The 72,089-nt window shown below is 35.0% G+C and overlaps 1 long non-coding RNA gene across 1 annotated transcript; it reads left to right on the top strand.

Annotated features, from left to right (window-relative positions):
• The first annotated feature begins 27,181 nt into the window (after positions 1-27,181).
• LOC117976248 (uncharacterized) lies at positions 27,182-69,533 on the top strand. Its single transcript, XR_004666869.3, has 3 exons — positions 27,182-27,390; positions 56,753-56,912; positions 59,914-69,533. It is a non-coding gene; the product is annotated as an uncharacterized LOC117976248 (long non-coding RNA).
• The last annotated feature ends 2,556 nt before the right edge of the window (positions 69,534-72,089 follow it).

Genomic DNA, 72,089 nt, shown 5'->3' with positions numbered 1-72,089 from the left:
AAATACCAAGAACAATGAAAACAGGAAAGAATCATGTAAATGGCAAATAAGCATGGAACTGGTAGAAGTTAGGATGTGATAGAATAATTCTGAGAAGGCTTTGTAGGAAAAGACTTTCCATGTATTTTGTAGAAATCAGAAAACTAGTTGATGGTATTCACTCAGTGAGAGCTATACTAAAAATAAAGTTGAAGGATAAGGGGATTAGAAGTAGAAAAGTGTCATAGAAAGAACAGACCATTATTTTGATTTTCTTGGGCATAATCTGACTATCCATTTTTTTTCCTATATGGTGTATATTAAACTATAAAGGTCTTAAATATGACAGCTGGATCACTGTTTGCACATCCAGGATTAAAGAACCTGAAAAGCTGAAGGTGATCTATAAAGAGTTACTGACTAAATAAATATGAAAACATCATCATCATCATCATAAAACTGAAATAAACTAAGGAGCAACCTAATAAAAAAGTTTTGAGGATATTACTTTATCAAAAGCCATTTTTCAGTTTCTCCTATTCAATTCATACAACAGGGGACATAGCTGTATTGGAAAAAGGTTGGTTATTCCTTATTAGACAAGAACAATATTTCTCTTGGATGATATTTAAAATAATCATAGATTTAACAAGAAAAAAATGTAGACAGAGAAGAAAACACAGTTGAAAAGTTAGTAAAGAAACATGGAGAAAAAAAAAAAACCCACAAAGTATCAAAAACTAAGCTAAACACAACCTAAAAGAATATCAGTATGTCAATGTCCTCCTAAATTTGGCCTTGGTGCCCCATGTCTAAACAAGGTCAAAAAGAATTAGCAGGACAAACGATCAACCCATTTATAAAAGTTATAGCATTAATATAAAGTCAATTGATATACACAAAAAAATTGCCTCAGAAGAAAAAGCTACTGACAATTATTGTATTTTGACTGACACATTTTAAAAGCACAGAGAATATCTGTGACTTTCAGCAAAGAGAACCAGCATTTTTGATACACAATTGTCTCAGAAGAAAAAGCTACTGACAATTATTGTATTTTGACTGATACATTTTAAAAGCACAGAGAATATCTGTGACTTTCAGCAAAGAGAACTAGCATTTATGGATACGTGCTTATTACTATAACTGCAGAGATTATTTTGTATTACAAAAATGTTGGCCTCAAATAGCGGCCTTTACCTGTACTTCTCATTGCAATCCATTTTCTAGGTACTTGAAGTCCTTCATGATTTGATTACAAGACCTTTTGGCTTTATTTTATGTATGATTCTTACATGCACTTACTTGCTCAGAAACAACTGTCTTCCTCTCTGTTTACTCCACCTTCAACCTTGCTGTATAAATCAATGTTATTATCTTCAACTTCTTCTTCTCTCACTGGTAAAAAGCCTAGCTGCTCTTCACAGTCCTGCTCAGTTAGCTTCCCCATGGGACTTTTCCTTGAGCTCATTTTCACATGCTCATTGGTATCCAAATTAACTCCCGTTTTCCCTCTGCGCTTCTGTGACATTTAACATGCATCACTAATGTCAAATTGTTTACATTACTCTCATAACCAATAGATAAAAAATTTACTGACAATAGGGTAGCACAGAAGAATATAAACCTGAGCCACTATGCATTTTTAAAAAAGGTTTCATATTTTGAAAATTTTAAAGTTGCAAAAAGAGTAAGGAGAAATCCTATATACCCATCTCCTCGCTTTCTCTATTGTTAAAACTTTACATAACCACACAATAATTGTCAAAATTATAAAAGAAACCTTGGCACAACACTATTAACTGAAAAAAAAAGTATTTGGATTTCAATATTTTTAAAATTAATATTCTTTATTCTGTTCCAGTCTCTGATTTAGGACTCCAGACTGCATTGAAGAGCCATGTCTTTCTTCTTTTCTCCAATTTATGACATATCCTCTGTCTTTTTTTTTTTTTTTTTTTTTTTTACCTTACATGATCTTGACACTTCTGAAGAACACTCCTCAGTTATGGTATACATGTCACTCCAATCTTGTCTAATATTTTCTTTTTCTGCAATTTAGTGCATTTGTCACAAAAAACATGAAAGAGGCTATGATGTATCATCACATGGGAGTACTTAATATCAATGTGTTATTGATGATGTTAAACTTGATCAACTGATTACGGTGGTATCTGCCAGCACTCACCACTGTAAAATCACTGTTTTCCCTTTGTAATTACTAAATATTCCAGAGGAGAGATTTTGAGATTATGAAAATATACTGATTTTGCTTCTAATCCTTTGTACTAGTTTTATTATTGCCATGGGATCTTGCCTTTAGAATTTATTACTGTGATTTTATTAATTTTAATTTAATTAAAAAGTCAAAATTAAACTTTATTAAGCTATTGTGATTTTTTATTCTCATTTCTTAAATTTATCAATATGAAATTTTTAGTGAGAAGTTCTTTCTTCTCCATTTATTTAGGTATTTAGTTAATTAATCAGTATCAGTTTGTGAATATTTATTATTCCTTGGGTAATAATGCAAAACAGGAATTACATTTATCCTTGCTTATGTTTCCTGCCCCTCCCACCACAGTGTGGCCATTGGAAACTCTGACTGGCTTCTGTACTCTTTAGTCATACCACACCCATCCCATTAGTTTTTAGCACATTCTTGCACCACAAAATGTTCCAGCCAGCATAGTGTTTTGAACAATGGCAAAAAGACAATTTGGAAACAGGCACATTGAAGTTTAAATCTGGCTCCTAACTTGTTGTTTTTGCAAGTATTATCCTTTTCTCTGAGCGTCAATTTCCTTATTTGTAAAGTGGGCCTCATTGCATTGAGAAAGTGACAGTTGCCAAAAAATTGTCCTTGGTATGTTTGGATAATGCGCACACTGTCTACAGCCATCCTGTAGCAGGACAAGCCACAGACAAAACCCCTCATATACAGAGATAAAGAAGGAAGGGCTTTATTCGGCTGGGAGCTTTGGCAAGACTCACGTCTCCAACAACCGAGCTCCCCAAGTGAGCAATTCCTGTCCCTTTTAAGGGCTCACATCACTAAGGGGGTCCACGTGAGAGGGTCGTGATGGATTGAGAAGCAGTAGGTATGTGACTGGGGGCTGCATGCACCAGTAATTAGAACGGAAGGGAACAGAACAGGACAGGGATCTTCACAGTGCTTTTCCTACGCAAATAACCAATTAGGTCAGGGGTGGATCTTTAACTACCAGGCACAGGGTGTGGCGCCGGACTGTCTGCTTGTGGATTTCGTTTCTGCCTTTTAGTTTTTCCTTCTTTCTTTGGAGGCAGAAATTGGGCATAAGACAATATGAGGGGTGGTCTCCTCCCTTAATACCAGCTGCACTTTCTTATCTCCTCCACTTCTAAGTTGAAGAGGCTAAATTTTTGGTAAGTGAAGCAAAAGGGTCTGGAACTCCTTTCCTCCACTGGGTCCTTACCTATAAGTTCATTAGAGTAAGAATACTGGGGCCTCAATCATCATTGTCCCATCTTGTTCTTAAAACGAAGTTCGTGCACCGATAGAAACAAGCCAAAAACACCCAGAAGCTACCATCTCACTCAGAACCTAGAGTAATGGCTCAGAGAATTTGTCCAAGGGGAAATGTAGTCCATTAAAAAAAATGCTCTGGTCTCTCCTAAAGAGTACTGACTTTACTTGAAACAAATGGTAGGGAAAATTCAAGTGTAAGGGTGCTCTCAAAAATAAAAACATAGCTGGGCGCAATGGCTCACGCCTACAGTTCCAGAACTTTGGGAGGCTGAGGCAGGCAGATCACAAGGTCTAAGAGATCGAGACTATCCTGGCCAAGATGGTGAAACCCCATCTCTACTAAAAATACAAAAATTAGCTGGGCATGGTGGTGTGCACCTGTACTCCCAGCTACTCAGGAGGCTGAGGCAGGAGAATTGCTTGAACCTGGGAGATGGAGGTTGCAGTAAGCCAAGATCATGCCACTGTACTCCAGCCTGGCGACAAAGTGAGGCTCCATCTCAAAAAATAAATAAACACATAAATACATAAGTAAATAAATAAATAACACTTAAGACTAGCAAGTGAAGCCACAGACTAGCTAATTCATCAGAGAAAATTGGAAACAGAAAGCCAAGAAGAACATTATTGGCATTAGAACTAACCTCAAAGACTGCCATCAAAACCCATCTCTGCCTGAACTAAATTAGTTAAGACAGCTCAGCAATTTATGTCCCAGAGCATTGTCATAACAACAGAGCAATCAGCCCATAATTATTGGAGCCTGGAAGTCTGGACGTAATACCAAATGAAGTTGGCAGCTTAATAGAGAAATTAGGGAAAGGTATAGCAAAGGAAAGACTGTCACACAAGTATGACACACATACCTAAGATGGCACCCTGTAAAAAGTGACACCAAAAGCTTCAGAATACAGAAGAAAAAATCATCACTAAAATAGTTAACCAAATTTACAAACACACATACACACACATACACAAGTTAAGTGAACACAAACAACAAAACAAAACCTGGGGGTGTGGTAGGGGTCAGTATCCAAAGTCACTAAAATGTTACTCACAATGTCCACTTTCCACAACAACAAATGAGATATGCAAGAAACAGGAAGCTGTGACCAATACACAGGAATGAAAGTAGGAAACAGAAACTGCCAATGAGAGGGACAAGATTTCAGGTTTAACAAACAAAGACTTCAACTTAGCCATTATAAATATGTTCACAGAACTAAAGGAAATGAAGCTTAAAGATATAAAGGAAGTAAGAAGACAATGTCTCATTAAATAGAGAATATCAATGAAGATATAAAAATTATAGAATGAAACAAATGTTAATTCTGTAGATGAAATGAACAATAACCAAAATAAAGGGGTACTACAGAAAATCTGAACGGGCAAAAGAACGAATCAGTGAACTAAAAGACAGATTAACAGATATTATGCAATCTCAATAACAGAGATTTTAGCATAAAGAAAAATCATCAGTCTCAGAGGAATGTAGGGCACTTTAAGCACACCAATGTATGCATAATGGAAGCACCAGAAAAAGAAGAGAAGAAAAATAACAGAAAAAATAAATTGAAGAAATGACCAGTGAAGACTTCCCCAAATTGCTGAAAAATATAAATCTACACATTCAAGACACTCAACTAACTCTAAGTAGTATAAGTGCAAAGAGATCCTGAGTAAAAATGCTGAAATTTAAAGAAAAGGAGAAACTATTAAAAGCTGCAAAAACCAAACAACAACAAAACAAAAATACTGACTCATCATATATAAGGGACACTTTCAATAAGACTACTGCCTAGTTTTAACAATAGACTAGAAGAAGTTGAAATTCATAGTTGAAGACAAGGCTTTTGAATTAACTAAATCAGACAAAAATAAAGAAAAATGAATCAAAAGAAATAAAGTCTCCAAGAAATATGAGATTAAGTAAAATGGCCAAAACTAAGAATAATTGGTGTTCCTGAGGGCGAAGACAATGTGAGTCTGGAAAACTTATTTGAGGTACTAATCTCTAATTGGTTAGAGATGTAGATATCCAAATCCAAGAAGCTCAACCATTTCCTGGGAAATTCACTGCAAAAAGATCTTCACCCAAGGCATATAATTATCAGGCTATTTAAAGTCAATATGAAGAAAAAATTCTAAAAGCAGTAAGACAAAATCATCAGGTAACCTACAAAGGAAAGCCTATCAGATTAACAGCAGACTTCCCAGCAGACACCTTACAAGCTGAAAGGGATTGGAGTTTTATCTTCAAGCATCTTAAACAGAAAAACTATCAGCCAAGAATTTTACACCCAGCAAAACCAAGTTTTAAAAAGGAAGGAGAAATAAATTCATTTTCAGACAAACTAATGCTGAGAAAATTTGTCATTACCAAACCATCACTACAAGAAATACCAGAAGGAGTTCTAAACATTGAAAAAAAGGCTGATATGAACCAAAATAGAACCTCTTGAAAGCTCAAAACTTACAGGGCCTATAAAATAATAATGCAACAATAATAACAAAAAACTATCTAGGTAGCAATTAACATGATGAAGAGATCAGAACCTTACATCTCAATATTAACATTGAATGTAAATGGCCTAAATGCTACACTTAAAAGATACAGAATGGCAGAATGAATAAAAAGCTACAATCCAAATATCTGCTCTTTTCAGGAGACTCACCTAGCACAGAAGGATTCATATAAACTCAAGGTAAAAGGATTGAAAAGTTATTTCATATAAATGGAAACCAAAGGCAAGCCAGAGTAGCTATTCTTATATGAGACAAAATAGACTTCAAAGCAACAAAATTAAAAATGACAAAGATAGTCATTATGTAATGATAAAAGATTCAATTTAGCAAGAAGATATCACAATCCTAAATTTATATGCACCAAACACTGGAGCTCCTAGATTCATAAAACAGTTATTACTATACCTAAGAAGTGAGATAGACAGCAAAACAGTAATAGTGGGAGACTTCAATGTACTGCAGACAGTACTGCATAGGTAGTTCTTCAAGACAGGAAGTCAATAGGGAAACAATGGGGTTAAACAACATGCTAGAACAAATGGACCTAACAGATATTTACAGGACATTGTACCTAAGATCTTCAGAATATATATTCTTCTCATCAACACATGAAACATTCTCCAAGACAGACCAGCCCATATGATAGGCCACAAAACAAGTCTCAATAAATTTTTAAAAATCAAAATCATATCAAGTCTCTTCTCAGACTACAGCAGAATAAAACTAGAAATCAACTCCAAAAGGAGCCCTCAAAACTATACAAATACATGGAAATTAAATAATCTGCTAGTATGATATCTGGGTTAACAATGAAATGAAGACAGAAATTTAAAAGTTACTTGAATTGAATGATAATGACACAAGTTATCCAAACCTCCAGGTTTGGATAACAGCAAAAGCAGCACTAAGAAGAAAGTTTATAGTGTTAAATGCCTATATCAAAAGGTCTGAAAGAGCAAAAATTGACAACCTAATGCCACACCTCAAGAAATTGAAGAAATAAAAACAAACTAAACCTAAAACTAGAAGAAATAACGATCATCAGAATGTAACAAATTGAAATTCAAAAATACAAAAAATACAAAAGATCAATGAAACAAAAAGCTGGTTCTTTGAAAAAATAAACAAAATTGGTGCACCACTAGCTAGATTAGCTAAGAAAAAAAGAGAGAAGACTCAAATAAGCTCAATTGGAAATAAAACTGGAGACATTACAACCTACACTACAAATACAAAAGATCATTCAAGACCACTATGAATACCTTTATATGCATAAACTAGAAAACCTAGAGAAAATGAACAAATTCCTGGAAACATATAACCCTCCGAGATTAAAAAAGGAAGAACCAGAAACTTTGAACAGACCAATAACAAGAAGCAAGATTGAAATAGGAATTTAAAAATTGCCAACAAAAAAAAAAAGCCTAGGACCAGATGAATTCACTGCTGCATTCTACCAAACATTCAAAGAATTGGCACCAATACTACTGAAACTACTCCAAAAGATTGAGAAGAAAGAAATCCCCCTTGAATCATTCTATGAAGCTAGTATCACCCTGATACCAAAAGCAGAAAAAGACACAACAACCACAACAACAACAAAAAAACTACAGACCAATTTTTCTGATGAACATAGACACAAAAATCCTCAATAAAATACTAGCTAACTGAATCAAAAGTACATCAAAAAGATAATTCATCATGATGAAGTGAGTTTAATCCCAGAAATAGATATGAATTAACATACACAAGTCAATAAATGTGATACATTGCATAAACAGAATTAAACAAAAACCATAAGATTATCTCAATTGATGCAGAAAAAGCATTTGACAAAATCCAGCATCCCTTTACAATAAAAACTCTCACCAAACTAGGCATAGAAGGGACTTATTTTAAAATGATTAAAGCTCCATATGACAAACCCACAGCCGACATCATATTGAATACAGTAAAGTTGAAAACTTTCCCTCTGAGAATAGGAATAAGATAAGGATGCCCACTTTCACCATCCAATTCAACATAATTCTGGAAGTACTAGCCAGGGCAGTTAGGCAAAAGAAAGAAATAAGGGCATCTAAGTTGGAAAAAAGAAGTCAAATTGTCACTGCTTGCAGATTATATGATTCTATACCTAGAAAATCCTAGACTGCTTCAAAAGGTTCTTAGATTTGATAAACAAATTCAGTAAAGTCTCAGGTTACAAAATCAATGTACACAAATCTGTAGCACTGCTAAACACCAACAACGACCAAGCTAAGAATCAAATCAAGAACTCAATCACTTTTACAACAGCTTCAAAATAAGAATAAAACACAATATATAAGAAGATACGTAACCTTGGCCGGGCGCAGTGGCTCAGGCCTATAATCCCAACACTTTGGGAGGCCGAGACGGGCGGATCACAAGGTCAGCAGATCGAGACCATCCTGGCTAACATGGTGAAACCCCATCTCTACTAAAAATACAAAAAAATTAGCTGGGTGTGGTGGTAGGCGCCTGTAGTCCCAGCTACTCGGGAGGCTGAGGTGGGAGAATGGCGTGAACCTGGGAGGCGGAGCTTGCAGTGAGCGGATTTCATGCCACTGCATTCCAGCCTGGACGACTGAGCAAAACTCCGTCTCTAAATAAATAAATAAATAAATATAAAAGAATATACTTAACCAAGAAAGTGAAAGATCACTACAAGAACTACAAAACAATGCTGAAAGAAATCACAAATGACACAAACAAATGGAAATGTACCCCATGCTCATGGACGATAAGAAACGATATTGAGAAATGACCATATTGCCCAAAGCAATCTACGGATTCAGTGCAATTCCCATCAACATACCAACATTATTTTTCACAGAATTAGAAAAAAGAATCCTAAATTCATATGGAACCAAAAGAGAGCCAGGATAGCCAAAGCAATACTAAGCAAAAACAACAAATCTGGATGCATCACATTACTGGATTTCAAATTATACTGCAAGGTTATAGTTCCCAAAACAAAATAGACCAATAAAACAAAATAGAGAACTCAGAAATAAAGCTGAATACGTATAACCAACTGATATCCAACAAAGCATACAAAAACATAAATTAGGGAATAGATACCCTATTTAATATATGGTCCTGGGAAAACTAGCAGGCCACATATAGAAGAATGAAGCTGGATTCCCATCTCTCATCTTACATGAAAATCAACTCAAGATAAATCAAAGACTTAAATATAAGACCTGAAACTAGAAAAATTCTAGAAGACAACATCAGAACACTTCTACAGATATCAGCCTAAGCAAAGAATTAGTGACTAAGACCCCAAAAGCAAATTTAACAAAAACAAAAATAAATAAATGGGACCTAATTAAACTAAAACATGTCTGCAAAAGAAATAATCAACAGAGTAAACAAACCACAGAATGAGAGAAAATATTTGCAAACTATGTATCTGACAAAGAACTGGTACCCAGAATCTACAAGAAACTCCACAAATCATCAAGAAAAAAAAAACAACATCATTATAAAGAGGGCAAATGACATGAATAGACATTTCTCAAAAGATGACACACAAGTGGCCAAAAAATTATGAAAAAATGCTCAACATCACCAATCATCAGGGAAGTGCAAATTAAAACCACAACGAGATACTATCTTACTCCTGCAAGAATGGCCATTATTAAAAAGTCAAAAAACAATAGATTTTGGTGTGAATGTGGGGACAAGGGAACATTTATACACTGCTGGTGGAAATGTAAATTAGTACAACCTCTATGGAAAACAGTATGGAGATTCCTTAAAAAGCTAAAAGTAGATCTACCATTTGATCCAGCAATCCCACTGCTGAATACCTACCCAAAGCAAAATAAGTCATTATATGAAAAAGACACTTGCACATCTATGTTTATAGCAACAAAATTCACAATTACAAAGATGTGGAACCAACCTAAATTCCTATCAACTCATGAGTGGATACAGAAAATGTGGTATATACACACATGAAATGCTACTCAGCCATTGAAAGGAACAAAATAATGTCTTTTGCAGCAACTTGAATGAAGCTGGAGGCCATTATTCTAAGTGAGGTAACACAGGAATGGAAAACTAAAAACTGTATGTTATTACTCTATGTATGAGCTAATCTGTGAGTATGCAAAGGCACACAGAGTGACATAATAGACTTGAGAGACTCAGAAGGGGGAGGGTGGGAAGGTATCTCAGATTAAAAAAACTGCATATTAGGTACAAATGTACTCTAATGGGTGATGAATGCACTAAAATCTCAGAATTCACCACTACATAATTTATCCATGTAATAGAAAACCACTTGTACCAAAAAAGCTATTGAAATAAAAATAAAAATAAAAAAGAAATAAAAGACTATGTCTAGCTTTTCATTAGAAACAGTGGAATGCACAATATGCTGGTATGGGACAGTCAAAGAACTAGAGGAAAAAATGTAAACCAAAAATCCTATATCTAGCAAAGCAGTCTTTCAAAAATAAAAGTGAAATAAATACATTCCCAGATTAAAAAACAAAAAACAAAAAGAAAGCAAAACAAACAAGCTCAAAGGAATTCATTGCTAGCCAACCTGACTTACAAAATAAAAATACTAAAATAAGTATTTCATACTTAACACAAGTAAATACTGACAGAAATATAAATCTGCACCAAAAAAAATGAAAAGCAAGAATACAATTATATAATTATTAAAAAGTATGAATTTATATTTTATTACGTCTTAGCTTAACTGGTTTAAAAAGCAATTTTATAAGCAATATGTATAAAATCATATAGTTATTGTTGAGGCTATAACATATAGAAATATAATGCATTTGACAACAATAGCGCAAAGAATGTGAGAGGAAGCAGAGTTGTACTGGAGTAAGAAAATGACACAGAGGGCAACCTAAACTCAAAGGCACAAATGAATAGACTAAATAAATAGTAAATAAGAATACAAATAAAACAAACTTTGCACATACGTTCCTGCTCTCTTTTCTTATCTCAGCTTATGTAATAGATATAAAATGTATAAGCAATACTTATAACAATGCCATTGAGTTTGTAACATATGTACAGGTAATATATGTAATCATAATAACACAAAGCTGGAGGAAAAATAGATCTACACAGGAGCAATAATTCTATATCTCACTGGAATTAAGTTAGCATAAACTTGAAATGGATTCTGATAAGAGTGTGTGTGTGTGTGTGTGTATATATATATATATACACATACACACACACACACATATAAAATAAGCCCTAGGATAATTACTAAGAAAACAACAATAAAAAATAAATTTAAAACATTAAAAGAATATAAATGTTATACTAGAAAAATAATCACTTCAAAGTAAATAATTTTAAAAATTGAGAAACAAAAATAATATTAGCTACATAAAGATAAAAATTGCAAAAGTAAATTCAGACATATTGATACAGATTTTAAATGTGAATGGATTAAATACTCAAATTAAAGGCTGAGAGCCACAAACTGGATAAAAAATTAAGGACTAATTCTATACTGTTTACAGGAGACACTTTTTTTTGAGACACAGTCTTGCTCTGTCGCCCAGGCTGGAGTGTAGTGGCGCTATCTCAGCTCACTGCAACCTCCACCTCCTGGGTTCAAGCGATCTCGGGCCTCAGCCTCCAGAGTGGCTGTGATTACAGGTGCGTGCCACCACACATAGCTAATTTTTGTATTTTTAGTAGAGACAGAGTTTCGCCATGTTGGCCAGGCTGGTCTCAAACTCCTGGCCTCAAGTGATCCTCCCACCTCAGCCTCCCAAAGTGCTGGCATAACAGGCATTAGCCACTGTACCCGGCCCCTACAGGAGACATTTTCATTCAAATATATTAATAGGTTGAAGGGAAAATGGTGGAAAAATACATTATTGAAGAAAGCAACCATAAGAAAAATAGAGTGGCTATTCTAGTATCAAAAAATGACATTAAAAACTAAAAATCATGTCTTGCATATAGAGGGACATTTTATGATAATCAAAGGATCAAAATTATAGCAGTTTTTAATATATGCACTGACCAACAGAATCCCCAAATACCTGAAACAGAGGCTGAAATAAATGAAACCAGAAACAGACAATTTACCAATCATATTTGGGACACCAAATATTATTGGGATGCTCTCAGTAATTAATAGAACAAAAAATACCAAAGCTCAACAAGTAAATGAAGGACTTGAATACTATAAACACATTAGTGTTAACAGGCCTCTATAGAATACTGTATCTAACAACAGCAGATTTGCATTCTTCCCAAGTACATGTGGAATATATTTCAGAATAGACCATATGCTAATATATAAAACAAGATTTAGAATTTAAAACAATTCATATTATGCTAATTTGGTTAACTGGCCATAATAAAATTGAATTCAAAATTAAGAAAAGAATTTGAAAAATTCACAAATATATGGAAATTGATCAAAACATCTTTAAATAACTAATGACTCAAAAAATAGTTAAAAAGAAAAGCAGAAATACTTGCAAATAAATAACAATTCAGACACAATATCCCAAAACTTACGAGATGCAGCTAAAGCAGTGCTCAGAGGGAGTTTTACAGCTTTATTATAAAAGAAGAAATATTTCACATGAACAACTTAGCCTTCCACCTTAAGACACTAAGAAAAAAAGATCAAACTAAGTGTAGGGCAAGCAAAAATAAAGAAAACATAGGATTAAGAGAAAAACTAATGAAATCGAGAGTAGAAAAAATAAATAATAATAAAACCAAAAGCTAGTTCTCAGAAAAAACTGACAAAATGCACACAGTTTAGATAGATGATCTAACAAGAATAGAATGATTCTCAAATTATTAAAATCAGAAGTAAAAGGGAACATTACTACTGACCTTATAAGAATAAAAAGTATTATAAGGTGAAACTTTGAACAACTCTATGTCAACAAATTATATAACTTTGATAAAATGAACAAACTCCTAGAAAGACAAAAACTATGAAACTGACTTAAGAAAAAAGACAATCTGAAAAAATGTATCCCCTTCCACAAAGAAAACAAAAATTCCACAACCAGATGAATTTACTGGTTAATTTTACCAAATATATATACAGATACATTTATACGATTATTCAGAAACTCTTTTTAAAAATTGAAGATAAATAAACACTTCTCAGTTTATTCCATAAAGCCGGTATTACTCTGATACCAAAACCAAAGATAACACAAGGGAAAGAGGGAAAGAAATATTATAGTTCAATATATTTCTTGTAAATAAAGATGCAAAAAGTCCTCAGCATAATACTAACAAATTAATTCCAGCAACATATAAAGTACACTAATATTAACATATTTATATATACTAATATATATACACATAAACTGTGTAACCAGTTGGAACTTATCTCAGGAATATGATGTTGATTTAGCATACCAAAATCAATTAATATAACAGACAATATCAATAGAATGAGGAACAAAAATATATTATCTTCTCAATTTGGAAATAGCATGTGACAAAATTTAACACTTTTTCGTGATATAAACATACAACAAACTAGGAATAATAGGGAATTTCTTCACCCTAAAAAAGGTGAAGCTGATCTATCAAAGCTAATATCAGACTAAATGATGGAAGTATAAACTCTTCCCTGCTAAGATCAAGAAGACAAGGATTTTCACTCTCCTTCCATTCAACACTATACTGGAGAGCTTAACCAGAGCAATTAGATAAGAAGGAAATAAAAGGCTTCCAGATGGGAAAGGAGAATTAAAATTTTCCCTACTTATATACTGCATGATAGAAAATTCTTTTAAAATAAAAGGAAAAATATTCAAGCTAATAAATGAGTCTAGCACAATTACAGGATACAGATCAATATACAAAATTCAATTGCATTTCTATTGAATTTCTAGCAATAAGCAAACTAAAAATAAAATTAAGAAAACAATTTAATTTACAATATTTTTAAAACCCTAAGAATTATCAAAAATTTATCAAACTTATAATCTGAAAATGTAAAAATTGTAGAAATAAATAAAAGTAAACCTATAAATGAAGTAATACACTATGCTATGGATCAGGATGCTAGTATAGTTAAGATGACAATACACTCCAAACTGATCGACAGATTCAACACAGTTTCTATCAAAAGCCCATATCATTTGAAGAAATTGACAAGATCAACTTAAAATTTCTATGAAAATTAAAAAAGCCCAAATCCACAAACCAAACTTGAAATAAAGGAGAAAAAATTTTTAAATCCATACTTCCCATTTTTAAAACTTTAAAGAAAGCTACAGTAATCAAGAGAGTGTGGTACTGGCCCAAGGGTATATATATAAATCAATGAAATAAAGTTGAGAGTCCAGAAATAAATCCTTACATTTACAGTAAATTGACATTTGCGACGGCTGCCTAACAATTCAATGAGAAGAAAATCATCTTTCCAATAAGTATTTCTGGGAGAACTTGATATCTACATGCAAAAAATAAAGTTGGACATTTTCTTTAAACCATATATAAAAATTAATGCAAAATAGATCAAATACCTAAATGTAAGAGCTAAAGCTATCGTAGATTATAAATTGTCATATAAGACACTAAAAGCATGAAAGGCAAAAGAAAATAACATCATCAAAATTAGTATCTTTGTACATCAAAAGATATTAAGAAGTAAAAATATAACTTATGAATGGAAAAACAATTGTATCTCCTTAACTCATAAGGGGCTGGTATCTAGAATATATAAATAACTATTACAACTAAATAATAAAAGGACAGAATTTAACGCAGTTTTTTCAGTGAGCAAAATACCTGAGTAAACATCTCTCCAAAGAAGATATATGAGTGGCCAATAAGCACTTATTAAACGATATTCCATATCATTAGTCACGAGATAAATGCAAGTTAAAACCACAAACATCTACCACATTCACCCATGAGGAAGGCTAGAGTTTAAAAAGACAGATAGAAACAAGTGCTGACAAAAATGCGAACAAATTGGGACCTTCATACACTAATGATGTAAAATGATGCAGTTGCTTTGGAAAACTATTTGGCCATTCCTTAAACAGTTAAACAGAAATACCATATGATCCAGTAATGCCACTCTTAGAAATACAGCTAAGAAAAAAACACACATCCATGCAAAAATTTGTTTTTGATGTTAAGAGCAAAAATACTCTTAGTAATCAGAAATGAAAACAAAAAATATCTACCAACCAATGAAAGGACAGAAAAAAATTGGTATGTCCATATAATGTAGTATTATTCTGCAATAAAAACAAAATACTGATACATGCTATAGCATGGATAAATCCTTAAAACATGCTGTGTGGCAGACGTCAATAACAAAGAACCCCATATTGTATGATTCCATTACATGACATTTTAAGAGTAAGCAAATCTACAGAGACAGAAAGTGGATTAATGGTTGCCTTGGACTGAGGGGAAGGGAGCTTGGGTAATGATTACTAAAGAGTGCAAGGTTTTCTACTGGAGTAATTAAAATTTTCTATAATTGATTTTGGTGATAGATACAAACTTTGAATAACACTTGAAGAAATTGACAAGATCAACTTAAAATTTATATGAAAATTAAAAATGATGTACATGTTTAATGGATAAATTGCATGGTAGATGAGTTTTAACTCAATAAAATTTTAAAAATTAAATTTAATCTAAATATGTACATATAATTTTAAAAATATTAAAGGACTATAATCTACAAGAATAATTTGTTCTGACATCTACACAGTGTCCAAATAAAGACTCTTGAATACAAGACACCAAAAGACTCAAATAATAAACTATTAATAAGACTATCTGAAGAAAGGCCTGGCTGCTGAGATAACAAATGCTAATTCCCTGATAAAAGTAAATAAATAAATAAATAGCTACATACCACTGGGAAAGAATTTCAAGGAAAAAAAATGGATTCAGTGTTTTATTAAAGGGATTTGAAAGCTCCAGGGAAATTTAAAGTGTCCTTTTGTTCCCTTGTAAAATCATTTAATTATTTAAGTGATATTCTTAAGAAAAAGTAATGTTTATGCCATTTCTATAAAAGGTACTGTGCAAACTGAAGGAAAAAATATATTCTTTTAACACTAACATATATTGAAAGAAGAATGATGCCATATGGCATAGAAACTAGGCAGAACAGAACTTAACACTGATGTTTTGCAGTGGGTCCCTGAACAAACTCTATAAAATTAAAAAAGCCTTTCTATAACCTTGATATTTATAAAATGCTTTAGGAACAAAATGTAGAAAGAAAAGTCTGAGTTGATGCAACTTAAAACACATCTAAAAGTAATTACCAAAGTTTCTGAAAAGTTATATAAATGATTCAAATGTTGAGATGTATGATAGAGGATAAGAGCATGGTTTCTAGAATCATACTACTAAGACTGGAACCTTGACTCTATACCTCATGAAGGGCAATCTCCTTTCCTGGATAGTAGGAAAAATAATGACGAAATAACTTATCACACTGGGATATTATGAGGTTAAATTTGGTGATACATATGAGGCATTTAATACTGTTAAATAGTAACTACCATTATCCTTATAATAGATATTACTTGAAGTGTGAACTAATTTTATAGACTCTTTAAAGTGTTTTGATCCAATTCATTCATGAGGAACATCTTGATTAGTCTTGTTGATTCCTTAAAACATGCCTATTGTCTAAGTGAAATAACCTTTAAAAATGTGTGCATGTGTTTGCATTTGTAAGTAAACATCTAGCTAATTATCACAAAGTCTGTGACTTTGTGAAGTCACAGACCTCTCAAAATTATGGCACTGGTGTTGTCATGGTGCTGCTTTTCTCTCAGTCCTGAATTCTGAATCATATTGATCTTTCAGGGAGAGCAAGAATAATAATTTTTCAATGTTGGAAAGAATAACTACAGAAAACTGGCTAGCTCTTATGAAGAAGACATTCATATTCATTTAAAACCTGGGTGCTTGAACTCTTGTGCTACATTGTGAGCTGAATCACATAAGAAAAAAATCACTTAGTTCATCCGCACTAAATTTCCTCATATTTGATTTTATAATGATAATTTATGAAATGGTTCATTATAAGAACTCAATGAGACAATATTATAAAAGTATAGTGTTTTACTTGGTATCTAGTATAAATAATATTAAACAAAGGTCACATGTCTCATTCCCCATCCTTTCTTTTTTATTTTATTTTTTTAGAGGATCTTGCTCTGCCTCCCAGGCTGGAGTGTGTGTGATCGTAGCTCACTGCAGCCTTGAACGCCTGGGCACTAATGGTCCTACTGCCTCAGCCTCCCAATTATCTGAGCCTATAGGTGCATGCCATCATGCCTAGCTAATCATTTTATTTTTTATAGAGACAGGGTTTTGTTTTGTTGCCCAGGCTGGTTTTAAACTCCTAGTCTCAAGTTATCCTCCCCCCTCAGCCTCCCAAAGTGCTAGGATTACCGGCATAAGCCACCACCCCTGGCCCACTATTTTTCAATAACAAAAAGTTGCTTCACAAAGGAAGTAACGTTAGTCTTCCATAACTTATACTTGGTTCAGCTAATGTTGTTTCTAGGAACAAGGGATTTCTTTTCTAAGTAACTGTAATATTACCCTATAAATAACCAATGCTCAAATCTTCCCTGGATGATATGTAAATCTTAAAATGCACCCTTTTCCCTGTTCAAAAGACCTAACAATGTACCTCAGTGATTCCCCAAAGATGGTTAATAGGTGAGAAATTTAACTTACAAAGAATGACATCAACAAAATTGCACAATAGGAGTTTTCTACCATCATCTTCGCACAGTGCAACAATTTTGCCAACCACCCACAGATAAGAGTACCTTTGAAGGAGTACAGAGGTCCAACAGAGAACTTCCAGCACACCATGAAGCAAAAAATCTGAGAACAGAGTCATTGAAAAGAGTAAGAAAATCAATTTTGCCTTATCCACATCACCCCTTCCCAAAGTGTCACAGCTCAGTCCCAAAAAAGCCAATTTTGGGTCCACAATTCCTCCCACAAGAGAAAGTGAAAATGTCCGGAATGAGTGTCTGACTTCTCTAGCTATACAGGATGCTACACAAGAGACCCACCTCTTTCCAACCCCACATAGATAACTGAGGGAATCAGCGTGGCTACGTGGCTGTGAGAGTTTGAGAACAGGGAAGAAAGATGGCGACTTACAGGGCTGAGAAGGACAGTCAACAAAGGACTGCATATCTTATGGAACACTTTATGCTCTCCACCAGGACACCTGTTTTTCAAGCCACTTGGGACACCTCACTTGTAGAAAGCCCCAACTGGCCAAAGGAGGCTTCCATAGCTCTGTACCCTTCCCCATCCATGGCCAGCTCTACCTAGGTACCATCTAAGTGACAAATGTGAGCCTTTGCAGATGGCTTACAAGCACATGCAGTTAGCCAGCTCAACTCTATGGGACTAGCAGAAGGCACACAAACTATAGAATTTCAGGTCACTGTCTTAAAGAAAACAAATGAAAGGCTGTCAGCACCCAGTCTGGTTTTATCGGATTAACAAAATATATACATATTCTTAAGACTTCTCCCACCTCAGGAGGGAACAAAAGCAGTTCTGGAAGAGCCATAACCACCAAACAGGTCTGGGAGAGCCTCAGAATCTCAAGCTGGGCTGACTGATGAAGGCATTTCTCTCACAAATCAAGTTAGTAAAGACTGGAGGATTTTAATGCTTCTTAAGATGTAAAAATAGCAACAAAAAACTTTAAGGAACATGGAAAAATAATAAAATATGATGTAACCAAAAGAACACAATAATTTTTTGGTAGTCAATTCCAAACAAATGGAGATATATTAATTAGCTGAAAAATAATGCAAAATAATTGCTTTAAGGAAACTCAACAAGCTGAACAATATGATGAATAAAATGAAGAATGCAGTGAGTTTCAACAGCAACCTTGATCCAGCAGAAGCAAGAACCTGTGAACTCAAAGTTGAGTCATTTTAAATTATTCAGTCAGAGGAGGAAACAAAAGAATTAAAAGGGTTAAAGAATGCTTACATAATTTATGGGACTATATCAAGATAATTAATGTATGAATTATGAGAATCTTAGATGGAAAAGACAGAGAAAAGAGAAGAAAGCTTATAAAATATAAATAATGGCTGAAAACTTTCAAATCTTGGCGAGATATGGATATCCAAATGCATAAGGCTAAACGATCCTCATACAAGTTCAACCCAAAGAAGACTTCAGCAAGACACACTCTAATCAAACTGACAAAATAAAAAACAAAGACATATTTTTAAAGCAAAGAAGAGGTGTCTCAAGTACAATAACATTTGTATTAGACCATCAGCAGACTTCTTAACAGAAACCTTATGTATCAGGGGATGGTGGAATGATATATTCAAAGTGCTGAAAAAAAACACGAGATGTTCGTCAGAAATGAAGGACAGATAAAGACTTTTCCAGATTAAAAAAAGTTAATGAAATTTATCACCAATATATCTGCCTTATAGGAAATTCTAAAGATAATTTTCTAGATGAAACAAAAGAGCATTAATTACTAATATAAAAACATATAACAGTATATGTTACTAACTAAAGTTAAGTATATACTCAAATTTAGAATACTATAATGATGATGTACAAATCACATTTAACTCTAGGATATAGGTTAAAAGGCAAAAGTATTAAGTAAATACAGCTACATATATCTGTTAATGGATACACAATATAAAAATAAGTAGATGGTGATATCAAAATAAAAATGTGCAAGGAGGGAAGTAAAAGTTTATTTTTGTATACAGTTGAAGTTACATTGTTGTAAGAACAGGACCTGAGGGGGCCCCAGGGGGTGGGGCAAGTGCCACAGCACGGGCTTCACAGCCTCCTGGAGAGGAAGCCAATGGTCAGAGGACAGGTCCAGGGCCACAGCCCTCCTCCCTACAGCCACTGCCCTACCCGCCAGTGGGGCAGGCCATGGGTCCTGGGAGAGAGGGACAGGCAGAAGCACTTAGCACTTCTGATATGATCCACAGTCCCAGGACACACTCAGCACAAAGAAGGGGAATCCAGGACAGCAATTCTCTGCAGTACACAGGGACAGGATTTCCAGGGAAACGTGTAGTTTAGGGAAAAAAATCATTTGAGTTTTTTATATGAGTTTCATGGTAACCACAAAGGAAAAAACTATAGTAAATATACAAAAGAAAAAGAGAAAAAGTTTATTAAAGTGTACACCTTCAAAAAGTCATCAAATCACAAAAGAAGAAAACAAAGAAAAACTATAAAACAGTCAGAAAACAATTAATAAAATGATAATAAAAAGTCCTTACCTATCAATAACTACCATAAATGTAAATGGACTAAATTCTCCAGTCAAAAGATATAGAATGAGTTAATAGTTAAAAAATAAAATCCAACAATAGGTTGCCTTACAGGATTCTCAATTTAGCTTTAAAGACACACACAGACTGAAAGCAACAGGGTGAAAAAAAATATCCCACGTAAATGGAAATCAAAAGAGAGCAAGAGTAGCTATTTCTATATCAGAAAAAAAATTTATAATAAAAACAAGAGGCAAAGAAGATCATTATAAAGTGATAAATGAGCCCATTCATTAAGAGGATATATCAGTTGTAAATATATGCACTCAACATCAAAGAACTTAACTATATATATATAATTAATATATAGTTATATAAATATAAAATAAAGGAAGAAACAGAAAGCAATACAATAACAGTGAGATATTTCAATACACCATGCTCAGCAATGAATAGATCAACTAGGAAGAAAATCAATTAAGTAACCATAGATTTGAATTACACTTTAGACCAAGTAGAACTCACAGCCATATTCAGAACATTCCATCTAAAAGCAGCAGAATACACATTCTTTGCAACTGCCTACAGAAAATCCTCCAGAATAGATCATATGTCAGGCCACAAAACAAGACTTAATAAATTTAAGAAGATTGAAATTATATCAAGTTCCCTTTCAACCACAATGGCATGAAACTAGAAATCAATAACAGGAAGAAAATTGGAAAATGTACAACTATAAGAACAATAAACAACACACATGACAATAGAGTCAAGAAGGTAACAGAAATAAATATCTTCAGACAAATGAAAATAAAAACACAATATACCAAAAGGTATAAATGTACCAAAAGCATTTCTAAGAGGAAAGTTTATAGTGATAAATGCCAATACTGATTTTATATAGACAACATAACTTTAAACTTAAAAGAACCAGAAAAAAAGAACAAAATCCAAAGCTTTGAAAACCGTAAAAGGAAATAAAGATCAGAGCAGTAACAAATGAAATAGAAATTAGAAAAAAAATAGAAAAGATAAATAAAACTGAGTTTGTTTTTTGAAAATAAATATAATTGATAAACTTTTAACTAGTCTAAATAAGCAGAAAGGTAAAAGACTCAAATAAATGAAAAATGAAATACAATTCATACTACAAAAACATAAAACTCCCTAAGAGACTACTATAAAAATATATGCCAAGAAATTAAGCAATTAGAAAAAATATGATAAAGTTTTAGAAATATGCAAACATCCATGACTGAATCATGAAAAAATAGACTATACAAATAGCAAGTCAGAAGATTAAATTAGTAAACAAATATCCTCCTTCACTTATAAATTCTACCAAAAAATTAAAGAAGAATTAATAGCAATCCTTCTAAAACTCTCCCAAAAAAATGAAGAGATGGAAAACTTCTAAATACACTTCATGAGGCCAGCATTACCCTACTACCAAAGTCAGGCAAGAATACTCGAAAAAAAGAAAATTGCAGGCCAATAATCTTGATGAACTTGAATGTAAAAATCCTCAACAAAATACTAGCAAACCAAATTCAACAATACATGAAAAGGATTAACACCATGTTTAAGTGGGATTTATCTTTGGAATGCAAGGATGTTTCAAAATATGCAAATCAATAAATGTGATATATCACATTAGCAGAATAAAGGAAAAAATGTATACAATCATCTCAATAGATGCAGTAAAACATCTGACAAAATCCAACACACTTTCAAAACAAAAACTCTCAACAAATTAGTTATAGAAATAATGTGACTCGATTAAGACTACGCATACAGCCCACAGCTAGCATACCAATTGTGAAAAGCTGAAAGCATTCCTCTAAGATCACATGCAAGACAAGGATGCCCACTCTTTTTTTCAATTAATATATGAGATATTCATACTTTTAGTATACATGTGATAATTTGATACCAGGATAATTGGAATATCCATAAACTTAGTATTTGTTTAATCTTTATGCTAGAAACATGCAAATTATTCTTTTTCAGCTATTTGAAGTGTACAACAGGTGATTGTAAGCTATAGTCACCCTACTAATCATAAGCTATAATCACCCTACTAATCTATCAATCACTAGGTTTTATCTCTTCTAACTGTATTTTTGCACCCATTAATCAGCCTCTCTTTATCCTTCCCTCTCTCCTACACTTCCCTGCCTCTAGTAACCACCAATCTACAGTCTATCTTCATGAAATCCACTTTTTGGGCCCCCACGTCACATAAAAGTAAGAATACACAATTTTTTCTTTCTGTGCTTGGCTTATTTTGCTTAACATAATGACCTCCAATTAACAATGTTGCTGTAAATGCTTCACAAACATGGGAGAGAAGATATATTTATATATTTATCTGTACAACGTTTGTCAAAATATAGTGGCTGTAAATGCATAGATTTATGTCTTAGTTCTTTATTCTATTCCATTGGGCTATGTGTCTGTTTCATGCCAGTAGCATGCTGATTTGGTTATTATAGCTTTGAAGCATATTCTGAAGTCAGGTAGTGTAATGTTTCCAGTTTTTTAGTTTGTTTGTTTATTTGTTGTTTGTCATCAGGATTACTTTGACTATTTGGGATCTCTTGTGGTTTTATATGAATTTTAGAACGTTTTTTATTTCTGTGAGGAAATATTTTCATCGGTATTTTGATAATTTGATATATTCATATCTTTGATATGTTTATTTTCTTTCTATTGGATATGTACCCAGTGGTGGAATTGCTGGATTATATAGTATTAATAGCTCAATTTTAAAGTTTTTAAGGAGGAAACTCCATGCTGTTTTCCATAGTGGCTGCACTAATTTGTTCCCACCAACAGTGTATGAGGGCTGCCCTTCCCCACATCCTCACCAGCATCCATTATTCTCTGACTTTTGATTTTTTGAAAAAGCCATTTAAACTAAAGTGAGATAATATCTCATTGTGGTTTTGATTTTCATTTTGCTATTGTTTGAGCTCCTTAAGCTATAAGTTTTATAAGTTTATAGCTTAAGGTCTTATATTTAAGTCTTTAATCCAATTTGCTTTGATTTTTGAATATGGTGAGAGAGAGAGGTCTACTTTCAGTCCTCTGCATATGGATATCCAGTTTTCCTAGCACCATTTATTGAAAAAACTGTCCTTTCCGCGTTGTATGTTCTTGGCACCTTTGTCAAAAATGTGGCATCTGTAAATGCATAGATTTCTATTTGGGCTTTTCATTGTGTTCCATTGGGCTATGAGTTTGTTTTATGCCAGCAGCATGCTGATTTGGTTATTACAGCTTTATAGCATATTAGTCAGGTAGTATGATGTCTCCAGTTTTTTCTTTTTTCCTCAGGATTGCTTTGGCTATCTGGAATCTCTTGTGGTTCCATATAAATTTTAGAACTTTTTTATTTTTGTGAAGAAATATTTTCATTCGTATTTTGATAAAAAACATATTGAACCTGTACATTACTTGGGGTGGTATTGTCATGGTAACAATATTAATTCTTCCAATCCACAAACATGGAATATCTTTTCATTTTTTTGTATGTTCTCTTCAATTTCTTTCATCAGTGTTTTACAGTTTTCCTTATACAGCTCTTTTACTTGTTTAAACTGATTTATTGGTTTCTTTTTCAGATTATTTACTGTTGGTGTATATTAATGACATTGATTTTTGTATGTTGATTTTGTGTCCAGAAACTTTACTGAATTTATTTATCAGTATTTTGGTAGAGTCTTTAGGTTTTTCTAAGATTATGTTGTTTGTGAACAAGCCTACTTTGACTTTTTCCTTTCCATTTGAATGCCCTTTATTTCTCTCTTGCCTAATTGCCGTGGCCAGGATTTGCAGCATTATGTTGAATTATAGTGCCCTCATAGTTTTAGTCAATATAGTACTGGAAGTCCTGGGCAAAGCAACTAGACAAGAAAAATAAGTTAAAATGTCTAAATTGAAAAAACAAACAAACAAAAACATAAATTGCCAAGGCGGGTGGATCACCTGAAATAAGGAGTTTAAGACCAGCCCGGCCAACATGGTGAAACCCTGTCTCTACTCAAAATACAAAAATTAGCTTGGCGTGATGGCGGGTGCCTGTAATCCCAGCTACTCAGGAGGCTGAGGCAGGAGAATTGCTTGAACCTGGGAGGCGGAGGTGGCAGTGACCTGGGATTGCACCATTGCACTCCAGCCTGGGTGAACTCAAAAAAAAAAAAAAAAAAAAAATTAAAAAAAGAAAAAGAAAACCCTAAGAAGTCCACCAAAAATTGTTAGAACAAATTCAATAAAATTGCAAGATAAAAATCAACATACAAAACCGGTTGAATTTTTATGCACTAACAACAAACTCTCTGAAAAAGAAATTAACAATGCCATTTACAATAGCATCAAAAATAGTAAAATAATTAGAATAAATTGAACCAAGGGTGTTGAAGATCTGTACACTAAAATCCATTAAACTCTATGAAAAAAGCTGAAAAAGAAACATGTAAATAGGAAGATATGCAATATTTCTAGATTGGAAGAATATTTTTAAAATATTCATACTATTCAAAACTATCTACAGATCCAATGCAATTTCTATCAAAATCCAAATTATATTTTTCACAAAAATTGAAAAAAAAATCTAAAATTCATATGGAACCATAAAACGCTCCAAATACCCAGAGTAATTTTCAGCAAAAAGAACAAAGTTGGAGGCATCACACTTCCTTATTTCAAATTATATTACGACTTACAGTAACTAAAACAGTATGGTACTGGCACAAATACGTAGACCGAGGGAACACAATAGAGAAACCAGAAACAAACTTAAACATGTATGGTCAATGAATATTCAATAAAGTCACTGAAAATACAAAATGGGGAAAGAATAACCTCTTCAATACATAGTGTTTGGAAACTTTGATATCCTTATGCAGAAGAATGCAATTGGACACAGATTATACCACATATTTTTAAAAAACTCAAAATGGATTGAAGACAAAAATAAGACTTGAAACCATAAAACTGCTAGAAGAAAACATAGAGCAAAATTTCTTCACATTAGTCTTGGCAAATATATAGTTTTTTAATATGACACCAAAAGCACAAGCAACAAAAGCAAGCTAAGTAAGTAGGACTTCATCAAATTAAAAAGATTCTGCATGACAAAGGAATCAATCAACAAACTGAAAAGAAATATATGGAATAGGAGAAGATATTTGCATACCATATATCAGATAAGGGGTTAGTATCCAAAATATATATGGAATTCATATAAGTCAATAGTAAATGAATAAATAATATCAAACAAATAATATCAAAAAATAACAAATAGTAAATAACAAATAATAACAGTAAATAATAAAAAGCAAAGGACCTGAATAACATTTTTTCAAAGAAGACATAAAAGTGACCAACATCTGTGTAAAAAGGTAGCTCAATATCACTAATCATCAGGGAATTGCAAATGAAAACCACTATGAGATATGACTTAATACATATTAGGAAAGCTATTATAAAAATCTAAAGCTATCATGAGGATGTGGAGAAAAATAACCTTTGTACTGCTGACAGGAATGTAAATTGGTACAGTCCTCATAAAGTTTCTCAAAAATTTAAAAATAGACTACTCTATGTTCCAGCAATTCCACTTCTGGAAATATGTCCAAAGTAAATTATATTATTATTTTAAAGAGAGTTCTGCACTCCTGTATTCATTGAAGCATTATTCACCATAGGCAAGATATAGAAACAACCAAAATGTCTAATAATAGATGAATGAAAAAGAAATGTGATATATACGTATAATGGAATATTATTCACCTTTTAAATAGAAGGATATTCTGCCATTTATGAAAACATGGATGAACCTGGAAGACTGTGCTAAGTGAAATAAGCCAGACAAAGAAAGACAAATACCTCATGATATCTAAAAAGTCTGAACTCATAGAAACCAAGAGAGTTGAATGATGGTTACCAGAGGCTGAAGGGTAGGGAATAATGGGGGAAAGGTCAAAGTGTACAAACTTTCAGTACAATATGAACAAGTTCTGGAGATCTAATGTACAGCATGCTGAGGATAGTTAATAATACTCTATTGTATATTTGAAATTTGCTAAAAGAGTGGATCTCAGGAGTTCTTAATTGAGATCACAAAATAAAACAAAATCGAATTTTGTGGGCTTTTTACCTGTCTACAGTTCATTCTGAGAAATCATGCCAATTCTTTGCCTTTCTGGGAATATTTAGTGCAAGTGAAACGATAATCTGCAGAACCATGTGCCAAATAAATCTTTTCTTCATAAATTATCCAGCCTTAGGTATTTCTTTAGGGCAACACAAAACAGACCAAGATACCATGTCTCATCACTACAGCTGTGTGCTGCCCTCCACGGCTCAGCCTTTGTAGGCACTCCAGGAGGAGCTCATGTTCCCGGTGGCTGAGCACAATGAAAATAATAATAAAGAGATGGTAATGCTTACAAAATAAAGGTGAAATGACAAATACTAGTTTCAGATTACCTTTGTTTCTATAGCCATAGAAGAAATACTCATTTCTGTTCTACTTATTTGAGACTAATATGCAATACTATAGCTGAGTAAGATTCAATATGATTCATAAAACAGAGGTCCCTATTACATTAACATGTTTAATACTAAACCGGATGACATAGTCAGTAGAAAGTAATTCTCTGTGCACATGTGTGCTTTGTGCAAGAAAGGCACTACCCTTTCCCATGTATAATTATAGAGGACAAAATCACCCTAATAGAGTATATCATTTCTAAGCATGACTGGTGCTATGGTTTCATTGTGGCCCCCGTAAAATTCAGGTGTTGTCAATAAGAAAGTATTAAGACAAGGAGCCTTTAAGGGATGATTAAGCCATAAGGGCTGCCTCTTCATGAATGGATTTAAGGTCCTTTTAAAAGAGGCTTCATGTGATGTTCAGCTCACTTGCCCTTCTACCTTCTGCCATGTGAGGACACAGCGTTCCTCCCCTCCAGAAAATGCAACAAGGAACCAGTCCTGGAAGCAGTCAGCAGTCCTCACCAGACAGACAAACCTTCTGGTACCTTTTTCTTGGACTTCCCAGACTCCAGAAATGTGAGAAAATCAATTCTGTTTTTTGTCAATTACCTTGTTTGTGATATTTTGTTTTAGCGGCACAGACTAAAATAGCTAGTATTCAAAAAGGGCAAACAAAGCAGATGGTTTCTTTAAATACGTCTTTTGTGGGTTTCCAAAGAAAATGAACTAGAGTTTAGAAGCCATTTAGAGATATTTTAGAATGAAAACCTAGCTACTATTTGCATAATCCTTATATTTTAGGAACAGACAATAATGGTTCTAAGTTGTTGCTCTGTGTATGAGACGATACATGGTTATTCACTGCAATAGATGGGATTTCCAATGTTTATCTATAGAAACCTAATCCCCAGAGATGTACTAGGGGAATATATGAATAATTTTATTAACAAATATATCATAATCTATTGCCCAATAAAGAAAAAGATTTGGTAGCATCATACATGTTCTCAGAAGTCCTAAGATGAAGGTACCTCTCTTTTTTTATTCAAACCAGATTGTGTCTAACACACTAGTCCAGATTTTCAAAAAAAATAGACATTCAAAATAATGATTTGAAGATCTTATTTCTAGAAATTATTCATTTTACTTTTGTTATTAAATTCTACTGATCACTTTATACCACAATTTAGTTACTAAATGATTATGTTCTCATTTTATTCTTCTCATGAACTAAAATATGTTATAAAAGAACAGTAACTAAATTAGTAATGATGCAAGGATACACAAAGCAAGGATCATTATGGGAAGCCCTGGCAATTGATTTTTAAATACATTGATAATCTAGATTGGGCATGAAAAAGAAAACAAAACAGAGAAAGAACAGGAAAAATATCATCTATATCATAACAGGATAATTACTTACTTACTTATTAAAATAATTAGTTTTATGTTTATTTTACCAATATGCCAAATGCACAGTAAGGTAATTTAATAATTAAATTTGATTATAGAAAATAGGTATTTAATCATTTTTCTTTTGAGAGGAAAATTATTGGTGATTCTGAATTTGTTTATGTATATTTCTTATCACCTTTAGGAATTTTCTAGTAGCAGATTTATTAAATGTTGCAAATGTTTTCAAAGTTTCAAATATGTATTATTGTGTACATTAGAATGTTCCTTTTATTATGCACGTTGGTCAGAAGAAAATTTTATTTTTAAAGGCATTACCTCAGTAGTGCATTTAAATGCTTTTAAAGAGACAGGAATGAGTTCACAAACAGAAAATCAAGTGATGAATTTATTTAGAGATTACTTCTGTTTGTCACTAAGAAAATGCTCCAAATATTTGCTGTCTTATGAGTTCATCCATCATGCATTCATTCTTGCCTTCACTCACTCATGCATTTCTCCAATACCTGTTCTGACGCAGCTGCTTCATAGTATCTATGTGCACGGACTTTGGAAACAAATTGCATGGGCTCAAGTCCATTCTGCAACACACAAACTGTCTGTGCCTATGACTTATGTCTCTAGGCCTCACATAAAATGGGAGAAAGAAGGTAATGCCTGCATGGAATTGTGGAAGATAAAATTTGTTAATCCAGTAAAGGACAGAGAACAAAACCTACTACAGTGTAATAACTCAGTTAATTCTGTATTTAATAGTAATTATGCCCATTGATATGCATTGATTACTTGCTATATGTCAGACTCTATGCTAAGAATAAGTTGTGTATGTCTTAACTCATTTATATATATATACACACACACACATACACACACTTATACACACAGATATATATATACACTTAACTTTGTTTTATGAATTTTTCAATAATTTTACAGATTATATAATAGAATAGCAGAGAATTTAAGTAAATCATCTAAGACCATGTATTCAAAAGACAGTCTGACCAAAATTAAAACCAGGCAATCTAATTCTGAAACTTGCACTCCCTATGATTGCAGTCCACTTCCTGCTTTTTAATTTGCAAACATAACTCATCTAATTCAAAACATTTGCAGGTACAATATGTCACCTCCAATATACCTTGTGGAAAAATAAATTCTTTGGGATAGAGATATTTCTGTTCCTTTTACCTATTCTTTCCATAAACAGTTCAAAGCAAATTAAACATTGAAGTAAACTGCAAGCATTTAATCAATCCTAACACCCATTTATTGCTGCTTAAACTACAAAGCAATAGGATTATCTCTTTAATATTTAATGCATTCATAAATCTGCTCCAGAAAATCCGTCTCTTTCTGTGTCTATATTTCTTCCATGATGGTTTATTGCTTTTGAGAAGTTTGTAGTGTGAAAGTTCTACAATACTAAATCATTTTGAGCAAAAGAGAAAGAAACTATAATTGCAAATAAACCAGATAATAACATATTATTAACCTTCAGTAGTCCCCCTGAACCATCATTAACACATATCTATTATGCATTTATATTTCTGCGTTCATTGTGCTTGACACTGAAAAAGCTGAGGTGTCTCAAACAACCTTTATCTTTATTGAATACCCAAGTCATCGCAGAAGAAAACAAATGCTTTATTCTATGCAAAATCCGTATGATTACTAAATCAAATGAATAGTGCTCTAATAGAAGGGTGTATACTAGACTATAAACTCCATGAGGAGAAAATTTTTGTTATTGTTGTCTTCTGTAACGTATCTCAGAACTTAGAGTAGGTTGTTGGGCATATAAATGTTCAACAAATATTAAACTAGTGAATGCGTAAGTGAATGAATTAATCAACGTGGAGAATATGTAATACAATTTGCTGCACCGGCTTAAGATAATCTTCATAAAGATGGTTTGATATAGGTTTGGCTCTTCTGCATGGAAAAGGGAAAAAATGATGATATTGGTCGCTTTTTTTTTTTGGTGATTGTTATAACTTTTGGAATGGTTCATAAACTTTCCAAATTCTTTTACATTTGTAACACTGTTATCTTTTTTCTTTTCTTTTTTTTTTCCAATTGTGAGCCATTCCATATTGCATCTTTATTGCAAAAGTCAACGTGCTTCTTAGAAATTAAGATTGTGATTGATAAAACGAACATAATATATATGAATTTAAATGTATAAACACTTAGAAATTCAACAGTATCTCCTATTATATTATTACACAAGTTCACAATTTTGTAAAACCATAATACAGGCATACTATACATCAAGAGGAACCACTATTCCTTTTCATATTATTTTTTTCCTTTTTGAAATAATGATCCATCACTATGGACCCTTTTCACCTTAACATTTAATGTTAGTGGAAGCAATATCATTTTTTATTGAAATCACTCTGTCTTATCCCAAGTGTTTTCTAACATTTTGCAGGAAGAGACTTGGTGTGAGCATCATTACAAAACTTTAGCAGTTATGATTCTACTATGCCCCTTCCAAAGAGGTAGTAAGGTGAAACTCAAACACAGGCATCAATCAAAGATGGAACCTCAGACTTTTATTTGTTTTCTGGTTCTTTTAACCACATTTTTGTCTGGACTTTGCTTACTCGTCAAACTCAGATCAATTCTCTGCTGAAAGAAACAAGTAATGAGTGTGTGTGTGGTGTGTGTGTGTTTAATATTACAAAATGCACTCTGCCTTCTCCTCTGTCATCAAAAATCCTTTCAATATTTCTGTTTGCTTACAAAATGAAATTTAAAGGGATTATCTCATTTCCTTAGTTTACCTTTCCAGTCTCATCTTGGTCCATCTCTTCTCTCCACACATCAGCCACATTCATTCTCTTGGTTCTTGGAACACTCTGTCTTCAGCCGCTTTCCTGAAACAGAAGTTACAATGAGTTTTCATGATAAAGAAATGTGTTAGGGTGTGCTTACAGGGGAAAAGATATGACATACATGTTAAGGCGTGCTTAAAGGGGAAAGATATGAGAAAAGTAGATACATCAGATTGAAAGAATTAAGCAGTAATTTGGTCTCAGATGAAGACTACCTTCTTAATAATTCCACAAAAATTCTAGGCACAAATTACACCACAGAGTTATTTCTACCTTGAGATAATGGGGCCAGCCTCTTGAATTCAGTTAGTCATAGACTATGTCTTTGCTCTTAGGTGAGGGAAGACTGATACTTACCAGGTCAGGTTGATTCCATTTGTTGATTCCATTTTTTGTACTATTCCTTAAATAAACAGTTATGAGCTGCTAGCAGTCAATACTTACAGCATCTTTAGTGGGTGAGGCTGCACCAGTCAAGGAAAGGGGATTGGGGAAATATAAGCGTGCGTTCCACAGGAGAATTTTTGTACTGCTCGTATCCACTTGTTTTCATGTTAAGTTCATTCCCCACAATCACAGCTTCTCCAGCACTCTAGTCAGTCACAACCTGGGATAATTTACAAATTGCAATCCCATGCTGCAATTCTCCCACAGCCCTTACTGAAACCTATCATCTTCCTCTGCCACATGTTCTATACCTCAATCCTCCTAGGCTGGAACTTCTGCAGATCTAGACACTCATCCCTGAGGAGTCTGAGGTGCTGGTTACCATGTTCTGATCAGATATGCTTGCTGGACTTGTTCATGTACCAAGTGATGCTCCAATGGAGTCAGCTAAGTACTCATTTGGGTCTCCTCTTTGGCCAAGGACAATTATGCAGAGAAGGAAGCAACTGTGTATTGTCAGCAAATATCACAGGAGCTAGGAAATGAATGTTCCAGCATATGAAGGAGACCTGGGCAGGGCACTTGCAACATGCACTATGCAGGCTAAACTCTTTACTGCTTCAGGACCTGTGCACTTTCCATCTTTTTACTTAGAATGCTTGTCCTTCTGCTGTTTCAATGGCCAGCTCTTCCCCACAGTTCATTGAGAATCATACCTGCTTCCCTTTGAGAGACACCATTGCCAACCATCCCACCTAGATCTTATTGTCATCATTTACATCATTCCTGTGTTTTCCACTTTTTAATATTTAGCTAGATTTACAATAACATAGTTTGACACTTTATTTCAGTTTTTTCTCTTTTACTACTAAAAATGTATGCTTAGTGAGGATAAAAATAAATTTGATTTGTTCACTTCTGTATCACTAGCCTCTAGGATGGAGACAAAAATAGAGAAACAGAGAAGATGTATTGGGTGCATATTTGAATGCAGCAGTTGTGTATAAAGGTTGTAATGGTCTTGGGTACTCAACCTTTATACAGACATTGTGAATTTCCCCATCATATTAGGAGCCTAGGATAACTGTGTTTATTTACCTGCATCACTTTCCCAAAATACCATGTGTGCTCATTATAATGCCTCCAATCTCATCACCAGGAGCATCTCACGTCCTTAACTACTCAACCCTTTTTTGCCTGTCTCTTTAATTTGCGATCTCATAAGACACATTTGGTTGCAGTAAATCTATTTTTCCCTCCCTTTTTTCTTGAAAGAATCTACCAACTTCTTATCTTGATATCAGGACACAATGCATTAGGTTAACATAAAGCCAAAAGATGTGTCAACCATTCATTGTTAAACAGATACATTTGGTTCCTTTTTCCTCTCACTAATATTGTATTTGATTTAAGTAGCTTCAGTATGTCTATGCAGCTTTGGAAATACGTTCAAGATATTTTATTCTCTTTATGATTAATTCTTAACTATTAATTTCAGAATCCAAATTCAGGGTGATGTAAATTCCTTACTTTCAGAGTAGTGAAGTGTAAGAAAGGTTAGAAAAGTCCCAGAGATAGGACTCTAGTTCAGGTTATTAATTCTATGTAACAGGAAAATGATGTAGCTCATGAGGAGAAAAACTAAAGTTTATTTTTAAATACACACATTTGGATGCATTTTTGTGTAAATATATGCAAATATACACATTTGTATATGTATATATACACACATATATGTACAAGTATATGTGTGTGTATTTATATATAGAGAGAGAATGCTTATAAATAAGATGTAATCTTTTTTATCTAATATATTGAGACACTTGACTAAGAATGGTGGTATTGTTAATATCTAATATCCCATTCCCACCAGTGCTACCCTTTAATAAAGTTTTTGCCTCTCATCAAAACACAAAAGTCAGCTCAAACTGTTTATTTTCATATCCTTAGCATTATTGATTTTGAGCACTCCATATGTTGTTTTGTGTACTTTTGAAGATAAGATGTAATTATTGAAAGAAATGGATCAATGAAATAAGAGATTTAGCTGCTTGTTAGTTTATCTCACCCTGCCTCAAGCTCGATTTCTCAAAGAAAACAAGCCATCTGTATGTACGCTTTTTGGGAAAGAAAATTAACTAGAGTCGGTGTTCTGGGTAAACTTCTGATATTTACTTCAATTACTCTGTGAGGTATCCCTAACATGACTATGAACTCTGAGAGAACTTGTGAGAAGAGTTGCCATTCTATTACAGCTCAGACATCAGTGATTTTCAAGGATTCATCGTGGAATCTATTCTAGGCATACTACAAATAGGATATGTAACTGCACTTTGATATTGTCTAAACTGGATTGTGTTCATGCTTGTTCTTTAAGAATATAGTTAGGTTATGAAACAACCTAATTAGCTCTTTTAATGACCAAAACACTGTCCCTCTTGTTAGGCAATGTAGTCTCATCTTATCTGCTCAGCTCTTAAGGAAGTCACAAAAGCAATGCTTCCTCTCCAACCCAGGCTTAGAGGCTTAAGATGAATTTATTTCAAACATGCATATTCATGATTTTCCTTTATTTTACCTTATCTGCCCCTGCCTTTACTTTCTTAAATCTCATTTTAGCTTGCGTGTAATACTCCGATATTTTGAGTGTACCCTTGGAAAAGACTAATGCATAAATTAACATAAATAATCTCTTAAAAGTAGTTGTATCCTAAGCCATCTGTCTATCTGAAATCTAACGTCTTCTATTTGATTGGTTGGACAGATCTCATGATGTTGGATAACTCTAGAACTTACCCAAGTAGAAATAAATAATAACTTTTGAGGTAAAAAGAAAAGTAAAAATAAATTTCCTGGAATTTTCTCAATAACTTCTTATCACAGATTCATGGAACCTTGGGAATAGATAGAACAAAAGCTCACCTGAGGGTTTTATGAATATTGATATGGTTCTCATTTGTTCCTTCAACATTTTGCACCTTCCCTTATATTTTTATTGTATAGTCTCTTCTTCCCTTTCTCTGTCCTTCAATAATTTGCAACTCTGCAGAAGGGAAGTTAGATGGTTTACCTATCAGAAGCATTAATGGGACTGGGGATACTGATCTGGTCCCATCAAGCACCTGACGTTTGAATTCTCTTGTAAATATTTCCAAAAAATACTTAGCCTCTATTATTATTGTACCACTACTGAGAGCAAAAATAATTAGGAGTAAAAACAATAAAAGTGATTAAAAGCATATTGTTATTTATATTATATTTGAGTACTTTGATGCCTCAGGAACTTTTATATACATTACTTCTCATCCTTGTCTCATTTAGTAAAGTTACTCTTGCCATGTTTTGGAGAAAGTAACTGAGATGTCAAGAAGCAAAGTGACTTGCGCAAAACCATAAAGGTTGGCTGTCAGACTAGGAATGTTAGCACATTCACTAATGCACATTCTTGGAACAACTCTAGTGATGTAGAACTCAGTAAATATGGAAGCAGACATTGTTTTTCCACTCAGGGGAAAAAGGTTTTAATTAAAAACCTATATATGAAGGTGAATTCAAACTATATTCTGTTAGACAATTGATTACTCAGAGTAATTAGAATCTATTATAGTTATTCTCATATTTCAAGTGTTCACACTTATATATAGATTTATATATTACATATATAGCAGCGATTATTATTTATTAGCATAATGGTATTTCTGAAAATATTTCTTATACAGACCTAGAGTGATACAATCGAGTTTAGCTTTTACAAAATACATCACAATATATACCAATATTTCTCAGTTACTTCATTTGGTAAGAATTCAGATTCACATACAAATTAAGATTTGCTCCAACAGCACTTTTCGAACTTGAGTGTATAAAATGCAATTCAACTTACTCAGCAGAATGATGCACCCCCAAAACTAGAGTAGTTAGAGTTTGCTGTGAAGACATAAACTCTACATTTACTGCCAGGAAGTTTTTGGTAACATCTAAAGCAAAGGAAGGTAGTCATAGCATCTGAACCCATAAAAGCTGGTTATACAGAAATTACTACAGTATGGAAAATTAGAAGTCACATCCAAAATACATGGAATAAAAGAATACTTATTATTTTAATTTCTTTTAATGCATTTATTCAAGTACTTATTATTGACACCTGCTCTAAAACACATATAGTGCCAGAAGCTGGAGGTACATATAAAAATAATGTCTGGGTCAGGCACGGTGGCTCGTGCCTGTAATCCTAACACTTTAGGAGGCTGAGGCGGGCAGATCACTTGAGGCCAGGAGTTCGAGAACAGCTTGGCCATCATGGCAAAACTCTGTCTCTATTAAAAAGACAAAAATTAGCCAGGCATGGTGGTGCATGCCTGTAATCCCAGCTACTTGGGAGGCTGAGGCAGGAGAACTGTTTGATCCTGGGAAGCAGAGGTTGCAGTGAGCCAAGATTGCACCACTGCACTCCAGCCTGGGTAACAGAGTGAGACTGTCTCAAAGTAATAAATTAAATTAAATTAAAAATAATATCTGGGCCTTAGTCAAAAGGAGTGTATAGTCTCATATGAAGACAGATTTTATCATAATGTAGCCTATGTTACTGGTATGCAAAAAATAATGGAAGAATGGGGGTCTGGTTTTGGAGAGGAAATGACATTTGCACCATGTTTTGAAACGAGATTAGGATATTCTGGGAAAAGATGCAACAAGAGGCAGGCAAAGACAGCATTAGAAGTTCATTGTGTGCCTTGCAAATATGTAAACTTTGTTTTCTAAAGAAAATAAGGATTTATTTAAGAATTATAAGAAAAATGACATTAGCAATAATAATAATGACATTAGTAGGTTTTAATTATTCTGGAAAAAACATGGTGAATAGATGGGGACTGGGTAAGAGAAAAGACAGATTAAAACATTCTAGACAGGAATTGATGAAGTCTAGCTATAGAAGCAGTAAGAAGAGAGAGCGAGGACTCAATGACTATTCAAGGGTCAAGGTTAATATGTGTATTCTATACATAGAACATATAAACCAATTGATTTGGACCCTCCCTGTGTACCATTTCGAGCTTATTGTGGCCATGTTCTCTAACAGCATTGCACAGATGCAATCAGACAGTGGCTCATCTTGGCCTGTGCTGCATACCTCTCCCTTCCTAATCTGGGTCTTTTCTGATCCTATGGCAAGGATCCTGTGTACCATTTCAAGATTATTGTGGCCATGTTCTCTAACTGCATTGCACAGATGCAATCAGACCGTGGCTCATCGTGGCCTGTGCTGCATACCTCTCCCTTCCTAATCTGGGTCTTTTCTGATCCCATGGCAAGGGATGCCTGCAGAACCTGCTCTTTGCTCACACATATGTACTCCACAGTGTAGGAGGCTAATGCCCACAGGGCTATCCATGACCAAGTGGAGACAATGAATAAATCCACCCCTTTGTCTCTGGAGCATTTTATTCTAAGATATATTTCAAAAAGCAACTTAGAAGATGCCAGCTGATAGAGCCTTCAGTCACCCATAGCAATGACCAATACCTTAACACAAATGTATGTAGCTTTTCTCTCTTCTCTTGTGTTACTCCCCCTGTCCTTTAATCCCACTCCGTGTATGTCATGCCCCAAATAAAAAAGTGCATATTTAAGCCTGTATTTCAGGTTCTTTTAGGGGAAACTAAGTCAAAGTACTGGTTGGCAAGAAACAGCTTACCAGGTGTGTCTTGTTTATAGCTTTCTGTCCATAGTCCCTAAATCAGAGAAAACTCTATAAAGACCTTATAATGATATACCTACAATCTCAGCAGATGTATTATTTGATGTTTCAAAAGACAGGATCAGAAGAGCCATGAAATAAACTGAGCAACACCCCAGGAGGAGTTCTAGCATGACAGAATTAGCCAGGCCCATCTGATTCTCGGTGAGATCTTTCATGAGAAAAATGAGTTGGGAAAAGCAAGATCATTGGACACCTAAACAGAAATTAAGGCATGGGTACAGAAAAGGCATTAGGTGAAATTGTGGGAATATGAGTCTGTAAACTACACTCCCGAGGAAGCAGAAACCATTAAGTGAACAGACACGAAGTAGAAAAAGATACCCAAAATATAAAGGAAATGCCAGACCATGGTGAGAGAAGACAGCAGATGACAGAATCAGATGCCATAAGAGAGACAGAGAGAGACAAACAAAGGTGACTCAGTTTCTAGCTGATTTCCGTTTCCTGTCTTAGATTTTTAACCACAAGTATCTTACAATAAATTTCATTTTTTAAAAAGTTCTATGTCATCCTCTGATTCTTGTAAGTAGAAGAGCAACACTAAATTTTTTCTCATTCTGTTTCCTTTGGTAACATTTGGCAAAATCTTTCCACAGTCCAGATAAAAAGGAAGTTCCTCCCAGACCTCCCACATACTTCTTCCGAAATCTTCCCCTTTAACTGCAGTACATTTTCATTGATTTGGCTATCAGGAGCACAGCCAGACAAAATCATCTAAGACTCATGACATTATGCAATAACTTGAAAATACCAAGCACTTTAATGTAATTATCTTGTCTAAAACAGTTTAGCAAACAGAAAGTCAAGCTTCTGATGGTTTATGCTAATGTGCCTCAGAAGCAATCACACTGGTTATTTTATTATTTCTCTTTCCCATATGTCTGTAAGTACACCTCACTTGGAAAAGGATTAAGACAGACAAGACAGACAGCACTCTTCTTAAAAGTTGATGTTAAATCAATACTAGTGATTTGCTATATTATTTCAATAATACTATTGATACTATCGATGTTCAATACTATTATGTAAAAACACAGTTTCAGAAGTAATTTCATTTGTTATGCACTTGAAAAAAAGGAAGTGAATGTTATATTTTAACTGTAAAACAGAATTTAAAAAACACAAAAAAGTTCACAATATTATAAAACAAAATGAAACGAAAAGAGATGTTGAGCTTCCACCTTCCATCTATGGTAATATTGAAAGACTATGGAAAGGGTGTGATCTGAATTAGGGTTTGCCAAATTTTCCCTGTAAGTAACCCAATAGTAAGGATTTTTGGCTTAGTGAGCCACGAAACCTGTCATAACTAATGCAATCAGCAGAGTAGAAGCATTTACAAGAAGGGAAGATTCAGACATTCAAATTCAAAGTTGGTAGAGTTCAAAGACACTGAGTCTTAAAAATACGGCCTGTGTGGGCCAGGCGCAGTGGCTTACACCTGTAATCCCAGCACTTTTGGAGGCCAAGTGGGGGCAGATCATGAGGTCAAGAGATCGAGACCACCCTGGCCAACATGGTGAAACCCCATCTCTACTAAAAATACAAAAAAATTATCTGGGCTTGGTGGCATGCGCCTGTAGTTCCAGCTACTCTGGAGGCTGAGGCAAGAGAATCGCTTGAACTTGGGAGGTGGAGGTTGCAGTGAGCTGAGATGGCGCCACTGCACTCCAGCCTGGGTGACAGAGCGAGACTCTGTCTCAAAAAAAACAAAACAAAACAAAACAAAACATGGCCTCTGTGGAGGGATGAGGACGGGTAATTTTTCTGATGGAAAGGGAATGTCGTAGACTGAGTTCCCCAGGAACTGGAGGTTCATAAGAGAGTGCTCTTGGGGGTGACCATGTGTAGAAGAGAATAGAAGAAAGCAGAATTGGGCAGTGGAAGAAGTTATGCAATCTCAACAAAGGCCTCGGACAATCATATGAGGAGCTTTGAAGCTGAGATGACTCCCTCAGAATTGTCCCAAGTTGGCTCAAGAGGGCAAGTTATTAATGCTTTTACATTGATTAATCCTCAGGTAAGTAATGGTCAAATAGAAGTATATCCACGAGGGATGGGACTCTTTTCAATTGAGTTCTAGAAGCAGATGCCCCAGGATTCCTAGGAAAACCTATGAGGGAGGCTAGTAGAATGAACTCTAATCCCTCCTCAACAGCTGCTGTCAGAGTTGCAACTATTATTCTTTCACCTCTGATGCCATTCTACACTCCTTCCACACTCAGCTAGTTCCCCATCTGGCATAGCAGATTCCCCCAGTGACATAACCCAGATCCGTTTGCTTGACAGATTTAAGCTCATGTTTACCATATCCATTGTAAGCAGAAGTTATTGAACTTGTCCAATTACTATCAAAATCAGGCAAGGGAGTACAAAGAGGCACCCAAGTGAATCACTTGTGTGTGCCAAATTCATTCATTCTGCCCTCATTTTGACAATTCCACCACCAACAGCAGCCCTGACTTCTTTTTATTAATAGGACTAATTACCCCTGTAAAGACGGTAGTTCTGCTTCTTGAGTGCTAGTCTCTTTCATGAAATCTGAAGTACCAAAGCAGAAGCTGTAGTTTGTATTTCCATAGGACTCTGTGTTCCCAGTGGAAGCATTCCCACCTTAAAAACTAGGACCCTTAATTTTAGAGTCTCACATTTCAAGAATAAGAATAAGTCAGATATTGTATTTCTGATAAGTGGAAGTGATGGTTAGCCAAGCCATGCCTGGGTTCCTGAACCTACGCTCCAAGTGTACACCATATCCTGGAGGATGACTCTCCATATTCTCAAGATGTTATCCCCAAATTGGTGCCTCATTTGTGCATTAAACTGGCTATTCCATCATTCTATCAGTCTGGCAATTGGCAGCTTCTGAGCAGTGTGGAACATCATGTGACCTGTGGAACTCATACATGGTAAAGGCCTCATACCACTTTCTCTATCAAGTGGAGTCCTTGACTTGAAGTGATATTAGGGATTTTCCATGGGTGGATTAAACATTTTCTAAGACAGTGGTGATAGCAGAGGCCCTATTGTCAAGGTAAACTTGCACATAAAAGTATAGAAAGATTTCACCAAGTTGCTTTGTGATTTTTCTATAATAGATCATTTTGGTGGGTGCTAAACGTGATTTGAAGATCTTCACACTTTATGTCCACTCTCTTTCATTGGTCCACGTGATCCTATCCCAAGAGTTCTTGTCCTTGATTTTCTGAACATTATTCATATTCATGTACATTCTAACCTCATGCTATTATTGTTCCAAACAGCCTCTAATCACTGCTTAATCATTCTCCCAAAGTTTTTATTTCCAAAGCAATCAAGATTAGCAATCAAAATGAACAATTCTACTGTTTTTATAGTTACTAGTTTTCCCATAGTTCAAACCTCTGTAAACATTTCAAGAGCTAATACATTTGCTCAAACTAGTATAATATTCCAATTCAATGTGGGCGAAGTTTTGACAATTGCATTGATCCCTTCTACCAGAAACAATCTGCTCCTCCAACGGCCAGTGACAGGTCCCTTAATGCCAGCTGGCTGGCAAGTGACCCAGCTGGAAAGTTCCATGCTAGATCCTACTTCCTCCAAATTCCCTGGCAGCAACAAATGTAGTTTGAGTTCCCCGAAAGCAAACTCTAGTATGAAAATTACTTTCTCAGATACTTTTAGAAAACAATCTTGGAGTCACCTCCCTGTAAAATGGGGGAAAACAACACAGGATTGGCCAGAGAGCAGACAGACTAGGATTCAGGTATAACAGAAGTCACCGTCTCCAGGAGAAGGTCTGATGCCGGGATAACACTTCAGTGTTGCCCCAGAACTGACAAAAAAGGCCAGTTTCTTGTGGCCATATAGGCCAGTCAGTGTAGGAGGACTGACCTGGGAAGAACTGGAACCTTTGTAGAGATGAGGCTTACCTGAGGCAATCCTTAAAGATGGTGGAAAGCTGAAGGCTGTCTGTTGGCAGCAACACACACTTCAACTGGGTGAATAAATCCTTAATTTGTGAAGAAGTAGCTAGGCGGTATATCATGGTATCCACTGCAGTGGGGTAGAATAGGATCTATATTTCAACCAGATTGCAAGTACCTCATGCCTAAAGATCACGTTTCTGATGTTCACCCAGTTCAACAATACATTTAGTGACCACTTGTTGTATGAATATTAATGTAAAACTATTTAAAAGGATAACCAATATATCATTATGTAGTTTGTGATTTATTATTTTTAAACATAATCCTGTATCTCTGCAATACATGACGTTAAGTGTATTAAAAATCCATTTGCTTTATCACTTATTTAAGAAACATATATTTAACTGCTAGATACTGTGCCAGATACCATATTAGATGCTGGAGAAGTAATGCAGAGGATTTATGGGCACTACCCTCACTGAGTTGATTTAGAAAGATTAGACAATTAAACATGTAATAGTCTCACTTTTCTCCAAAATCTCCCTTAGGTCTCACTCAAAACACTCAATGCAGACATGATTTCTCTATGTTTTTAGTTCTTATTAGAGGTTGTGGTGGGAACATGGCAAACACAAATTAAAATTATACATAAAGGAATAATAAAAAAATTAAATGAGCTAACATTTTTAATTACAAAAATGTCCAGCACAAAGTAAAAGCTACAAATAAAACATGTAAGTTATGATAAATACTAAGGAATTAACCAGAAAAGTGATACTTAGAATTTTCTGAGTTGAAAGCAGCTTCTTTTCACTAGTACTTGGTTGAAGAAATGATTTAGGTAGAAATTGCTTAGCATGTTGGAGAAACAATGAGAAGGCTACTAATTTTACTGCATTTAAGAAGTGACCGAATCAGAAATCCATAATTTTCTCTTAAGCACGTTTTGTATATTTCTGGAGAATATTTGATGTATTTTCCCTGTTGCTGTTCTCTGAAATCAGGCCCACATACCACTCTTTACAGCCCCCTATGGTACTTTGCAGGGGGTTAGTCACATCATTGGAATTCAATAGGCCTTTTGATTAAATAACTATAAAAGTTATTAATTTCAAATACAAGAAAATGGTTCCTTTTTGGGACTTGGAGACTATTCTATAATCAAACTAGTAATATTCTCTGATTTAAATTTAAAATAAAGCAGAATGGGTACTTTTTATGTTGTTGTTTTTAAACAGCATGAATCCTGGCCAAAAGCACTCCAAGGAACTAATCTGAGTGAATCACTGCATTTCCTAGTGAAACTGTAAATTTCAGCATGGATTAAAAAAACATAAAACCTCTACACTTCAAGATATTAATTAACCTACTTATAGATATATGTAGATAAATGGCAGAACTTGGAACCCCCTTAGATTTTCTGACTTTCCCTACTTAGTTGTAAAACATCAAAGAGAGAGTAATAATAATTTTCTGGGTCTTTTTTTGTATCTTGAATATTATATTATTGTTAGTAGATGTTAAACTTTTATTGATAAAAATGAGATCATTCAGGGAAACCATCGGCTTTTTTAAGTTTCTTTTTAAAACTTTTTTATTTGTGGTCTCTTTTTAAAAGAGTTTACTATCACCTTTATTAGAACAGACTGTCAATAAATTCTGAATTCTCCAGGTAATCTCTTAACTCATTAGATCATTATTTTTGTGAGGGATAAAAATGAAGCTTACAAGTAGACTTTTTTTGTTATTTACCGTAAGTTATTTTTACCCAGAGCTATAAGGTAGAAACAAATCAGAGTCCAAAATATGAAGTTTTAAGTTTGATTCTTCTAGTAGTACTTAATTTTTTCCCCATCAGGAAACTGGATTTCCCAACCTTAGGAGAAGTAAATATATAATCTATGGGTCCTTTCCTTGTCTTTCTGTATGTAACATAAATCAGTTACATCTTTTTCAGTCTCCTATCTCTCTCAAGCTATTGTTTAAAGTCAAATAGGCCATACAATATTAGTTGAAGACAAAGGTGGCCAAGCTTTTTGAGGATTATTAAAGCACTCAAACAACTCTGTCAGAAAATATTCCCAACATCAGATGCTGAGTACTGAATACTACTCTTTAGTGAGTACAGAATAGTGCTGGAGGAATTGTAGATGACAGAAATAACAATTTCATACTCATTTTGTTATTTTCTTTGAACAGAAGATGACAGTGTGTAACAATGAGTATGTGAGAATGTGAATTTATGAATGAGCCAGTCAGGCATGTTTGAACCAGAGCATCAGTAAGTCCCCTGCCATTATGGTGAACAAGGAGTCAGACAAAAACATTAGCCTTTGTTTTCTTTCTTCATGGGTTCTTACATTAGGATTTCGACAAAAAGGGCTAATATCCAGAATCTACAAATAACTTAAACAAAACTTACAAGAAAAAATCAAACAACCCCATCAAAAAGTGGGCAAAGGATATGAACAGACACTTCTCAAGAGAATTATTTTTCTTAGTTCTCTCTGCAAACCAAAGTAGTTTCTGTGGAGAGAGAACAATGGCCCCCAAAGACATCCACATCCTAATTCCTGGAACCTGTGTATATGGTATCTTACATTCCAAAAGGGACTTTACAGATATGATTAAGTTAGAGATTTTGAGATAGGAAGACTATTTTAGATTATTCTTATGGGCCTAATGTGATCAAAGGAGTCTGGATTAGTCCGTGCTCACACTGATAAAGATACTACTGGAGACTGGGTAATTTATAAAGAAGAGGTTTAATTGACTCACAGTTCCACGTGGCTGGGGAAACCTCAGGAAACTTAGAATCATGGTGGAAGGGGAAGCAGGCAGCTTCCTCACAAAGCAGCAAAAAAAGAGAAGTGAGAGCACAGGGTAAAAAACTGCTGCTTTGAAAACCATCAGATCTCATGAGAATTCACTCACTTTCATGAGAACAGCGTGGGGATCCAATCACCTCCCTCCCTCTGCACATGGGGATTACAATTTGAGATGAGATTTGGGTGGGGACACAGAGCCAAACCATATCAAAGTCCTTATAAGCGGGAGGCTCAGAGTAGGAAATGTGACGATAGAAACAAGAGACCAGAGAGGTAGAAATTTTAATATGCTATTGGGCTGGCTTTGAAGATTTAGAAAGGGATGAAGGGCCAGGGAAAGCAGGTGGTCTCTAGAAGCTGAAAAAGTCAAGGAAAACAATTCCTCAGCAGAGCCTCTAGAAGGAAGGTAACCCTGTTGACCCTTTTTAGACTTCTGACCTTCTCAACAGCAAGATAATAAATTTTTGTTTTTCAAAGCCACTAAGTTTGTGGTAATTTGTTACAACAGCAATAGAAGACTGATCTAAGTCCCAATCTCCATCTCTAAATAAATATCTCTTCTTAAATTAGTCTTAGAGTGAATAAAAGACAAAGACTCAAGCTATCAACTCTCTGTGGGTTCTAAAGATTAAATGTATTTAAAATAATACATGGTGAGGCTATACAAAGGAAGATTTACATTTTGGTTGCTATGGTGATTATTAAATCTACATCTATGTAATGCATTATTTTGAGCAACACAAGCCATTTTGAACAAAACAAAGTAATGCAACATATTCCTATGGCTCATTACAAATATATAACCTTCTGAAATAAACATTTCAGGTTCAGCTTCAATAATTTTTTTTTAATATCTACTATGTCCTGGGTATCCCTATGAGTAAGTGTGTGTGACAGAGAGAAAGAGAATTTCCAGTACTTTATGTAAAACATTATCACCACGTCTTTCTTTTAGCAGTACACTCTAGTCATTAAATCATACAATTATTTTAAAATATTTACGGCATAATGGATTATTAGAAGATGTTTGGAAATATTACCCATCTTTAATTTGTGAGACATGTCATGGTTTTCACAAACTTTTTGAATCTTTATTTGCTCTACATCCTTATTTGGTAAGCTAAGACTTCAAATTCTTTCTCTCCCTCTTCCCTTCATATGAACTCTTCTTGCCTTAATGTTGAGACGCCAGGAATTCATGGGATTAAAATGGTAGCGCTTTCTCTAAGAAATTTGCATTATCAAAGGTTTCAGAGTATTACATTCTAAACATGAAGCCCTGTTGTTAGAAGTGTTATTTGTCTAATCTTTGGCATTTTAAACTCCCATTTATAATAAATTATACAGTTTACAAAGCACTTTTCTTTTGGAAGAACAAAAGGTTTAGAGTTATCATTTAGGGTTCTGACACAAACTCCGCCACTTCACAAGCTGAGTGAACACTGGTAACCTGCTTAGTATTTCTGAGCCTCAGTTTCTTATCTTAAAAAAAAAAATAAGTGGAAACGATAATACCTATTGTATATCTTTGTTTTGAAGATGTAGTAATATATTTTTAAAAGAATGTTAAACCATAAGAAACAATGTAAACAATGGTAATAATTTTTATTACTATCATTGTAATGGTTATCTATTAATATATAATAAATATCTTGGAACTTAGTGGCTTAACACAATGAACACATGATCTCGTAGCTTCTGTGGATTAGGAACCTGGGTGTGGTTTAGCTGAGTCCTCCAGTGGAGATGTGTTAGATGGGCTACAATTAAAATGTCTGGCTGGGCTACAGTTATCTCAGGGCTTTATTGGGGCACATACACTTCCAAGCTTGTGTATATTATTGTTGACAGTATTCAGTTCCTCAAGGGCAATTACAGTGAGGCCTCACTTCCTGGTTAGCTGTAAACTCCGGGGATACCATCAGCTCCTCATCAGGTGGAACTCTCCATATGGAAGCTTATGACATGGCAGCTGGCTTCCCTCAGAGCAAGCAAGCAAGAGTGGATGCTCAGGAAAAAAAGCCAGTCTCTTGGTAACTTAATTTCAGAAGTGATATTACATCATTTTTTTTTTGGTATTCTATTTATTAGAAGCAATTCATTAGGTCCAATCCATATTCAAGTGAACAGCGTGCACCAGATTCTGAATTCTGAGAACTGGAAGTCACTGGGGCCATATTAGAAGCTGCTTGCCATAATCATTGTTACCTAGTTCTTAAAATTGCCCCTCACCAAAATTCTAGCCACGGGGTCAAGGCATTTTGCTTTAAAAGGAATCTTGGATAGTTACCTGAAGGCAAAATAGACACTCAGGTCCAGTTTTAAGGGTCCATTTCCATGTGCATTTGAATTTATATTTCATGATTAAAGTACAAGGAACACATTATAAATTTTCTTACAGGAAACTCTTATCTAGGGGTCTGGGTAATGGAATATGCCAAGCTATGAAGTTTTGCAAAACACTTGGTTGCAGGGGAAAAACAGATTAGTGCTCTCTTAACTATGACTAAACCAGTGGGTACGGCATGCAATCACCATTTCCAAAACAATTATGTTGAATTTAATAGCTCTTCAACTCTTTCTGGTGCTGCAACAAGACTACTGATTTAATGGTGCACCAAGCTGCTACAAACCAGAGGTTAAAACCCGTGGTTAAATGACTCTGGTGAGTGGTATTGAAAGCTATCATCATGTGGACAGTTCTCAGACTCCAGGAAGGGGGAAAGAGGAGGGTGGCATGAGGAAGGGGGTAAAGAGGAAAACAGAACAAAACAGGAAAAGCCAACAGGCAGCTGAGGCTTTCAAAAGCACTCAGATACTGCCGATTTATTTTTCTTTTTTTTTATTTGTCATTCCAAATGTTAAATTGAGGTGATTATAAACCTCTTGTTTGTTTCGTTTTGCTTTCAGTTAAAAAGTGAAAATTAAAAGACAGTGGGGATAAACTGCAGAGAGAGCTTTTGACAGCTGAAGGATGGAAAGCCCATTACCCATAATCATAATACAAACCCTCTGGACAATGCTGGGGGAGGGAACCTCTCACAGGAGAGGCGCTGGAAATGACCCAGGCCTGGCAGGCCCTGAGGCCATCACAGGAATGAGATTGCAAACCCCAGGGAGAAGCATTGAAGGCTGCCAACATGGCGGGCTCTGAAAGCTGCACTCTGCCATGACAATGGAAAGCGGGAGAATTGACGGTGAACTGATTGGCAGTGGGTGGGAAAATGGAGAAATAGGCTGCCTGCCTGGAAGGCCAGAGACCTGGTAGGAGAGAGGTCTGAACAGCCGATAGACTTACAAAAACAAAACAAAAAAACCTGGATGCCAGAGGAAAAAATATATATAATCAGAAATCAGTTAAAAGAGTGAATTGTAACTTTAAATCCAGAGCATGAAATATAGAAATGGAAAATAGATTAACGAATACTTCTTCGTGTAGTACAAATAGAGCTAATGTTGTCCAAATAAGCATAGAGAATAAGCATAGCTGCATTGTGATGTTTTTGTTAGAAATTTTATTAACCACACAATCCATAGTTATTATTGTTGCTTTAAACAGTCACTTAGCTTTTAAATAAATTAAAGTGTGAAGACATTTAAAAAATACTTTCCCAAATTAAAAAAAAAAATGGTGCAGAAGTCATAATGTAATCACTTAATGAATTTTCAAAGGAAATGCACCTTTTAATCCGCACTCCAATTTAACTAAAAGACAACTACCTGCCTTCAGACGGTTCATGTCTCCTCCATTTATTATCCATTCCACTGTCGCCAATGATAATCACCGTACTGATTTCTACCGTCATAGATAAATGTGTGTGTTTGAACTTTACGTAAGTGAAACCTACGATATGCTCTTTGGTCTATTTTGCTCAACGTTGTTTCAAAATTTGTGCATATTGTGTGTCAGAGACTTTTGATTATCATTGCTGTATAGCAATTCAGTGTGTGAATGTGTCACAAACTAATGACACACTTCACTTCTGAAGGTATGTTATTAGTGTTTAGGTTAGGCCTGTTCTTTGTATTTCTGTTGTGAATGTTTTAGTACTTTGTTTTCTCTGCCATTTATTTTGGCTTTAACCTTATGGCTGCATTTAAAAGTTCTATAGGATGCAAATGTTCACCTTTGGTAGATATTGCCAAATGCCCTTCTAAAGTAGTTATACCAGTTATATATACAGCTACCCACTCCGCCTCCTGAAAGCAATGCATAAGAGTTTCTGTTGCTCCATATACTTTCCAGCATGTGGTATGTTTTGTCTTTAGCATGATAGCTATTATATTATAGTAGGTATGCAGGGATACTACTGTATTGACAGCTGTATGTTTTTTTTCTCCTACTTCTTGAACCCCCAGCCTCATACCTCTATTGAGCTATTAAGCCACCTCGTGATATCCTCATGACAATCTGGTAAGATAAGATGATGCAGGCGGGGTGAAACAGAGATGTTTACCTGTCCAAAGAAGGACCACATGGAACAAGCTGGAGCTCTTGAACTGATCTGGGACAATGCCAAGAATGCCCTGCTCCACTAAAATGTTGACACCAATGACAGCAACTCCTTAATTCCCCTCTAGATCCATGTAGATGTTGAGTTTTTACTTAAATATTAACTATTAACAAATACTAGTTCAATCATAGGATGGAGACAAATAAAAACCCCATAGACACATAGTAGAAAACAGAACTGAAACTCAGCTGTGGTTTAAAAGGCAGAGTAATATTTGGCAAATCACTGGACTTCCCTGAGCCCCGAATTTCTAAACTATGAAAGCAACAGATAGTTCTATATTATGTGCAGTATATTCTTCAGTACTGTAAATTCTTCCCTTTATGAAATATATCAAAGACTATTTACCATCTAGAGGACATAAATTCAGTTTATTTTTTATTCCCTAGGTTTTAACTTCAATTGACCATTGGAATTACAGTAACTATATTGTCAATAACATCACAATTCAGGAACACCTAGAATTTCAGATTTACATTTCTCAAATTAAAGGCAAATTTTTAAAAGTCTAAATATTTTGCATTACTACAAAGAAAATTTCAAGCCTTAATTCAAAATATAAAGGGAATGATTCTAAAGAGAAAAAAAATCCTGTAACACTTCTTGATTATTAATGTATCCTGCAAAATCTCCATATGACATAGCAATTGTGGTCAAATACTCGTCAAATATGTGTTCATTAATCCTCAGTAGAAACAGATTTTCTTTCAGCATTACCCTGTTTGCTTTCCAGATCCATTTCAGATACACATGTAGGTGTATTTGAAACTTGCTTATGTAGTGTGGATATTGTATATTCATATTTCCTCAATTGTGAAAAACAAATGAATAGATTTGTGCTGAAAAAAAAAAAACACACACAGTTTGGTTTGTAATCTGTGGGTCTTACTGGATGCATCAGGAAAAGCGGAGGTAACAAAGTAGAATCTCCAGGAGGAGGAAAAAGCATTATCCTTAAGCCAAAGTCAGAGAAGGGATGGATAAGGCAGAGATAGTAAGTGTTGCTAGCAAGAAAACAACTCTCCATAGATAGTTCATATATACGGCCTTTCATCTTCAATAAGTCAGAAAGCCCGGAGTTTTTTTATCTTTATAGCTTGAAAATGAACATTAATTTGAATGGGAATGTGATAAACATATAAATAAAAATCAAGATCTAGCATTAACAGAATTAATAATTGTTACAAGGTCCTGAATAACTCATAAATTAATTGAAGGAATGGGTGTGTTTCTTGAAAGAGTCAACATCAGAGAGACTCATGCCTCTCTGTCAAACACGTAAAGCAGGAATAAACACAAAGGGATAGAAGATGCTCATGGAGTGGTCCTCGCCAAGGTATATTATGAGTTCTTCTTTGATCTCTCTAGTCTGAAAATAAAATGGTAGAAAGCTGACAACGATTTTTGTTTTCAACATAGCGCTCCACATTGTTTCCTGTCAAAATTGCTATATTTATTTCTGTTATCTGTTAAAAATTAAACATCTATTATAGAAGAATATATAATGATCAGAAAGATGTCCATAATATATTGATAAGTTTGTGTGTGTATGTGTTTGTGTGTGTGTATGTTTACAGTTGACTCCTGGGCAACACAGGTTTCAACTGTGTGGGTCCACTTACATGCGGACTTTCTTCTCCCTCTGCCACCCCTAAGACAGCAAAAAACAAACAAACAAACAAACCCTGCCTCTTCTTCCTCCTCCTTGGCCTACTCAATAGGAAGACAATGAAGATAAAGACTTATGATTATGGATTTCCACTAAAGGAATAGTAAATATATTTTCTTTTACTTTTGATTTCCTTAATAACATTTTATATTCTCCAGCTTATTTTATTATAAAACTACAGTATATAATACATATAACATACAAAATATTTGTTAATTGACTGTTATTGGTAAGGGTTCTGGTCAATGGTAGGCTATTAGTAGTTAAGTTTCGGGGGAGTCAAAAATTATACATAGATTTTCAACTGCATGGGAGATTGGTGCCCCTAACTTCTGTGTTGTTCAAGAGTGAAATGTATAATGATGGGGAAGATGTCCATAATATATTGTTAAGCTTAAGAGTGTGTGAGTGTGAGAGTGTGTGTGTGTGTGTGTGTGTGTGTGTGTGTGTGTATGTATGTGTGTGTGGGGAGAGAGAGAGAATAGGATCTATCCCAACCCAAACTGGTAAAATATGGAATAGGTTTTATCCACCTTTTCTGAAGTGCTAACTGGACTTGTACACCTTTTTTAATAAGAAAAAAAACACTTAGAGAATTGCCCAAGTTACATAATGTTAATATTTAATTTCATTTTAAAATTATTAACTTACTCTTCTGAATTAGCCAATGGCCACTCAACAAAATAGTCCACTGGTTTATGCTTTGGGTACCCCCAAATCACTCATCCATCATTAGTGGGGAACTTGGGAATCTGTGACAAAGCTTAGAATTCACAGGTGTATTAATATTAATGCAATAGTAACAAGGAGTATATATCAACAACAACAACATACATTGGGAGTTGACTGCATCTAAAACATTATATCACATGGTTTACAAATGATGATACCTTTTACTGTCACAGCAGCCCTATTAGGTTTGCACAATTATTTCCTCCTATTTTTGAGAGGAGGAAACTAAGACCAAAGGGCTTACGAATCTTGCACAAGGACTTACAATAAATAGTGGAACCCCAAACAGTCTGATACAAATATGTTCTTTAAAACGATGCCATGCTTCCTCAGAAAAGATTCTGCTTCCGTAACCCACATAACAAGGTAATGAGGACCACAGATGGCATCCCAGCTGTGTCTAATATACACCTGGGAGAGCAGTGTCACCTGAATCCATTTCACATCCCACAAACGGAAACAAAGTTTTGCCAATTATCTGGTTAATCCTGTTAATTTCAGTGAAGCAATGAGGCTTCAAGATAAATTTTATTTGGCCTGAAACTTTGATTTGGCCGTCTGCGTCGATTGAAAAAAACTGGATAATCAAGAAATCTTCACGAGCTCTGCTTAGCCACATCCAACTAGGTATCAGTAAATTTCCTCTCAATCTGGTGTAAAATTGGAAATTTTGTCTTAAATATTGTATATGCTTGTTATGTTATTTTGGATCATACATAGATTGCTACTCAACAATTTTCAAAGATTGTGTGCTGTTTATTTGAGCATATGGTAAAATTGGAGCTTCAGGTATTAGAGAAACAGGTTAGAACGTGAGGGAGGTAGGAGGAGGAAGGTCAGAGGCCTGGAAAGTGAGTTGTTTCTCTTGTAATTTAGCACCTCTCTTCTCTCAATCTAGAGAGACCTTAAATGATGTGTATCTATTTATTTTAAAGACCACTTGGGGAGAGGCTGTTAACTGTCACCAAATAAATTTCACATGATCATTCTTACACCCATTTATTTCCCATGCCTTCTGAAATAGAAAAGGAAGCTTCACGTTGTCATTCTCTATATTAGATATTAATTCCTAGATGAGTTTGATTTTTTTTGCAGTTGAATGGTGATAAAATGAAGCTATTTTGAAGCACATTAAATCTGCAAATTTGAACACTTTGATGCCAATGTTCATTTTATTGCAAGGTATCCTATTTTCACCTTCATAAAATTGAATGCTTGTATGTACCATATAATTAAATTTAGCCATACCAAAAACTCAAGTCTATGAATTTATTAACTCTTGACTGCATCACTGCTTAGAAACTTTGATAAAATTTACTGCAATTTCCTTAATCTCTGATGTAGCTCAATCCTGAAGTTTAGGGAATTACAAAGCCTTGCTTTCTTATTTCTGTGGCCCCTATCACAATTGCACAGTGCTATTCCGGCAAAGACGCCCACAATTAGCAAGGAATTCTTTTCTTCTGAGATACCGGGCTCCCCTCAATGTTGGCTCTAATACCTGCCCTCAGGAACAGAATTGTTCTTCTAAGGGAAGTAGAAATTAGTTGTTGTTCATCAAGATGGAGACTTATAAAATACATTCTGGCTGGTCACCAGAAAATAGAAATTTTGCAAATCTTAGAGAGTTTGGTGCTGCTAAAGGTGGCATTTGCAATCTGTTCTTTCAGCAGGATTTTATTCAGATCAGTTATACAGGAAACCTAGAGTATATAATAAGAAAAAGGACAGAGAAGAACAGATTCCCTGGAATAGAAACTCACAAAGAACCAAATATGAACATTTTAAAGGAGAGATGTGCTTTTCAAGGGAGAGGGCCACAGGCCCATCTAATCTGTTACACTAATTGCTGATATTTACATATATATATATATATATATCAGCAATTAGTGTAACAGATATTTATGTGTGACATATATATCAGCAATCAATACATAATTAGTATATATGATATATATCAGCAATTAGCATAACAGATATTTTATGTATATACACACACCAACACACACACACACACACATATATATATATATTGCTTTCTATAGTGTTGCCAAGTATGAACTTAGTCTTTTCTGCCTTATTTCCAGTTACTACCAACCACATGTCTATTCTCTGATCAAAATAGATGGCAAATATTTTCCCAAAAAAACACATTTTTACCCCTCTGGTTTCTTATCCATTCTGTTTTATATGTTCAGACCACCAATCATCTGCTCACTGGTTAAGTACAATCCAGAAATTAAATCTGTGACGTCGTTTCAGCCATGAATCTTCTCTGCTCTCTGTCCTGGTCCATTTTCTCAAAACTATTGTCTATACAAGCTATCTTCATCTGCTTATATCCCTCTCACTCTTCAGCCCATTCTGATTCAGTTTTGGTTATACTATTCCACTGAAGCTGTACTCATTAAAGTCATTCATGCCTTCCACACTGGCAAAGAATGGCTTTCTCTGTTCTCATCATAATGGACTTTTCATTAGCTCTCAAAAAAATAAGGTACTCTTTTCAATTTGAAATATTGTATTTGGACTGAAGCTTACCACTCTGCTTTTTTAATTCTATGGTTTTTCCCCCATTATTTTCCTGTGATGTCTGTGGTTGCTGTAAATTGGGTTTGCTCAGGGTTTGGTCATAGTCACTTTATTATACTCCTGCCACCACCTGCTCCCAATAAAGTTATTACTAGTTTGGTGCAAAAGTAATTGCGTTTCTTGCCAATTGAAAGTAATGGCAAAACAGCAATTACTTTTACACCGACCTAATAGTTCCCAAGGAATTAATCACTATTCTTATACTAATCACTACTAGATTTATACATTTAGGCAAGAATTCTCGGTGATTATGATATTTTTATATCTAAACTTTCTATAGCCCTGGAATAATCCCATATGTATCTCAAACACAACTTCCCAGAATTTATCTTTTGATTTGCATTACCATGACCTGCCTATCATCTACTCAGTTTTCCATGCAGAATATCAATGGAGACATTAAAGTTCCTCCCTTTCTTTCAAACACTCCATATGATACATGAGCAAGTTTCAGAAACTTTCATAAAAGTGATCTCAAATCTGTACAGTTCTCTGTTGACTACCATGTTAATTTAGTGTGCCATGTGTGTAGATGTGTGTACACAATTATACATCTGAACAGTTGAAGTTGTACTCTGAATGGTATACCCTAAATTTTACTTAGTAAAGTTGCACCTTTCTGTACATAAGTGTGATATTTTTAATGTGTAAAAATTAGATTACACTCATATTGTATGATTCTATTTCATTGAAATCCAAATGAAACAAAACTAGTAATAAGAAAAATCAGAATTGTGGTTGCTATGAGGGAGATGGAAGTTAGTGGACAAGGGGAAAATTGGAAACAAGTCCAAGGGAATGTTCTGGAAGGGTTAACTTTCTAAACATACAATATGCGTGTAATCTATATTTTGTTTTAGATAGTGGTACCAATAGTTTACAACCTCCACAACTAATCTAGCTGGATGCTGAAGATCTGACTACTTTATATTAATTTTATATCAAAACAAAGTGAGGCATACATTAAAGGTTTTAGTAACTTCCCCCAAAATAGCGAAACAAAATGTTTGCCCATCAAAAGGCTCTGAATGAGCCTGCCTAGGCCTCTAAACTCAACCTGCCTCAATATTCTTTGCTTATACTGCTCACACCATACCCATCTTGTTCCAGTTTCTTTAATATGTGAAGCTCTATTCTCCACCTGGATGATCTCCACCACTACCATCAACCATGCCCCCCTTCACCTGGCTACTCTCTGTCTCTCAATGTTAATGTTTATCACTGTGCTTCCAAAAATTCATTATCTCTTTTATGATCTATATTAATCTTTTAAACTTTTTTTTAAATACCACAATTTGCAATTGTTTGATTCATTTTTCTTTGCTTGCTTCTTGATCTGTCTCCATCACAGCATAAGGTCTTAAGAGCAAAGCCTGAATATCTCCTGGTCAGTACTGTACCCTTGGTTAGCATAACACATTTGACCCCTGAGCAACACAGTTTGCTCACCTGTGTTGCTCAGAGGAACACAGAAGACATATATACTTGTTTATAGAGGTTACACATATTTTGGCCGGGCGCGGTGGCTCACGCCTGTAATCCCAGCACTTTGTGAGGCCGAGGCGGTCGGATCACGAGGTCAGGAGATCCAGACCACCCTGGCTAACATGGTGAAACCCCGTCTCTACTAAAAATAGAAAAAATTAGCCGGGCGTGGTGGCAGGCGCCTGTAGTCCCAGCTACTCGGAGGCTGAGGCAGGAGAATGGCGTGAACCCGGGAGGTGGAGCTTGCAGTGAGCCGAGATAGCGCCACTGCAGTCCAGCCTGGGCAGAAGAGCAAGACTCCGTCTCAAAAAAAAAAAAAAAAAGAAAAAATGAAGTTACACATATTTATAAATTTATTCATGTTTTGAGGTTCAGTGAAAAAAGGCGGATATTAGAGAAAGTTCTAAAAGGCAGCTAGACCTCGTTTGGCAAAATGAGAAGGACATTCCAGGCAATGGGAATGAGTGAGGCAAAAACATAGAAGCATGAAATAATTGCATGCATAGTATAATTGGCTGTTGATGAAAATGATCCTGTATGAAGTAAGAGTGGAAAATAAAATAAGGAAAGTAAAAGAAAAATCCTTTTGAAGATAGTTTTTTATTAAAATTGATTTTAATAGATGTTGATGTCTGCATTTTCTTTTGTTATTGATGTTGATGTATCTCCCTCTAATGTGTCAGTTAAACAAATTCTCCAAGCTTTATTTTCTCTGCAAATAAAAACGGTAGGTCTTTAATCTTTAAGCACAGAACTTTGAGGGACAGTCTCCCTGAAAATGGATAAAGACTGATGAGCTAGGATTTTTTCTGTAATCATCATACAAAAGAAAATTATTCAGCCAACATTTATCTGACCCTATGAACATGTTATGAGAGAACATGTTCATATCATATGCTAAAGTTCTGGTAGATGAATCAGAAGCATTATGCAGCCATAAAAAGATAACAAACATGTATAGCCTGAGAGTTAAATAGAAAATAAAAATAATTGACCACACAGAAACTCTCTGAAGCTAACTCAAGAAGTAACAGCATAGAGAAGCAAATTACCAGATGGTTTTGACCCAACAGGCCAGGAAAGGAAAATACAATGTTTCAAAATTATCATCATTCTGAAGTCTGACTATCTTCACCTTATGAAATTTTGTAATCTGAGTCTTCAAAGAGTGAAGGGTTATCTTTATGCTGAAGACAAAAAGCTGTTTTAGGGCTCTGAAGTCACACAGGGCACTAACTCATCTATGTTGTCAGACAAACAGCTGTTATCCATATCTGTGGAAAGGCAACAACTGATGTTTTCTGACATGGTGTTATGTTTACATAACATGGAGTAATGAGTGTTCCATGTTGAGAATGAAGCCATGTCAAGGGGGCACTAAAGGGACACTACTGGTCTTATGGAATCACAGAATCTTGGAACTGGAAAAGTTATTGGGCTATTAAGCAAAAGAACTCAATAGATCATGGAATCAAACTTAAATGTGCAGTTGCAATTTTATTGGTTTCAGAGCATCTGACTTGAAGGGGTAAACTAAAATATCACAGTGATGTCCTTAACAGGACTATTTGCATCATGGGAGGAAATGTTGGGGAAAAAACTACAATGGAATAGTCAAAGTCAATGAGTAGTAGAGGAGTGGAAATCTGAGAGTACAGACTACATGGTAAGTAGACTCAGCTCTTATAGCTAAAAAAAAAAAAATCAAAAACTACCATTATTGTTATTGTAAATATATAACAATATAATTCATACATATCAATATTTATATATTATTCAGGATTTTTTTTCTATATTTTATAGAAATACTGACTTTGGTTCAATAGAAGGAAGAATGACAGCTGGGCACGGTGGCTCACACCTGTAATCCCAGCACTGTGGGAGGCCAATGAGGGTGGATCACCCGAGATCAGAAGTCTGAGACCAGCCTAGTCAACATGGTGAAATCCCGTCTCTACTAAAGGTACAAAAATTAGCCGGACATGGTGGCGGGCACCTGCAATCCCAGCTACTCAGCAGGCTGAAGCAGGAGAATTGCTCAAACCCTGGAGGCAGAGGTTGCAGTGAGCCGAGATTGCACCACTGCACTCCAGCCTGGGCGAGAGGGCAAGACTCCATCTCAAAAAAAAAAAAAAAAAAAAAAAAAAAGAAGAATGCCGTTAGGTCAGAACTGCCCGGAAAAGGAGTGTGTTTCATGGGGATGTAGTAATTTGCATGTCCCTGCTCAAACATGCAACAAAATTAGTATTTCAAATGGGGCTTACCATCAGATTGGATGTGTATCAATGATATTCATAACTCGGGGGACAGGAAGAGTTGATTTAGATAAATATAGTTGGAAAGCTCATTATTTATCTTTAATTATAAAATTGTGATTTAGAAAGTTTAAAATGGGCATACCAGAGGCAAATGTAGGCTTTTAAGAGCCATTTTTAAAATTATGTTTTAGTTTGTTTTGAAACTGACTTTTTTTTTTTTTTGAGACAGAGTTTCGCTCTGTTGCCCAGGCTGGAGGGCAGTGGTGCAATCTCGGCTCACTGCAAGCTCCGCTTCCTGGATTCACGCCATTCTCCTGCCTCAGCCTCCTGAGTAGCTGAGACTACAGATGCCCATCACCACGCCCGGCTAATTTTTTTGTATTTTTAGTAGAGACGGGGTTTCACCATGTTAGCCAGGATGGTCTCGATCTCCTGACCTCATGATCCGCCCGCCTCGGCCTCCCAAAGTGCTGGGATTACAGGCGTGAGCCACCGCGCCCGGCCTGAAACTGACTTTTCTATTAATTTTATTATTCCAGAAAAATAAACTAGTTCAAATTCAAGGGGTAATAATCAAAGTTTATAACCAGAAATATGAATAGTTGATCCAGCTATTCAAATATCAGCCTATTCACATTTTTTAATCTAAACTTTCAGATTGAAAGACCATAATTTTACTTTCATCTTGTAGACATTTAGAGACTTACAAGGGCTCAAGGAGAAAGGTCAAAGTGCTATTATTAGATAATTCAGACCAATGAGTGCTGGGCATTTGCACAACTCTAAACTAGGGGACTGAAAAATGTTCTCTTTAATGATTCTTTCTTTCCATTCCCTACTGTTTTGCATGCTTTCAATTTCTCAGTTTCTAGTGCCATCACTCCATTTCCAAGCTCCTGGGCATGCTATATTTTGCTTAAAATTGTTGAGGTATTCTCTTTCACCTGCCATCTGAGAGTAGGGGGATGTTCGGAAACCAAGATCTTCAGTGATTTTATTTTTGCTTCCATTTTCAACCACATTTACTGTCATCCTCTCACTTACACTTCTGAATATCTTCTCAAATTGTCTTCATAGAATCTGCTAAATAAGTAGGAGGCTATAGTTTTCCATCTGAGCCTCTGCACTCTCTTGAACTAGAATAAGCCCTTGACCCAAATTAAACAAATCTGATTCTCTTTCAGAAATGTGAAATTGAAACTGAGGAATGCTATTTTTTTCTGGGGATATGTTTATCTCGAGGGACCTCCTAAGACTTATGGGCTATTTTTCTGCAAAGAGAACCAGAGAAAGCACTCAGAAAAAAAGAGAAAAATGAAACAGATCAACACAGACCAGAAAATAGAAAAAAAAAATGTAGTGAGATAAAAAGATGAAGTGGGCAAGAGAAGAACACAAGGACAAAATCAGAGATAAAGAGAGGGATAGTCTTAATCCCTGGCCAATCTGACAGTCTGTTTCCAGACTATAGGAGGTTTGCCTTTGTGCACTGGCAAAATTTCCACAGAATGATTCCTTTCTATTTCCAATAATTATCACTTGTTGTCATAGCTTATTTGAATGAATTTGAGTTGCTTTAGTGCCAAAAAAATCTCTGAATAAGACAATTCTTTCCAAACCATTCTGTGTGCTAGAATGCCCCTTGCCCTGGAATTCATTGGCCTTAGTCTTTCAGCCTTCAAATCTCCTTCTCTATGTAGCCCTTCACAACCTTTTTTGGCCATATTTATCTCTCCTCCATGCTTCCGTAGCATGTTCTTTTGCTATGTTTTCCTGCTCCTTAGAATTTATTTATTGTTAGTGGAATATACTTGATAGATATTTCAGGTAATATTTCATATGTATTGAAAAGTACATTGTATTTTTTGGTTTAGAAACTAATGATATATGATTCCATATGGTTCATAATTTGTTTATAAGTACAAATATATAGATATATTTATACACATTTATGTATAGATATTTATATGTGTATATGAGTAAATTCTGTTGAATCATTTACATTTTCTACATCTTATTTTTGTTCTGCCTAACCTATTGAATTTTTAAGGTGGTATGTTAGAAAGAAATATACTTTTTTTTCTTAGAATTGTTTCTGATTTGTTGAAGTTGTTGAAGTCTATAATATTATGTCTTCATTGTGGGTTGAATTTTTATCAAATTAAAATACCCTATCTTCTCATTTAATATCCTTTAAATTACTTTTTTATATCTGGTGCTACTATTGCTCTTAATGTTTTGTTTTGGCAGATACTGTTGAAATTCCTGTTTTAATCCCTCCCCCCCTTTTTTTTTTAACATTCATAGGGTATTCACTGTATTCCAATATGTGCTAATAACGTGATTGTAGATTTATTGTAGGTGGGGGTAGTTCTACCAGCCATTTTTCCTTTTATGTGAAAAGATTCACCGTACCTTGGAATCATTTGCCCTCAGGGACACTATCTTGCTGCTCTAGTTCCAAGGCTCACATTCAATATACTGGTCACAGGAAAACTCAATGGCTCTTGCATATTTGCTACTCTATATGTAACTCCTCTTTTAATAACAGAATATGTGTTATTGCCTCTAACTTTTCAATCTCTTAACTACAAGTCTAGCGTTCACCCACACAAATCCTCATACTGTACCAAGCTTCTCTAAAATCTATTTGAGACTATGATTTCTTTGCTCCCATCTGTTTCCATCTGTTTCTTATCTTTTCAGGATTCCCACCAAATTTCCAGTCAACTGATGATCTCTCCTACCTGCCTATACTGTGAAATTTTCATCTACTTGGTGCTATTTTAGTCTCACCACATTGTAATGATGTCTTTACATGTCTCTTTCCAAATTTCTTGTGAGTATCTTGAAAGGAATGATTTCACAGTCTCTAATTTTAACACCTACTGCTGTACCTGCCACTGGAGCACTTAATACATATCCTTTGAATTAATAAATGAATGAATATTTCCTTCAAAAAAACCTGCAATATATTGTTTATTTCTCATTTGAAACTCAACATTTCCCCAAAGATGTTGTTTTCAACTCTCCTAAAGAATGATAGGCTCATTTGTGAGATGCTTCCCATTAAAATTTCACACCTTGGAAGATTTCACTTGAAGAACATGCAACCTAAAAAACGTAGTTTTTATAACAGAACACCTTTCATGACCTTAGCAATCACATTGTGATTGGGTCATTATAATGGATGTAAACAAGTAGAAAACTAGCACTGTGCCAATAATAAAAGTAACTTTCACTTTTTGAAAGACCTAAGCAGCTGATCCAGCACCCCAGAGCTTGCTACAGATATTTCCTACCGTAGTGTAAGGACCACAGAAGACTCAGTAGAACATTAAACAGATTTTTTGAAATCAAACGTGATGAAAGTGCATTTCAGTTAGGGGAGAATGAGGAGAGAAAGGAACAAGGAAGAAAATGTGTGCAGAGCATCAGCCTCTCTAATCTTGAAAAACAGAGCCCCTCTTTGGGACTGAGCTCATATTGACTAATCACAGAAATCACAGCGCAAGGGTGACAGAAACTCCAGAGGAAGCAGGGATCTGACAAACTTCCCTGATAACCTTTACTGCCTGGACACAAGAATTGAGCTGGGCTTTGAAAGTGAAAGGGAACCTGCCTGGCAAACAAGCTACAGAAACTACAGAAAAGTTAAATTAGAGCCAGTGGGGGGATATTAAAAGCAGGAATAATTAGGGCAGCAAGAAAAAAAAGAATGAAACCAGATGATTAAAGGAAGGCTCCAGAGGCATGGAGCTACCTGCATAGCATTCTGACAACTATTAAAATCAAATTTGATGTTTTGCCTAATTCCAGTTTACATTTTTGGTTTGCAATGTGTGTGTGTGATCCTCTATTATCTGGTTTTTCTTCTATTTTTTTTTTTCCACTTGGCTACAGCTGGGTAGGAATGAAAGAGTGCCATGATCCAAACTGGATTTTAATGAGGACAGCTCAGTGCCTGCCAAGTCCTTGGGCGTGAAGTTGGGGAGCTGGGCCTACTGGTCCTTAAGGGTCCCTGCTCTGGAACTGAAAGCCCCTCTGTTGAAAACTTGGCAGCCCTTCCAGAGTCTCTTTCCCCTCTGCCAAGCAGATGAAAGCAGCGTCTGGCTCTGTACATGCAATGCTGAAAGTTGCCACAACTGTCAAAGGCCCAAGGAAGGAGCACTTCTTTTCCCTGACATAGATAGCTTCAAATCCAACCCAGGGACCCTCAGCTGTTGTCACCTTTCCTGAAAGATGGCAACTTTTTTATTCTTTATAAATTGCAAAGATGCCGCTTTCTACATTTAGCTTGGTAAAGACCCAAGAAGAAAACTTTGCTTTAAAAAGTCATCCTTATGAAGGGCACTGTTGCTTGCTGATGTGTCTAGACACAAAAGTTTATGTGGGAGAGGATTAGGCAGTGAGGCTGAAGTTTCAAAAATGAGTCAGACTCTAAACTTTCTATGAATAAAAGAAATGGTTTCAATTTTCTACGGAAATGTTACAGGGGAAGCAACAAAGCTGTCTAAGCAGAAGAGTAACAAATTAATTTTTTTTTAAATTGCATGAGAAAAATGAAACTTGCAGGCTATGTGAGAGAGAGATTTGAGATGTATCTACCAGAGATTGAAGACAATAGAGATACTATTTTAACTGTAGGTAGAATGAGAAAAGCCTTGGCAGTGGGAAAAAATAATATATATTCTAGTTTTACAAAGAAGATATAATCAACAAGACTTAGTGATTGACTTTATGGGAAAGAGTGAAAAAAGGGAGCATGAAGATGGCACACAGTTTTCAGGCTTGGTTATCTGAATGAATGGTGTTGTCAATCATAAGGGCTGAAAATTAAGAGTAAGAAAATTAGTTTGCTCCTTTACAATAATGGGAAAGAAATCACAAGTTTTGGAGTTATTTATAAAGATGGAATTTTAAAAATATATTAAAATTGCTGTGCAACTATTGAAACTAAAGATTGATGTACTCCTTCCTGTAGCATTTATGGGCCTATATATTTATTTGTCTATTTGTATATGTAAAACTTTCTTGAACATCTCCACCAGTGTGCATGCCAATCATGATTTCTGTTGCGGCATTAAGAACAAAATCAAATTCCATCCCATTTGACTACTACTCCTGAAGTACAAATCTCCCAGATTGTGGAGGATTCCCCAACTGGAGAAGAAAACTCTATCTGTAGAAAATTAAAGCAGATGGTTCCAGTGGGCTAGTAGTTCTCAATGTTGAGTGCTTAAACATCCTTATGTCCAGTTTATGCCCCAGACCAATGAAATGAAATTTGCAGGCATAAGACCTAAGTGACAGCATTAAATTTAATCAGCTAAGGAAAATGGAGTCTAGTTTTAGAATTACTAAATAAGGTTATATCTGACACAAATTGGAAAGAGACAGCTAGGAGACAAAAATACCAAGGGCCAGTCCAAAAGAGAGGAGTAGAATCACACTCAGCCGAATAATAATGGACCATCAGGAAAGAAGAACTTGCCTTTGAAGAACAGTACTGCAGGAAAAAGAATTAAGAACACCCCTCAAATTGGTTTGACCTGAATTGACACAGCCAAGGCTCATTTCTTGGGTGAGGAATACTTGGTGGTATTGCAGCAAATTAAGAAGCAAAGCATGAGAAGACATCAGAGGTCAGATATCTTTCAGGAAACCTTCCTCATGTCTTATTGGCTTAATTTGTTGACCAGCATATTCTTAAGCTAACTCCCATTGTCAGGGAAATGTCAAAAGCTGATTGAATTAAGCACAAGTACTAGAGGTGACAGTAGGTGGTTACCTGCTTATTTTAATTCTATAAATCTGCATCTGCTCCTGAGCATGGAATAGATAAATGTAAACCACTGCATTAAAAGTAAACTAAAATTTTTCTCGGTGTTCCACATATAGATATTTGCCACTTTTCAATCTTATTTTAATAAAGTGGCATAAAAATAACTAGTTAATGTTTATTCCCACACTCATCTTTCCATAGTATCATCTTCATCTGACAGGTTAAAGTCACTCATGGTGACTAAATGGCTGCAGTTCTATGCCTCTACATGAGCTTCATTTGATCTTCAAACAGAGAGCTAGTTTCTAGTTGTTCTCCCAAAAAGCAAGCAACATTCTTCCCCACAAATGTCTCAAATTTTTTTCACGATTTAATGTTAACTTTATATTAGAATAACAATGGAATTAAGGAGAATTTAAAAATACCTGTCACTCCAAGCACACACTACTCAAGCATTTTCAATTTTGTGAACTGCCTTCTAATTTTGTTCTATATAAAAATTACCTTTTTCACTTCATGATTATGCTCTAAAATTTATTAATTAGTATCTTAGCATTTTCATTTAGTTTGATTTTGTATGCACATACACACATAACTTATCTTTTTAATGCCATCTTAATAATATTCACAATTATAACTTTTTATTTCCTTTTGAGCCTTTTCCTGATAATAAATTTCCTAAAGGAAGATAAGTATGTAAAGTTCCATTGGCACATTTAATGTGTATGGATAAGTATACAGATGCCTCTCCACCTAAGATAGAGTTATGTCCAGATAAACAATAATGATATTTTCAATTTACAATAGAGGTTTATCAGAAAATAACCCCATAATAAGTCAAAGAGTATACTGAATGCCTATCACTTTTTCACCATAGTAAAATGAAGAATTCCTAAGTTAGGGACCATCTGTATATAGACAGATCTATTGATAGATTAATTAATAAATTGATTGATAGAACTGATAGATGATAAGTGGTTAATACAAGAGGTTTCCTCTTTTATTAGTTTCATTCCAGTATTATTTTATATCAATTTTATTGCAATAGCTTTAGAAAAAATAACTACGTGTGTGTTTCATACTTATTTTGTCATTTTGCTAGCCAAGCGACAATTCAATAAAGCTTTAAATTGTGTTTTATTAATAGTAATGGTTGACATCATAAGGGCTCAGTAAATATTTGTTGAGACTAGATTTTTTGTTTGTTCATATACTATTTATATTTTATCTTAAGTAATTTTCTTTGCCCTTAACCAAGTCTTTTCATTCAAAAACCTATGCTCTATGAGATGTCTGACTAATGTTGAATGTCAAAGGTGATGATAGAAATAATCTGATCCTGTCAGTTTAATTCCTTTTTCTTAATTTTAGAACCACTAACTTCGCTTTCTAACCATAAAACTTAACAGCCAATTGGTACTTTTTTCTGTATTAATTTTTAAAAGATTCAATAAAACTAAATGACATCTTGACATATATGCCTTTTCTCATCATAGATACCTAAGAATAGTTTTATTATTAAAGTTTTTCTTGACATCTGAATATTTTATGGCAATTTATTTTTTTAAATTCAATCTGTTTTCTAAAACGGAGAGTTCTAATTCTTTACTGCCCTTAGAATAAATCAACATGTATCTTAAAAACTAGTCAGTCATGATTTTCTTTGAAAAGAAGATTAACTTAAATTGTTCATTCAAATGAAGTTGCTCTTCACTTTTTAGTTACAGTTCTTTATGCTTACTAATATGAAATTATTTTGGAATCTTTATTTACAAAGTGGTTGAAAAATACTTTGTATCATGCAAACATTCTAATAAGTAGCTCAGGTAAGAAGCAATTTACCTTAATGGAAGGAGCACTGATGCTAATTAAAATGTGGATTTTAATCTCTGAGCTATAAAAAATGTACTACGTAACCAGGATCCAGTCCTTTTGCTTCTCTGCAACTCACCTTACTCTTATGAAAAATGAGTGAGTTGATCTAGAACAGTGGTAGAAAAATGGGTAGTAATTTAAAAAGTCATGTTTAGAGGTAATGTTATTTTTTCATTCAACATTAAAATTGATTTATGTAGGATAGTGTGAAAAAATGTATGTTACTTTATAATGTATTACCTGCCTTTTTAATATTAGAATGTTACCATACAATGTAGTGTTGTGTTAGTTAATGTTTTATCTTCCAAAGATAGATAAAACAACATTTCCCATCTCACTTGTTTTACCATGTTGCCTTGATACTCTTCCAATTTAATGATTGGGAATATAGCACTTTTTCTTAGATCTGATTGGGTTTGTAACAGCTGTGGCCAATAGAGTACAATGGAAATGACATTATGTAACTTCAATGTCTATGTTATACAAGTCAATGGAATTCTAAACAAAAAACCTTGCTTTTAATACCAACTAAGGAGTCCAACTTTCCTGAGGTCTCCATGTTACATGGAGAGACCGTTTGTGCATGCTCTTATTAAAAACTCAGCTGAGATCCTAGTCAACATCCAAACATGTGAATCAAGATGCCTTGAATATTTCTAGCCCTCAACCATTAAGTCTGACCAACTAGGGCCCCTGACATCATGAAGCAGAAACAAGCCACCCATGTTGTACCTAGTCAATTTTTCAGATTCACAGACTCCATGAGCATAGTAAAGTGGTTGCTTCATGCCACTCACTACTGGGATAGTTTGTTCACCAATAATAACAAGCAAATGGAAATTTAGAATTCATAAATACAGTGCTATACTATAGTGTATTGCATATATCTGGAGTACTATATTATAATATGCTATACCATGCTGTATATAATCAAAACTTAGGACACGTGGCATTGGCTTTGGTATCAAGCAGATACATGCGAAGCCTTGAAGAGATCGTTGGTAAAAGCCAGAAGAACTTTGTTAGATCAAGGCTTACAAGACTGAGAAAAAAATACTATAAAAAGATCTAGAAAATAAAGAGAATTTGTAAAGTTACAGAAAATTCAGAAAAAAATGTTACCTCAAGTGATATGGGAAGTATAAAATGTATGTAATGAACTTGAGGAGTTACTGAAGAATAGCTCCAGATGGAACATAGGCACGTGCCATCTGCCTTTGTCTGTAATAAAATAAGCCAAGGCAGAGATGGACTAAAAGAATAAACTATTTAATGTTCAAGTATATTTTGAAGGATATTTGAAGTTCCTAGAATGGCCTTTTCAAATTGTAACGGATTCTCAAAATAAGAAACATACTCTGGACCAAGATCAATTCCAGGATGAAAATATACCTAGAATTGTTAAGACCTTAGAAAGTTCTAAGGCGATGTCTCATACAACCTTTCAGAAAGACCAACTGCATATAAAGGTTCTCAAGTCATACCTGAAAGACCCATTTTATTAAAGAAGCAGGGATTTTGATATTTTAAGGTCATGACAATCTACACACTCCAAAGACTAGTTCAACTGTCCCCATGTCTTAATTCCAAAGTCCAAAACATGATGAGTCAATGTCCAGTACACTCCAGGGTGCTGTGGTCAGGGGTCAGGCACAGACCCAATACAAATCTTCCATGTCAGGACACTACTCAGTCAAACAAGTTAAAGTGAGCAGGTCCTAGAGAACAAAAATAGCCCTAGATTTTGGATTGGTCAGACACTACCGAAAGTATGTTCACAAAGCCATCTAGAAATATACGAGGACAACTGAGAAAAATGATGCATTTTGCACCAAATTCTGCTTGTGCCATTAAGAAAAAAAGAGGTTTTCTGTATTTTGTAGTGTATAATCCTACTTTCTGATTGTCACTCAGAATCTCTACCTACAACAGCTCTGCTTAACATGTAGGTAATATGTATGTATGTATGCAACATGCATGTAATGGCTTGCCTTATCAGGCAGTGTTCCATCTAAAATAAAAGTAACATTAACAATCTTACAGATATATCTTCCTATTTTGAATGGCCACACTGAGGTCACTTTAGTAGATCTCAGTATCGAGATCACTGGAAAATAAATGAGTTTGTTTCCATAAATACAATAGTGCTTTTTATTAAATTATATCAAGGAGAGATGATTACAAAGTTTACTAAAGTAACCACAAGCCTGTAGAAATTAATAAAGTACAATTCAGAGAAGATGCTGCATAAAGATGGAAGACACATAACCTGACTTTGGTTGTCCCAAAGGATAGAGTACAGAACCTTGCGGTATTTAAGCCAAGTGTTTGAATGCTATCTATTTATAGAAAAATAACATTTGTTATTTACTTGGGAGAGCTCCCACTGAAATAATGGATTTCAAAGAGAGAGAGAGAGTGCCTTTCACTTTCAAATTTGAATGTGAAATTATAAGTGTCTATACATTTTATACCACTGCCAGAGAACTACAATGATTTCTATTGCAATTTCCTAAGGAAATCCAGTCTCTGTTCTCCAAACATAGAAGCATTGTACAACTGTCAGGAAGCTCTCCCTTGAGGAAATAGACATCTCCAGTAGGACCCAACAGCTGTTGGAGGAATCTCCCAGCAGTGATATTTACAGCGCTCCATCTTAGGTATTGTCAGTGCTAGTCATGCTGCAAAGTCAGTGCCATCACTATTATTGAAGCTAATGGTTAACTGAATATGAATTAAATGGCTGTTTTTGTCATAAGTGAATCAGGCAGCATACCATGTTCATTCACTCAGTGAGAGAGCAGCCTCCTCCTCAGAGCAACAGTACTAAAAGCATTTTGTCCCTTAGGAAGGTGTATTTTTCATGTTTCTGGGCACACTCAGGAATGTCACTGTCCCGTGAGATTCGGGACAGCATCACGCACCCTGGGAAATGAGGAATGTCACCCTTGGTATGAGAAGTCCAAATGTCCCAGCTGTTCAGCCTTGAAAATTCAGGCACATTTCTACTCGCATTATATGTGATTAAAGTGCACAAGTTTGCAAAACTCACCTATACAAGTAAAAGCTTAAGAAAATAAAACCCAAATCCCTTGACCCACTGGGCTACACTTCTATTCCAGATAAAATATATCTATTTGGAGGTGACAATGAACAAAACACAAAATTGATTGACACTCTCTGTACCACTTTGAAATCACAGAGCTAGCTCTTACAAGATTAATGCTGGAATTCTGGCCTTTTGCGTCTTCATGTTATGACACATCCAATATTTAACACTCTACTTTCTCTCAACATTCAACATTCTCAACGTTCGCCCATCTTTATATCTTTCCTGTGTATGCATTCTTCTCTGTCTTCCCTCCTCATCTCTGCTCCAATCTTTTCTTTCATTTCATTACATTTCCTCCATTGATCATTAGTTTATACAACTTAAAATTTTAAAAGAGTGCTTGATTCAGAGCAGATATTTCAGACATACTTGCTGAATCAAACATAAAGGAATAAATGTCACCGGTTTATTTTCTTGTTCTCTGCATTCATTGTCTCTTGAACATTCTAAAAATCACCATTGCTTTGAAAGCTCACTCTCAAAACTAATTTCACCAGGATTTCTGTCTTTCTACTGGATCCATGACCTCCTCTCATGCATTCTCTCAATAAACAATTTATAAGCCTTACAAGGAAAGAGATAATTTCAGATTCCAAACAATAACATAACATTACCAGAAAAAAAAGGAGATCAAGATATGGAAGCAATCGAAGTATCTCTTGATAGACAAATGGATTTCCTTTTAAAGTGGTGTATGTAAACGTACAAATATACAATTTGGAAATTCAGCCCTGTTTCCTCTCTTTTGGCAATGTAATGACCGTGCAAGCTACGTTCAAAAGATACTTTCTGTAGGGCTGTGAAGCTTTGACTAACCCCTCTACCAAGAATAAATAAATAAAGTATGGTGAAGTATGAAAAGCATAGATTCCGTGGCTAAATGAATTTTGGCTTATTTTTGAGTTGTGGAGTTCAGAAAAGTAACTTTTATCTCTTAGAGCTTCAGTTTGCTCACCTGCACAAAAGCAATAACAATACCAACTTTATAAGGGGTTGTGCAGTGCCTAGTACATGTGAGGGCTTCTGTTAATAGATGTTGTTTTGCCTGTTCTTCTCTTCTACGCTCTTAGCAAAATGTATATAACCTGCCTCTCACCCATCTCATTGTGACTTTTTATACAACTTTTGTCTTCCTGGAACCCAAGCTCTCTGCCTAGCTCACAGTGCCTAGAATATGGCTTTAGCAGTAACAATTACATCTACTGAACGACTTATGTATATGTATGAATGTGTGTGTATATGTGCCAGACATCAGAGTAGACCCATTTTTGTGCTGTGTTAATCTTTTGTCAGCCCTCAAATTTTAGATACTTTCAAAATTCCCAGATAAGAAAATTGTGGGCTCATAATGTTCATGTCACACATTAGTGAGGGTAGTCACCAAAACGTGAACCTTTAAAGTGCAATTCCAGTACCCATCTCTTAATCATATCACTACCCTGCCTTTTAAACTGGGTGGGTGTAATTAATCTTCAACGATTGAAGTTCCGGAGAGTCCTAAAAAAACTAGCAGTCATACATGGCCCTAGGCAAAAAAAAAAAAAAAAAAAGAAAGCCATATATATGAGTACTCCTACTAACTTCTTTTAGAAATTTTGGTAGAGTTGGCATGCAGAGTTACTTTTTGTATCTTGCTGAATCCCAAATGCCAATAAATTAAGATTACCTGATTGGCAGAGAAGACACAGCTTTCTGTGCAGTGGGAGAGAATATGGAAGCTTGTGGCATCTCATTAACTCTCTAATTTCCTATATTGAGCAGTATAAAATGAGGCTGAAAAGGCAATTTACCTTTCAATACAAGGAAAGCTGCTTGATTTCATTTCCAGAGAAAGCTCTTCTTCCTCCTTTTTAGTCTGTGGAAAATTGAAGGGAAAGAAAAATACTGTGTCAATAAGCTCTGTAAAAAGTTTATGACATAAGAGGAAACAAAAACTGAGTTTAAATACTATATAATGTAAAAATGCTTGTGCCAGTTTTAAAGGAAACAACTCATATTCAACAAGTATTTGTGCTGTGGACGGCCTGGGGTCAACACTTACCTGTGCTGTCTCACTTAGCCCTCAACGCTGTCTGTTGACCTGTGATTATCTTTACATCCATATGAGGAAAGGGAGACACACACGATTCAGTAAGTGCCCAAAGTCACACTATTAGTGTCCAAGCTGAAATTTATACTCAGAAAGTTTAACCCCAGTGTCTGTGCTGTTCACCCCTGTATTACACCAACAGAAAAGTGTGACCCAAATGAGGGTGAAATCAGAGGACAGCATTGGTATGGTGAAAACTTTGGAAACTGGGGTTGGACTTATAGAGAGCGTTATCCAAGAGCCTCTATGGAGATGATGGGCCCTCGACTTACTTTGTCTACATGTAAGAAAGCCTTTCATAACACAAAGTGCTCATCAAATCGTGTTAATATACTTATTTTAACAATTCAAAATGGCTTTCTTGTAAAGCACTGGGCCTTTTTTTTCCAGATGCGTTCTCAATAGTGGATGACCCTGGATGATCTGCTCCAAATATTTTATACAGAGGCAATTTGGTTGTTCACTATTTCTTAACATTCCCTCCTTAATCAAGCTTTTCTCTCAATTGCTACATAAACACTGCTAATTCCCATCTCTATTCTCTCTGTTCAAGAGAGAAACCTTTCCCAGTGAAACTTACAGGAAGTGCTATTGAGTGACAAAATCTGGGTTCCGAGAACTAGAGAGACTCTCCCTCATCTATAATCCCTTCTCTCTCCCCTCCTATCACCAACCATTGCCCATGTTTCAGGACCTAAGTCAAGTCTCACTTCCTTCCGTCTTTATCAAGCAACCTCACCAACATCTTCCAGCTACACAAGGATCTTATTTCACTCATAATGAAATATTTGCCATTTTTTAGTGTTTTTGAATAGTGGGTTTTGCCATACGGATGAGAATACAAACTCATAGAAAACAGGATGCTTGGACAAATTACTGCTATTGTTTCCAAATTCCTCTACAAACATAAAAGTATGCAGAATTCTCATGCATGAACTAGACGCCAGTGGGAGCCTCTGGAGGAAGCTGAGAGTGCTGGCCACCAAGTGTGTTCATCCAGTTTCCCTGCCCTCTCCTCCCATTTCTTCTCCAAGAAACTATAATAAGAAATGGACAAGGGGATCATAATCGGAGGGACTGAATTCAAACTCAAGCTTACTGAGTGACATCGGGAGAGTTTCCACTCATTTACTAAGGTCTCTTTTTATTTTTGCAAGGACCATCATACACCAACCTCAGGAGTGATATTTAGGCTTCAAAGAAGTGAACAACCAGTAATGTTTTACTTTCTCCTTTTGTTTCTTGCTTTCCCTTTCCCAGATTCTGTTTTTCCCCCCATTCTTCCCACCACCCTTTTCCATGACATCTTTTTTATTGCTATGTCTATGGTAGGTCCCTGCATACATTTATCATTTTATGTCCTAAATAGCAAAGATATATTTTGAATGCATTATAATTACAGATATATGCAGTATGAGGTATGCTAAGAAAAATATGACAGCCACCATGTTTGTGTTATCAGACACATTTATAGAACTATTTTTATGTATGGAAATAGAGTTTTCATATTCATGGAGTATGTTTTCCATTCCACAATACCACATCAGGCAATATATTACATCTCCTGGCCTGCTTGATATTCAATGCTAATAAAGTCTCATAGAAATAAAGCTATGTGGTAATAGAATGACAGCTTTTTATTACAGAGATGTTTCTATTATGCTAACTTATGATTTATATGATTTACACAATAAGTGTAATTTCTTAATATAAACAAAACTAGTCAAATTTTAAAATGCCTCTACCTCTGGCTGGCAAATTTACATACCTCACAGTTTTATTAAATATATTCTGTGGAGATAAAACACATTTTTTGCGTAACAATCACCTCTGGCTTTTCCAGGGAGAATTTGATGGCATAGAACAGCTGCACATCTGTAATTGTTTTACCACCTGTTCTAAGGAAGTGAAGGTTCTGTACCCTACAATGGTGACAGGATAATGTTTTGCTCATATTTCGAGGTCATCAATTCTACTTTTATCTTTCAATACCTCTGGCAATGGGAGGGGAAGGAATGTCT

The sequence above is a fragment of the Pan paniscus genome, chromosome 18 (assembly GCF_029289425.2).
Source record: "Pan paniscus chromosome 18, NHGRI_mPanPan1-v2.0_pri, whole genome shotgun sequence".
Classification (NCBI taxonomy): Eukaryota; Metazoa; Chordata; class Mammalia; order Primates; family Hominidae; genus Pan; species Pan paniscus.
This window is presented reverse-complemented; position numbering and strand designations above follow the sequence as displayed.